Source organism: Myotis nattereri, assembly GCF_964212035.1.
Source record: "Myotis nattereri genome assembly, chromosome: 6".
NCBI classification, from domain to species: domain Eukaryota; kingdom Metazoa; phylum Chordata; class Mammalia; order Chiroptera; family Vespertilionidae; genus Myotis; species Myotis nattereri.
In genome coordinates this window covers 58,393,715-58,465,803 of record NC_138081.1, presented here as the reverse complement: position 1 = coordinate 58,465,803, position 72,089 = coordinate 58,393,715, and positions in this window count along the sequence as shown.

Genomic DNA, 72,089 nt, shown 5'->3' with positions numbered 1-72,089 from the left:
GAAGAAGGAACAATGTGAATGGTTAGACATCATTTACAGAGTGTGGGGAAAAGGCCAGAAACTATGTGACATCAATGATGAGAGGGGCTCGAAACTTAACGATATGATTTTAGAGATTTTCCCGCACTCAAGATATAGTGTATGTGGTTCTTAGAGAAGGAAAATTAAAGAGATTAAAGATGCAGTTTAGTGTGTGTGTGGGGGCGGGGGAGGGGGAATGAGACAAATAGTGGTTAACATCTAAAATGTAAAATAGTGTGAGCTAGCAGTTGGTTTTAGTTATACCATTTGATATGCCTCAGGTTAAGATCAACAAATTATAAATTCTGAAACCAAATTTTAAAATGTTAAGTTACTCACTGGTAAATGTCAGAGCTGTGCTGAAGTCATGGTTTGCTGCAGAGATTGTTGTCATTTAATGGTGCATATGATGCTTGGAAGCATAAAAATTTTAAAATGATTATTTTTAGTTAATTAAATATTTGCACTTTCTATTTTCCAAAAATATCTGTGGTGCCTTATCACTGTACATAAACTAAAATGAAATTGAAGAGTATATAAATATATCAGGGCCATATAAAAATACATATGGAATAGGAAGATAAGGCCAAAGAAAAAGTTGAGGAGAACATAATGAGTTTCTTCAGAAAATATTTCTCATCAGTAAATTTTATTCTCTTCCATTTTGCTGGTATGGTTTAAAGCAAAATTAAAACATAGACTATCTAGGGAGATAAACGGATTGAAACTTTAAAGAAAAACATTTGGTAAACTTTATTACCCTCATAGGATTACAGGCTCTACATATAACCCGTGGGTTAATGCTATCATTAAGACCCGACTTTTACTACTGCTCCAAATATATATTCATCTTACTAATACAAAGAACATAATGATATATATATGTAAAAGCCTAAGTGACTTTTATGACTGGACAACCGAATGACCAGATGATGGGCCAGTTGCTATAACACGCACTGATCACCAGGGCGCAGACACTCAACAAGGAGCTGCCCCCTGGTGGTCAGTGCACTCCCACAGCCAACCTCCCGTTGCAGGCCAACCTCCCACAGTTCCTCCCCATAGCCGGCCGTCCCAATTGGGGACTGGGCGAGATGGCCTAATTGGCCAGGAGGGGCCCCACCCATATATATACACACACATATACACACACATATATACACATATATACACATATATACACACATACTAGGGTACTGGGATTTTAGAGAAGCTAGAGCAGTGATATTTTCTTTTGGTAAAGTTTACTATGGAAATGCTTGGTTCTTATATTTAATGATGTAAGGCATTCTGAATATGACAACGCAAAATATTCATGTCCATGACCAGGGCTCAACTGTGTCTGAAATAAGTGTTTTTAAATGCAGATATTTGGCTTGGTGGATGTTACACATTTTTTTTCCTCCAAATTCTCTCTTAGCCAATACTGAGAAACTATTATTGAAATCAACTTTTTTTTTTTTTTTTTTTGGTAGTGGATTTTTGAGACCAATGTTTTAGTTCAACAATGAGTGGAGCTGCTACAGTTTATCAGAAAACAAAAATTAATGGATGCCTGTACTATATAGATGTGCCAACCTATTGTGTTGATGAGCAGAAAAATAATGTTTTTAAAGAAATCAGATGTTAAGGATTAAAAAGAAGAGGATTAGAAAAAAAAGAGACTGCTTAAAATAAATTTTATCTAGAAAATATTCTTACTTCATGGAAGATAAAAAGGATTCCAGTTCTATATCTGAAATGAGAACTATTTTCAGGCTTTAGAAGTAAAACATAGAACTATGGATAAGACTAGGATCATTTTGTAACTAAAGGTTCTGCAGTTTTGGCAAACTATGAATTGTAGAAATGATAAAAGAAGAGCAAGGGGACCCTTAGATCCAGCATAGTGCTTTCCCTAAATAGAGTAGGAAAAATGTGGGACCAATTACATATAGAAGTATGTTGAAATGTTAAAAAAAAAGAAAAGGAGCTTAACCCATTTTAAAGGTGCAGGAAATACCGGAGGGAAGTGGAATGAAAAGAATGAGGAAATTGAGTTTTATAGGTATAGAAAAAGAGCAAACAGGGATGTTTGACCCGTGACAAATGACTTGAAACCTGAATAATTAAAAAACTATGGAGAGGTCAGATTTGATGAGAGAGAGAGAGAGAGAGAGAGAGAGAGAGAGAGAGAGAGAGAGAACACATATCTTTCAGTAGGTCCATAGGTGACATTTCTGGGAAGCAGCCCCAAATAGTCAATGTTATATCTTATGTCCTCTTTCTATTGAAATCTTGAAGGGATAATTTAACTGGAAAACATACTTTAGAGAAAGGGGAAAATACTACTCAAAAGCAATAGAGGTCTATTAAATTAAAGTATAGATTTTAGGAATTACCATTAAGCAGCAAAGGGGAAAAAACAAAACCGAACACCAAAACAAACAAACAAACAAACAAATAAACACCCAACAAAAATAGAACTTAGAATCCTGCTAGAGTTGGTGAAATGTAGAGACAAGAGAAGATGATAATGGGGAGGGAATAACCATGAATTGTAAATGGGAAATTAAATGTTATAAATGTGTGACTACCCCACTTCTAAGAAGAAAAGAATGTTTCCTTTAATAGAGCACATTTAAGGCAGAACTGAATGCAAAGATCACAAGGGTAAGCAAAATTCTTCCAAAGTAAAATCAGGAGACGGTAAGGATATTTGGAAGACATTAAAGGTAAGGATATTTGGAAAACATTAAAGGGAAGAAGGCACTCAGTGGCCCTAACCGGTTTGGCTCAGTGGATAGAGCGTCAGCCTGCGGACTCAAGGGTCCCAGGTTCGATTCCGGTCAAGGGCATGTACATTGGTTGCGGGCACATACCCAGTAGGGAGTGTGCAGGAGGCAGCTGATGGATGTCTCTCTCTCGTTGATGTTTCTAACTCTCTATCCCTCTCCCTTCCTCTCTGTAAAAAAATCAATCTACTCTAAGAAAAGGAAAACATGCAAATCGACCGTACCTTCGCTATGCCTTAAGCCATGCCCACTAGACAATCAAAGCGACTATGTGCAAATTAACCCGACTAAGAAGGCAGCCGGCAGCCATGGAGCTGGAGCAAGCAGGAGGCTTGGTTGCCCTGGCAATGGAGGAAGCCAAGCTTCCTGCCTGCGGCGGTGGCTCTGAGCTCCACTCAAAGCAACAAAGTTTCAATTATAGAAGATAAATAAACCCCAGATACCAGCTTTCAGCCGGCCGTAGCCACAGAGCTGGAGTGAGCAGGAGGCGCTTCCCTCCCACCCACCCTGGCCAGCTCTGGGCTCCTCTCAAAGCTACAAAGTTTCAATTGTAGAAGGTAAATAAATCCCAGAATAAAAAAAAAAGAAAAAAGAAAAAAAGAGGAGAGGCTGGGAGCTTCCATTGCCAGGGGGCTTGGCCAGCCTGAAAACGGCCCTCAGCCCCTCACCCAGACTGGCCAGGCACCCCAGTAAACCCCCACCCTAAAGAGGGTGTGGCCAGCCTGAAAACAGCCATCAGCCCCTCATCCAGGCTGTCCAGGCACCCAGTGGGGACCCCCACCCTGAAGGGGGTGTGACCAGCCTGCAAACACCCATCAGCCGCTAACCCACGCTGGCCAGGCACCCCAGTGGGAACCCCACCCTGATCCGGGACACCCTTCAGGGCAAACCAGCCGGCCCCCACCCATGCACCAGGCCTCTATCCTATATAATAAAAGGGTAATATGCAAACTGACCCTAACAGCAGAACGACTGGGAATGACTGGTCACTATGACACACACTGACCACCAGGGGGCACACACTCAATGCAGGAGCTGCCCCCTGGTGGTCAGTGTGCTCCCACAGGGGGAGCTCTGCTCAGCCACAAGCCAGGCTGATGGCTGCCAGTATAGCAGTGGTGGTGGGAGCCTCTCCTGCCTCCTCAGCAGCACTAAGGATGTCCGACTGCAGCTTAGGCCTGCTCCCCGCTGGCAAGTGGACATCCCCCGAGGACTGCCAGGCTGCCAGAGGGATGTCTGACGGCCAGCTTAGGCCTGATCCCTCAGGGAGCGGGCCTAAGCCGGCAGGTGGACATCTTCCCAGGGATCCCAGACTGCAAGAGGGCATAGACCGGGCTGAGGGACCCCTCCAAGTGCACAAATTTTGTGCATCGGGCCTCTAGTAAAGTATATTTTTTTTAAAAAAAGAAGGCACTCAGTGAATCTGTGTTGAGTAAATGATTGAATATAACACTGCCTACCTTTACCAGTTTCCACTATAGTTCTTGATAAATCCAAATAATGCATCCATTAGATATTGTTTTTTTTAAGTAAAACAATTTTCCAGTGAGTTTCCAAAATTAAATTATATGCATGTCTTAATATTTGAAATCTCTATAGAGATTTTTTTTTAAAAAAAAAATCAGACTTTTGCCCTGACCGGTTTGGCTCAGTAGATAGAGCGTTGGCCTGCAGACTGATGGGTCCCAAGTTCGATTCTGGTCAAGGGCATGTACCTTGGTTGCTGGCACATCCCCAGTAGGGAGTGTGCAGGAAGCAGCTGAATCAATGTTTTTCTCTCATCGATGTTTCTATATCTCTATCCCTCTGCTTCTCCCTTCCTCTCTGTAAAAAAATCAATAAAATACATTTTTTTAAAAATCAGACTTTGGTGGTATAAGGGAGGGGTAGGTGGCAAAAGACTACAAATTGAAATTTTAAGCTATTTTTTATGATAATGCATGATGCTATTACCTTTATGAAGGGAAAACTTACTTCATGAATGTAACATTTTATTAGAATAAAGGATAATACTTCTTTTTTAAATACTGCATTGCCTTGGAGCATAAAACCAAGTTCTCCAAATTAGCTTCAGCTGATTTAGATAGAATATGAAAAGAAAGGAGGCCAGAGGAACAATTTCTTAAAATACTCATTTTAATGGTAAGAGATCATTTCTAATCACCTTGTTTTCAGGATGCTCAGGCTGCAGGTTTGTAAACCTGCAGAGAGTTTATATTGATATTCTGTACCTGAGTCCATGGTTTTAGCCATAGAGAAAAAGACTGAAAGAGGAAATACAAATTAAAACAAAAATGAAATGCCACTGCACACCTGTTAGAAGGCCAAAACCCAGAACACTGACAACACCAAGGGCTGGTGAGGAGTGGAGCCACAGCCACTCTCACTTATTGCTGGTGCAAATGCAAAATGGTACAGCCTCTTTGGAAGACAGTTTGGCAGCTTCTTATAAAACTAAACATCCTCTCATCATGTGATCCATATGATGCTTGGTATTTACTCAAAGGGGTTGAAAACGTATTTTCACACAAAACCTGCACATAGATGTTTACAGCAACTTTATTCATTAATTATCAAACCTTGATAGAAACCAAGATGTCCTTTAGGAGATGAGTGAATTAATACACTGTTGTACATCCAGATAATGGATTATTATTTGGGCCAAAAAAAGGAATGAACTGTCATAAAAAGACATGGAAGAATTTTAAGATATTTCTAAGAGAAATAACTCAATTCCTGAAGGCTACAGATTGTGGCATTCCAAGCATAGGACATTCTGGAAAAGGTCAAACTCTGGAGACCATAAAAATATCAGTGCTTACTCAGTGTTAGTGGGGAGGGAGTTATGAGTAAGTGGAGCACATAGGATTTTGGGACAGTGAAACTACTATATGTGGCACTATAATGGTGGGTACATGTCTTTAGGCATTTGTTCAAACCCCAAAATGTACAAAACTAAGAGAGAACTCTAATGTAATCTATGGGCTCTGGGTGATAATGATGTTTCAATGTAGGTTCATTCATTGTAACAAATGTGCCACTCTGATGGGGGAACTGTTTATAATTGGGGAGGCTCTGTGTGTGTCAGGGCAGAGATTATATGGGAAATCTCTATAGTTTCCATTCAATTTTTCTGTGAACCAAAAATTGTTAAAAGATATTTTTTTAAAAAAGATAATATATCAACAGTTATTTTAATCTAATATTTACTTTCCTTTTTTTCCTACAAAATGACAAGGAGTTGTTAAAAGATAAACTGGGCATACTAATAATTTTAAGAGTTTATTTGAAGCATAATCAGTTTAAATTGGGTAGTGCCAAACCAGATGTGGTTAGGAACACTCTACCAATAAGAAGAAGCCAGGGGAAAGACATAAATAAAGTACAGAAGCAAAGAAAGGAAATTATTTGATTAGCTGTAGCTTAAGCCTCATTGGCTGTTTGTGATTGGTTGTTCTGATTTCATAACCCTGAGGCATTTACAGGGTTAAATTTAGGATGCTATGACATCAAAACCACAACAGTCTACTGGCCTTCTTATTTAATTAATTTAAAAGAGTGTTAAGTGTAGACTCTACAAGGTGTAAGGCTAAATGATGGGGCTTAGTTAACTAAAAAACTATGTTAAAATATCAAACAAGAATCAAAGCACTCTCTCAGAACAGGCTTGGGTCTATCATTGTGATCTTTTGAAACAGAATGTGCTAGAAATGTTCCCATTAAAATAATTTTCAGGTACAAAGCACAATATATTCACACTGAAATAAATTCTCAGTGTATGTAATTAACATTTATAATTAAAATAACAATCTGAAGTAGCATAATTCTCGGATGAATCAGCTACCACAGCATGGAGCTCTTGGAGATGCTGATGGCAGAGACTGAAAAATTGCACAGTGGGACTGAGCATTGAATTCCATATGCCAACTGGGTCTTTCCTAACAGGTTTCACAGATAGGGTTTCACCCATTTGGATTGCATTGTATAATGCTTGTTTTTGTTTTTTGCTTTCTCTGACTCTTTCAGGTTGGGAGTATCGAAGTGGAGGGATGAGAGAAGTTGATTGGATCAAAGTTTCAGAGAAAAGAGGATGTCAGGGGAAAATAAAACAATGAAAGTAAATCTACACTAATAAAAGAGAAACATGGTAATTGGTGTACGGCCGCTACCCTTCCCATTGGCAAATCAGCGAGATATGCAAATTAACTGTCAGCCAAGACGGCTGCCGGCAGCCAGGCAGCTTGAAACTAACATGAGGCTTACTTGCTTCAGTGATGGAGGATCGTTGGAGGAAACCAACGTTCCCCGCCTGCAGCTGCAGGCCTCTGAGCAGGCAGTTGAAGAAACATTGTAACAAATACCGCTGGACTTCAGCCAGCAGATTCGCAACATTGTAAGCAAAGGCCAGAAACCTACTTTCAGTTGGGGAGGCAGGCCTAAGAGCTGGAGCCAAGCCTCTAGATAAAGGTGGCCCAGAATAAAAAAGAAAAAAGAAAAAAAGGAGCGGTTGGGAACTTCAGTCACCCCCAGCCTGAAAACAGCCCTCAGCCCCTCATCCAGACTGGCCAGGCATCCCAGTGGGGACCCCCACCCTGATCCAGGACACCCTTCAGGGCAAACCAGCCAGCCCCACCCATGCACCAGGCCTCTACCCTATATAGTAAAAGAGTAATATGCCTCCCGGCACCGGGATCAGTGTGACAGGGGGCAGCGCCCAAGCCCCCTGATCGCCCTGAGGCTCTGTGTGTGACAGGGGGCGGGGCCCCAACCCCCTGAGCAGCCCTGCTCTGTGCCTGATAGGGGGGAGCTCCCCAACCCCCCCCCCCCCACGGGCCCTGCTCTGTGTGTGATGGGGTAGAGCCATAACCTCCCCATCGGCCCTGCCCTGAGTGTGAGAGTGGCAGCGCCCCAACCCCCTGATCGGCCCTGCTCTGTGGGTGATAGAGGGTGGTGCCCCAACCCCCTGATGGGCCCTGCTCTGTGTGTGACGGGGGCAGCGCCCCAACCCCCTTATTGGCCCTGCTCTGTGCATGACAGGGGGTGGTGCCGCAACCTCCCCATCGACCCTGCCTTGAGTGTGACAGGGGACGGTGCCCCAACCCCCCAATTGGCCCTACCCTGAGCGTGACTGAGGGAGGCATCACAACCTCCCAATCTGCTCTGCTCTGTGCATGATGGGGCGGCGCCCCAGCTCCCCAATCAGCCCTGCTCTGAGCCGACCAGGGGCTGCACCTAGGGATTGGGCCTGCCCTCTGCCACCGGGAGCAGTCCTAAGCCAGCAGGTTGTTATCTCTCGAGGGGTCCCAGACTGTGAGAGGGCACAGGCCGGGCTGAGGGACCCCTCCCCCCCCCCCCGAGTGCACAAATTTTTGTGCACCGGGCCTCTAGTATATACATAATTATCTTAGAGTAAAACACAGTGCTAGAAGGAGTCAATTTCCAAATCATAAACTGGCCCTTGGTATTACAAACTTGCTCCTAATCCTTTTCTTGAATCACTTTCTTTATTTTTCCAAAGCACAATAAGGTGTTAAACTCTTTACATTTGTGACTTGTTCAATTTTATCTTATGACTAGAGTCCCGGTGCATGAAATTCATGCATGGGGGAGGGGGTGTCCTCAGCCCAGCCTGCACCCTCTCCCATTCTGGACTTCTTGGGAGATGTCTCACAATCTGGGACCACTGGCTCCTAACTGCTCACCTGCCTGCCTGCCTGATCACCTCTAACTGCCCACCTTGCTGGCCTGGTTGCCACTAACTGCCCCCCCCCCCCCACCGGCCTGGTCGCCCTTAATTGCCACCCTCCCCGCCTCGCCACCCTGCTGGCTTGGTTGTGCCTTACTTATCCCCACCAACCTGGTCGCTCCCAACTGCCCCCCTGCCAGCCTGGTCGCCCCTCATTACCTCTCCCTGCTGGCCTGGTTGCCCCCATCAGGTTTCCCCATGCAGCCTGTGCCTGGTTTTTTGATCGCCCCTCACTAAACCCCCTTCAAGTCGGGTCACCCCACACAACCTGTTCGGTCATCTGGTCAGTTGCAATGGTCACTTAGGCTTTTATATATATAGATTTTATATATTTTTATATCATGTTACTCAACTCATAGTAGTTCATGATTCATTCAATCTAGTCCCCAAATAAAATACCAAATTCATGATATTATATGAAAATATTCACATGCAATGGCATACACAGATACACATACACACATCTGCATACATATACACCCAACCATACTTTACATACATGCATGCACCCATACAAAATGTCTAAACTCAACAGAAATAGAGAATCTAGCATCTAATCTTTTTTTTTCTATCAGAATTTCTTTAATAAAATCAGTAACCAAAAATTAATTTTCAAACTATAATTTTGACTTTGTTTAAATTGCACTTTTCATACATTGGTACCATCTTAAATAATAATTGTGTACTAACTATATGGGGGGGAAGAAAATTCAAGCTATAAAGAAAGAAAATATTGTTACCTTTTATTATGTTATAATATGCATGCTGTTGGTATTTGCTATGTATAAAGAAGTTTGAAATTTTAGATAAATTTTTCCTTCCTTTTTATTTTCTCAGAAGAGCTGTCTGTAGTGGAGTTTATAGAGTCTGGAGTAGATTTATGTGATTAGCTTGGTTGCCAGCCATCTTTCCCATCGGTCAAGCCAATTAAAGGATAACTAAGGGCGACAGGGCTCCCAGCAGTGGCATATGGCACAATGGCACCAAAGCTCACTAGAGAGGGACAGCAAAGTCGCATGGATTATATCTTTGAAATGAAACAAAATGGAATGCTGAACACGTTCAACTCAAATCTGCCCGCCCCCCGCCCCCAGTTGTTTTGTTTTCAGTACGTGTGCTTTATTCTGTACTCTTTTTATGTCAAGTGCATCCTGTGAAGGAAGGGAAGAGGAGGAGATATGAACACTGTTTTCGGTCACTGTGTTATTTGCCACATTTACCTAGAATTTCCTTGCTCCCTGAGTTGGTTGTAGCTGCTCACAAGGGATTCAACTTCGTTGGCATCACATTTGCCCAGTGGACTACAAAGTCAGTTTCCTAACTCAGAAATCTGGGATCTTAGCCTTAGGAAACAGGCAGACATTCAATCAGAATAGCCTGAAAATTAGGCAAAAATTTTGAATGAAGTGTAAGTAGGATATATGAAAAAAAGTAGTTGGATGGAATGTTAGAGTCTATTCAGTAGTGATCATAAGTAAAATGACTATCTTCCAAATTTTCCTCTATAAATTTTGGGTAAAGAGGACAAAAATTTTAGCAAAAAGAACAAGAAATGGAGGTATGGAGTTAATCTCAATATAACCAAACCTCTAGATTGTGTCAATTAATAATTTTCAAATCAGTTTCTGGGGTGTAAATAGACAGACTCACACATGTATAGATGTTTGTCACTTAATTAAAAGTCCATCAAGTACTACCTCAGGATTAACTTTAGACTGCAAAACAATTCACCCTCAAGTGTGATGGGATTTCAACTCATTCTGTGCTTTGTTTCCTTGACATTGTCCCTTTACCTATTTTAAGAACTAAATTGTTAAAACTTAAGCTAAAAATGATAGAAAATTAAGCTATTTTCAGGTCCTCTTAAAAGACTGTATTCCATCAAAAGTAGGTAGTTGGAAAAACTATGGATATAATACTGGAGACTTCTTTTCCTTCTGGCTCTGTTACTAACTTGCTGGATGATTTTAAACAAATCTGATTTCACCTCTCTGTGCTTCAGGTTTCTCATTTCCAAGTGGTGGAACCTGGGGTGGATAAAAAGGATGATCTTTGGGCTTCTTTTCTAATTTGAAAATTCTCTGAGTCTAAGCCATCTATTTTTATTAATCACATTTTACCTGCAAAACAGAAAATGAAAGTTAAGTTTGAGATGATGTGAAGTTATTTAACAAAGTACAGAAAACTAAATAGTATAAATGAGTTTTTTAAACCATATATAAATTGCTCCTCTGAATAAGCAAAGTAGATCACTGTATGTTACAGTGATGGTGAACATTTTGAGCTCGATGTGTCAGCATTTTGAAAAACCCTAACTTAACTCTGGTGCCATGTCACATATAGAAATCTTTTGTTATTTGCAACTATAGTAAAACAAAGATTTATATATTTTTTAATTAAATCTTTAGTGTTCAGATTATTACAGTTCCTCTTTTTCCCCCCATAGCTTCCCACCCCACCCTCTGTCCTCACCCCCCACGCCCACTGTCCTCTTCCATAGGTGTATGATTTTTGTCCAGTCTCTTCCCGCACCCCCCACACCCCTTTCCCCCTTGAGAATAGTCAGTCCACTCACTTTCTATGCCCCTGATGCTATTATATTCACCAGTTTATTCTGTTCATCAGATTATTTATTCACTTGATTTTTATTCACTTGTTGATAGATTTGTATTTGTTGTTCATAATTTGTATCTTTACCTTTTTCTTCTTCCTCCTCTTCTTAAAGGATACCTTTCAGCATTTCATATAATACTGGTTTGGTGGTGATGAACTCCTTTAGCTTTTTCTTATCTGTGAAGCTCTTTAACTGACCTTCAATTCTGAATGATAGCTTTGCTGGGTAAAGTAGTCTTGGTTGTAGGTTCTTGCTATTCATCACTTTGAATATTTCTTGCCACTCCCTCTGGCCTGCATAGTTTCTGTTGAGAAATCAGATGACAGTCATATGGGTACTCCCTTGTAGGTAACTGACTTTTTTTCCTCTTGCTGCTTTTAAGATTCTCTCTTTGTCTTTTGCTCTTGGCATTTTAATTATGATGTGTCTTCGTGTGGTCTTCTTTGGATTCCTTTTGTTTGGGGTTCTCTTCGCTTCCTGGACTTGTAAGTCTATTTCTTTCACCAGGTAGGGGAAGTTTTCTGACATTATTTCTTCAAATAGGTTTTCAATATCTTGCTCTCTCTCTTCTTCTGGCACCCCTGTAATTTGGATGTTGGTACACTTGAAGTTGTCCCAGAGGCTCTTTACACTATCTTCATATTTTTGGATTCTTTTTTCTTTTTGTTTTTCCGATTGGGTGTTTTTTGCTTCTTCGTATTTCAAATCTTTGACTTGATTCTTGCGATCTTCTAGTCTGCTGTTGGAACTCTGTATAATATTCTTTATTTCAGTCAGTATATGCTTAATTTCTAGTTGGTCCTTTTTCATAACCTCGAGAGTCTCACTAAATTTCTTGAGGGTCTCACTAAGTTTATCAGCGGTTCCTAGAAAATTCTTGAAAAATGTTAAAAGTGTGGTTTTGAACTCTATATCCAGTAGTTTGCTTTCCTCCATTTCTGTCATTTGTGACCTGTTTCTTTGTCTCCACATTTTTTATGCTTCCCTGTGTTGATAGAGTGGCTTTCTGTGCTAGGTGTCCTACAGGGCCCAGTGGCTCAGCCTCCCCAATTACCTGAGGTGGACACTCTTGGTGCACCCCTTTGTGGGCTTTGTGCACAGTCTTGTTGTAGTTAAGCCTTGATTGTTGTAGGTATCACTGGGAGGAATTGACCTCCAGGCCAATTGGCTGTGAGAATCAGCTGTGTCTACAGTGGGAGAACTTCTGTGCTGGAGACACCCTTATGGGGCAAGACTTGCTTCAGTGGGGCTTTGGTGCTCACTGAGTCTGCCCCCTGAGTGTGTCCCTTATGGATCTGAGGAGTTGTAATCTGGATGGTCCCACTCTGACCACTGGGTACACTGGCACTTGGATCTCTAAGGAGGTGCTAATTTAGCCTCTGCCTGAGGCTACGCAGCAGGAGCCCAGCTGTGAAGCAATGCAAACTGCTGTGGGGCCTTGGGCCTTCTTTTGGAAGTTCTGTGTCTCTCTGACCCAGCTTCAGTTTGTTAGGTAATTTTCAGATTGCAAAGGGCCAGGCCTTTCATATGCAAAAGCCTCTGCGCACAGCTTGGGTGGGGAGAGGTCTCAGGGGATCAACAGGGTGGAACAAGCAGCTATGGCTGCTCCTCAGTCCTACCTTAAGAGGCCCCGTGTCTCAATGTCCCGGTAATCGCTGCAAGCACCTCTGAGAGAAAGTCGCCCTTGAGTTCTGACCGATGCCAGACAGTCCAGTTTCACCCCGTATGAGTCTGGGTCCCCAGAGAATTGCCCGGAACTAGAGTTCAGAGAAGTCGGGAGCTTGTGTCTCCCTCCTGATTGAAAAAGACAACCTTGTCCTCAGTTGCCAGCCCTTGCTGTGTGTGCCTCCGTACCTCTGCACTTTACTTCCGCACCTCCTCTGAGTCTCAGTGTGCTTTTCTCTTTCCTTCTAGTTGTAGAATTTCCACTCAGCCAGCCTTCCTGTGGTTCTGGATGATGTCCATTTTGTTTTTTAGTTGTATTTTTTAAGTAGTTGTGTGAGGCAACAATTTCTGGTGTTTACCTATGCCACCATCTTGGTTTCTTCTAACATCCCCTTTCAAGATTTATATTTTTGATATTTATTTTATATATTTAAATGCCATTTAACAAAGAAAAATCAACCAAAAAAATGAGTTCGTGTGTCACCTCTGACACGCGTGTCATAGGTTCGCCATCACTGGTATATTATGACATGTGGGACATTACTTCTTCTTCAATCTTATTCCTTGAGAGGTAAGCTGAAAATCTCCAAATTCCTTCATCACCATTCTCAGAATGCCTTTATTTTCTCATTTGCCAGTGTCTGAATAATCTAGGAACCTAGATTCAGAAGATTATTTTGTGTTAAATCACATTTGAATTAGGCATTAGACATTTACTAATGCCTAATGATATTATTGCGCACACACACACACACACACACACATTTTAAGGACCAACTGCTCTTCTATGTTGATAGGCTGAGTCCCATTGAGAAATGTGGCATTTTGCTATGAAAGATGTATAGAAATTTGAAAATAATTTTTATTTTTCAAATAAGCCAGGGTTGAATATGTAAATACTTGAAGTAACATATACCTTTTTCTAGTCTAATTTATTGTATCTTCCAAAATTGCAGTAGAGAGATACTTCATGCGCTGGCTATTTTATTTCCTTTTTAAAATACATAGGCAAACATATTCTTCCTGAGCCTGCCTACATCTAGCTATGGACAAAAAGTTTTACCTTGTCTATAAATGCTTTGTACAGAGCCTGTTACACTTTCTTCCTTTAATATTATGCCAGCTAAACTACAACTGGTAGTAGAAATATTAGAGCAGAATTATTTAATTTTAAAAAATAAAGGTGGGTGTATGAGGCTTCTGTCATGTCTCTGTATTTACAGTGAAAGTCAATTCTGGGCAGTTTGTGTTAAAAATGACAGCATTTCCATCAAGCTTTACATCAGCTGCTGCTATAGCTGGAGTCAGAATTATCATTCTTCACTGGGCTGTCTTGCTCTATAATATCAATTAGGAAACAATCTGTTTTGTTGGCACATGATACAATTAGGATGCAAAACACAGTGACTGTGAAGCAAAATATTTTTCAGGGAGAAGGCTGATTTGCCCAAGCATGAGGTAGGGAAATGGTATCATTCTTCTGTCAGTCTTTCTTTAATTTGAACTGATGTCAGTTTACTGACTTTAGTACAATGAAATACTATTATTAGATTGACTATTTTTTTCTTTTTGTTTTTTCCCTGATAATATTAACATTGAATTGTAAAGAACTTATAGCTATTATTTTCTCTCTTTTTTTTTGTTTTCAATTGTTCTAGAATTTATGTTCAAACATCTACTTATACTATAGAAAAAATTAAAATATCACAATCTATATAAAACAAAAGAGAAACTACACTAGAGGGCACTAGTAAGCTATACTTTTAATTATTTTATTTTTTATTTACTATAATTTGCATGCCTTTAGGGATGCTTTCACTGCTTAATCTGATCTATTTGAGACTACTCATTTTTCTTTCTTTGTTGCTTTTTTTTAAATACCAGTGAGCTCATTTGGTAATTTTCATTGACCAGGAAAGTTCTAGACCTTTAGTTTTATTATTTTGATAAGCTTGATCCCATATGGATTGTCTGGGTGGCCTTTATACCTTTATTGAAACCCAAAGATCTTGTCCTGTGACATTTCCAATGTTTTTTAAAAGAGCATCTTTGCAGCTTCAAGTAATTGCTACTTAAGCCCACTTGTATGGGCTTTGAGATATACACAAATCACTCCTGGGTATTTCTTCTAAGCCATATTCAAACTCCAGTCTCCAGAGGTGAAAGACTAGATATGTAAGTAATCTGCCACCTGCTCATTCATATGTGATTGGTAGAGAAGACAAATTCATATTCTGAGGAATATACAAAAACACTTTTTCTTAAAAGGTCGAGTGAAATTTACGCCTCATGATTAAAACTTTGGCATTTCAATTAATTTTTAAAAGTCACAAACAATATAGTGAGCTTTAAAAGGTACCTAGAGGGAAAATACATTGTACACATTAAACAAGATAAACCAAATTTAATGACTTCCTTAGAATATGTTGTTCTTCCTTCTTTATTTAATAAGATTTAATTTTTTTCTAAGTTCTATGACAGTAGGAATACTCTTTCCTCTAATTCATCTTTTGTGTTTGTGATACTTTTATTATTTTAATTGCCTTCTAAAATAGCATTTTTAAAGTCATAAGTAAAACGATGAAACAGTTATTTTACAAATACACATATTATAAAGAATGTTGGGATTTATAATGAAGTAATTACAAGCCTATCTAATAAAGAGGGAATATGCTAATGGAACCACACGCTGTCGCAAATATGGCAGCACCCACAGCCAATAAGGAAGGAATATGCTAATTGACTGCCACGCCCTCAAAGATGGTGGCACCCACAGCCACAAGATGGCAGTGCCCAGTCCCCTCAGGCCCACCGGGGCAGCAGGTACGCAGCAAGGCTGGGCCCACCCCCAGGAAGACCCGGCTGCTTTGTGCTCCTGCCTCCAGAGTCCCCCAGTCCCCTCAGCCCCCCAGCCGCCCAGGACCAGCATGAGGCGCAGGTAAGCCTTGGATGGCAGCTGCCCAGCCACACAGGGCCACCCGAGGCTCAGGTACCCAGGGTCGGCCATGGCTTGTGATGCCGGCAGTGGCAGCAGCAGAGGTATGATGGGGCGTCGCCTTCCCCTGCTCACCAGGTCACCTCCCACCCCTGAGGGCTCCTGGACTGTGAGAGGGGCCAGGCCGGGCTGAGGGACCCCCCGTCCAGTGCATGGATTTTCATTCACTGGGCCTTTAGTGTTAATATAAATGATTATAGTAATATTAATTCAGTAGGCTACAATTAAAACCTTGATCATAGTCCAAATCCAATCTGTTGAAATCTAATATTTTACAATAAAATATTTCTTTGAATTTCTGCTCTTAAAGACTGTCTCATTTGTCAACTCCAGAAACACAGTTTCAGTACTTAGCTCATATAATGTGTGATGTTTTTATTCTAATGTATATATGAAAGTAACCTTTACTGGGTATCCCTCTGATAGTCACTGATAGTACTTTTTACATGTTAGCTCATAATACTGATGTGGGCCACCTCAAAATAGGACTAAAGAAATTTATCTTATATATCCCTGAAATGCTGTATGGTAAAATATTGAATTGATCATCTTATTCTTCCTCCCTCTACTCCCACATACATTTTCCCATTACCATTACCATCTTGTCTGTAGTTGAAACTATTTTGAAGGTATGATTATAAAAATGTTCTTAGTTGGCAATGGAAAGGAGGGCAACCCATAGAAGTCAGGACTCAGTAGAATGGCATTTTCCCCCTTTGGCATGCTAGTAGTTGTTTCCCAGTCTGTTGTTAAAAGTTTATTAAAAACAGACTCCTCATGCATTAAGTCAGATGGGATCAAAATGAACAACTAATTTGATCAAAGACATGCTGGCAGGCATGTAGAGAAGCCAGTGCAAGACAGGAAACCAAATCTGGAGTGGCTTCAAGTCCAAGGCTCTGTCTGCATACTGTGTGAGAGGAGCAAAATCTCCAGCTGTGTACCTACAGATGCCTATTAATTTCCTCTCTGTACCTTTTGAATAATTATTGTACTGATTTATTTAATATAATTAAAGAAAGTCAGTTTTTATTCAACTAAAGATGACTAAAAAATACTTTCAAATGAAAATATATAAAGAAGCTTTTAATATCTTCTCAATAAGAAAATATCTACCTACCTAAACATGTATATTCTATGGGAATATTTTTGTTATTTTCCACTATGCCTTTTGAAAATTAGGGACAAAATAGAAAAGTTGTGTTACATTCACAAATACAAACAAAACACTCTTTATCACTAGAAGTACTTGATGTCCTGAGATGTTTTGTTGTCCAAGTAGGAAGGATTTCATTTGAATCACTGCATGGGGTCACATGCTTTGCTTTAAAATTAATTTATGGCCCTTCAAAATGAAGAACAAATACTATGCTTAAAAGTTAGGCAAGCATGACTTTCATAAATCTGTATTTATAAAGTCACAAATTTAATTTCTGACTTTATAAAAGTTAATTTATGATTGTTTGACATTTTTAGTACACTGTCATAATCAGTTCTAGTTACATGAAAACCCCATAAGCCATACTAAATACATGCATTTATATAAGTCATTTTGATCATTTGTTTTCTGTGCTACAACTATACGTCATGCTGTCTCCATTTTTCTTTAACATATAATTTATACAAAGTTTTTTATCATTATTACACTATAATAAATCCAGTTAGATATACTGCAGAATAGTTGTAGTCTTCATGTGAATATACAAAAGAATGTTTTTAGGGATCAAAATTATATTGACACTGCAGGTACATATTTGGAAGCTAAAGTCAATTTAGAAGGCTGTATTAATCAATGGAAAGCCTTGGTTTTGTGGTATTTTTTAACTATAAACTAAAACATATTTTCAAAGGTTATATTTTTAGCGTTCATATTTCTTTAGAAAATATCCTGTTTCAAGTAAAACATTGCTAATTTTTGCAGAAAACATGACGCTGCAAAAGTACAATCAATAGACATCATATAGGTATTAACATATGAGAAAAGCAAAGACCTTTATTTTGCAATGTAAACAGTCTGTCCAATTTGAGGATTATATGCATCACCATTTAACTTGGCTCCAGTTCTACAGGATGGCTTAAAACCCATATGAAGAAGCACCGTAGGGATATGCTTCTATGATTGGTGACAGGGGCAAGCTAAGTTCTACATTACCTCTTAATTTATTCAAGATCATATCAACAAGACATTATGCCTCCAATTCAATAGATTCTACATTCAGACACATTTTTATACTGCACATGGTTTTTAGAGATTGTTAAGCTCGATAGGAAGAAATTTCCCTTGGCCCCGACTGGGGAACAGGGAAAAGAGGAAGGAAGAAAGGAAGCTCTATTGGGTATTCCTCTGATTGTCACTGACAGTAATTTTTACATGTTAGCTCAGTTTATATTCAGTCAGGCATTTCAAAGGAGATAATGCAGGCATATACCAATCACCCAAAGGAAGAGATAAAAGGGCCTGTCTACGAAATGCTATAACATATCAGGCTGAGTGTGTTTGACTTATTGTTCATCAGTGAAAATACGTATTAAATGTAGAGTAATAGTCTTATTCAAGGCATCATAATGTAGTATATATGTTTGTGTGTGTGCTCACACATGCAATTGTGCATGAGCATGTGTGTATGTGTATGAAGGAAGTGGTAAGTCAGGATTGGTGATGAAATTATTTGATTATGAAATTCTAAAACTAATTTTGCAAGTTTATGTTTAGCTGATTTTACTCATTTGTCTGATTATTTAAGTTTCAGGAAAAGTCTATGACCCTTTGTTAAAGGACCCCAAGACCACCTTCAAGTTTGATGATTTGCTAAAAGGACTCACCGATTCAGCTATGCTGTTATACTCATGATTTTGGTTTATTACAGCAAAAGGGAACAGATTAAAACCAGTAAGGAAAAAGGTGCATAAGGCAAAGTCCAAAAGTGAAAAGTTGCAAGGCTCTGGTTGTCATCTTCCAGTGGACACATGGACAGTGCTTAATTCCCCCAGCAATAATGTATGATAACACATGCAAAGTGTTACCAACCAGGGAAGCTCACCTAAGCCTTGATATCCTTGGTTTGCATTGGAGGTCAGTCACATAGGCAAAGAATGCCTGCATGATTGATCATAGCTACTCAGTCTCTGGTACTCTCTCCCCAGAGGTCAAACTGATGGCCCCAGTGAACCAATAACAGGCATTCATCATCAATCACATTGTTAGCATAGAGTATCTGGAGAGGACCAAGGTATACAAAGGTATACAAGTTATCAGGCAGGTTATTTAAAGAGCAACAACCTCCCAAGAGTAGCTCAAGGGCCAGTCCTGAAAACCTTGGAACGTGCAGGCATTGAACAGCCCATGCCTGCTGAAGTAATCCTTTACATTACAACATAAAGGCTTCAGCTATTTCCTGATATTTGTCACCTACTGCAGAAAAGGCAATATAGTACATTACTTATATTTTATATGTTTGAAAATGTATATTAAAACATTTTTAATTCACTTTAATTAAAATAAAAATGACAGCCACCTGGCACTTCAGTGGGTGGGGAGAGGAGAAAGAGAATGCCAGGAAGTGAAGCCAGGAGCCTGACATGCCCACTGTCAAGGATTCAAGGAGGGCTCCCCTGTCCCAGGAAGGGTTGATGGCTTCCTTCTTATTGTGCCCATAGGACTGGAACTGCAGTGAGGTCTCATCCATCACATTGCTTTTTTTGAAAAAATTGAGATCATAAGCCTTGGTCAGTTTCTTTAGAAAGGGTATATATATAGGGTGGGACAAAAATAGCTTTACAGTTGTTCAGATGGAAAATAATACAATAGTTAATCTATATATGTAAAAGGCTAAGTGACCGATCATAAGTCCATCCAACCATTTGACCGACCAACTGGTACATATGAAGCACACTGGCAATTTAAAAATAAACATTGGCTCACGCATGCACGATACACATAAAGCTCTCACTGGCACCAATCACACACGTGTGTTTTGATCTGTCATTGTTGATCATTATTGACACTTCTATTATAGAGAAAGGGTGAATAGTGATATTAAAATATTTCTTGTAATTAATTTCCTTTCAAAGTGCATGAATCTGTGCACCAGGACACTAGTAAATAATAATACAACAATAAATTGTGTTGCATGTACTCATAATTATAAACCTACTTTTGTCCCACCCTATAGATATAATATGCTCTAATGCAAAATTGAAGTCAAAATTTAACTTGCCAGGCAAAATTTCAGCTTGTCAGGTAAATTTTGAAAATAAGGGTAGGATTTAGTGTATAAGTCACCATTCAAAGGCTCTCTAAGAGGTGAACACAATATGGCTGCACCTTAAGAATTAACCAGAGCCCTAGCTGGTTTTGCTCAGTGGATAGAGCATTGGCCTGTGGACTGAAGGGTCCTGGTTCAATTCGGGCCAAGGGCACATGCCCAGGTTGTGGGTTCGATCCCCAGTAGGGGGTGTGCAGGCGCAACCGATCAATGATTCTCTCTCATCACTGATGTTTCTATCTCTCTCTCCCTCTCCCTTCCTCTCTGAAATTTATATATATATATAATTTTTTAAAAAGAATTAACCAGAAAAGCTGGAAGTAAGGCCTGATAATTGTAGTCATTGCTGAGGCCAAGGAAGGTTTTTGATTAGCAGACATCTGGAGCATGGAGCTGATCTTTGAAAGAACTTGGTCCCATTCAGAGAGAAAGGTATGCTTGGCAGACATGATTGGCTATGGCCAGGTGAATTATTAAAGGGCAGAGCAAATCATTCATTTCCTAATATTGCTATAACAAATTATCACAATCTTAGTAGCTTAAAATTACACCAATTTATTACCTTAAGATTCTGGAGGTCAGAAGTCCGAAATGAGGCTTACAGGGCAAAAGTGAAGGTGTAAGACAGCCTATATTTCTTCTGGAAGCTACAGGGAAGAATATTTTTTCTTGCCTTAAACTGCTTTCAGAAACCACTTATATTACTTGGCTCATGACTTCATCTCCAAAGTGCATTGGTCTAACCTCTGCTTCCATCATCATTACATTTTCCAATTCTGACTGTCATGGACCCCTCTTTCCCTTGTTGCAACCCTTGAGATTACACTGGCCAACCCCAGTAGTCCATCAATCAATGGATGGAATGTTACTCTCAAAGGCCCAGTAACATTTAACAGGGGTTTGTCCTTAGTTTAGTGGTTCCAGAAAATCAATGGCCAGTAATTCAAGAGTTACTCCTTATGCTAAGTATTGGATCAAACTACAACTAGTAGTTTGGGCTTGATTTCATAACTACCATTTATTTTGCATTTACTCAAGTCTAATTTGCCAAACCCAGTACTTATGTTATCTCATGCACTTTTTGCTTCAGCACTTAAAAATAGGTTTTGGTGCTCCTGAATGAGAGAAATGAAACTGGGAGTTATTAACCTGCTCAAGGTACCTTCGGAAGCAACCTAATGGAGTCAAACTGAATCTGGATGATTTTAAGGCCTGGGCTTTCTCCATGGCAGAATGTCAATATGTTGATTTACAGAGTTTGATCCTCGTTCCATTGACCAGATTTTTAGTTCCATAATTCAGGGCATCTCCTTTCCCAATTAACAGAACAACATAAGGTTAATACCTAAGATTTCCTTGTTGAGAATATAATTAGATCATTGGGTGAAAAATAATGGGGTCCCATGAAAAAGCTAATATGAAGGCTGATGAGATATTTCTTTCCTATAACACACAAACACACACTTTAAGTGTTAGAAATCTTGGTCCTGTTTAGAAATGGTACCACCACTAATAAAGTAGGGAACTTTTTTTGATGAACAGAATGATCTCATGCCCTTCTCTAATTAAATTAATTAAATAAAACTAAAAATAAATCAAAGCAGTGGCACTTTTAGAAAGTAATTTGGATTTGAGACAGCTTCCCCACACCTTGGGTTTTCCTGATATTAATGTGATTATTGACTCTGTGCAAGGTTTTTCTGTGCAGTGGGAAGGTAGAAGACTTTGAGTATCAGACTTGTGCACTTGCTTTCATAGTGGAAGTAGAGAGAGAGAAATCAAAAGCAAAAACAAAGTTCACAAGAGCATAATAAAAGGAGTAGGACTGGTGGGAAAACAGAGAAATATTTTTCTCCCCACCTCCGCCCAAGGTTTTCCAAAGAGATTTCCTTTGTTACTCAGTAACCTGATCGATCTTGATTTTCAGATATTTTCCTTGACTACCTTGGGGTGAAGATGGGATGACAGGAAGAAACTTTCTCCTTATCAGTCTCTAAGTGAGATTTTAGCCATCACATCAGGAATCTATCACATGAATTTATCCTGTGAAACAAACTAGATGTGACTTTGGATATTTTCTTGAAATCATTTCCATGAATCTTTTCTTTGAGTGCATTACTAAGTCAAAAATTGAAGAGATATTTTTAGTACCAGTTCACTTTACTCATAACTGCATTCTAGCTCTAAATTTTTCAAGTACAAAATAATAAAAAATAATGTTGCTCTGGGTACTTGAAGTTTCGGATTCATTGTTTTCAGAGTTTTAATTGTATCTGCCAAATTTGCCAAGTTCCCCTAAAATTTATTTTTTAAAAATCTGAAGCAGTTGGTCTTTTCCCTGGTGCTCCAAAAATAGGGCAACGACATCTTTCAGCTCATAAATCTGTGGATACATATTTTTCTCTGTCAATGAACAAACTGCAATGTGCAATGAAAGAATTTTGTGGTTAACATTAAAATATTCACAAAGCAATGGAAGAAATATGATTTGAGTTCATTTTTTTTTTTTTTATACAGCTGACCATCTTATGGTTGAAATTGAAGTATTCTATGAGATCACTGTGCAGGGATTTAGAAGCTGATGCTTAATCAGTGAATGACACAGAGTATTCCAGTAAAAGTATAGTTTTTCTTGGATTAAATACTCAAAATGTATTGTTTAGAACCCAGGTTTTTTAGAATATACTCAGAGTATATGCTAATTTAGGTACACATTTATATTCATGTGTGTGTGTGCTTACAGCTGTGGCAGTGATACAGCTTCAGATAATCATCTTGGGTACTTTGGGGTGAAGATGGGATGGCAGGAAGAAACTTTCTTCTTATCAGTCTCTAAGTGAGATTTTAGCCATCACATCAGGAATCTATCACATGAATTTATCCTATGAAACAAACTAGCATTAATGATGGTCTCCAAACTTTGATGAGAAGCATTTATCCCACATAAGAATATACACATTATCCAGCATATCTTTTATCAGCAGTGCATTTAAGACAATTCTAAAGGAGGTTATAGATATGTTTATTACTTGTGGTGATGGTCTCAGCATTGCATGCATATATCCGAACTCATCAAGTTGTATATATTGAATATGAGCAGTTTTTAAAATATATCAATTATACCTAAATAACACTGTTAAAAAGCAAAATAACATATATAGCCACTAAAAAAACAATCCTAATATGAAAAGGGACAATGATTTGATTTATTTTTCAAGACCATGGTATTTTTTGCTAAGTGATTAATCAGTGCTTGATTATAGAATCAGAGAAAAAATATTCTGGTAGTATTCCATTTAGTGTTTTGGTATTGTTTTGGAGAAATGTTTATATGAGAGTTATTTCAGTGGTATGAAGTTTATTTTTGTTAAGTACTTAAAAGAGAGTGTCACATGGAACTTTAATAGCCTTTAAGATTCTCAATAATATTTTCAAATAATGTCAAGTGGTTTGTGCTATACAGTATTGTGCCAGGCAAAAAAAAAAACATATTATTAAAATAATGTTTATGAATTTTAACTGAAATGCTCAGGTTGTGAGGTTTCCATTGTGATGATATTGCTCAACCATCCAATATTAAAAAGAGGGAATATGCAAATTGACCATCACTCTGCCACAAAGATGGCTGTGCCCACAATGTGTGTGTGGGGGGGTTACCGTAACACAAGATGGCTGCACCCATAGCAGAAGCTGAGTTCCCATAACGAGCCTTAATGAGCAATCAGCAGGGACCTGAGGCTGTGCCACTATCCCCCCAACCCCCGAGGGGCTTGACAGGGGACCTCAGGCTGCATCCTCTACCCTGGCACCAGGCTGGGGGACCTCAGGCCATGCTCCCCACCTGGCAGGGCTTGATGGGGGACCTCAGGTCATGCCCCGCCCCCCCCACCCAGCAAGGCTGGATGGGGGACTTCAAGGTGTGTCCCATATCCTGGTGCTGGGCTGAGGGACCTGAGGCCATGACCCCACTCAGCAGGGCTTGACAGTGGAGCTCAAGCTGCATCCCCAACCCCAGTGCCAGGCCAGGGGACCTCAAGGCATGCCCCCCACCCCAACCTGGGCTGGGGGACCTCAGGCCGTGCCCCCTGCCCCAGTGCTGGGCCAGGGGACCTGAGGCTGTGTCCTCCGCCCAGCGGGGCTTGACAAGGGTGGGACTGGCCGGGTCTGGATATAGCTCAATTGGGGAGGGGGGGTGGCCGGGTCTGGGTCTCATGCAATTTTGAGGCACATGTGGGTGGGTGGGGACTTGACTCTGGGTCCTGTGGTGCATCCCAGACTCTGACAGGAGGAAGATTTTCATATACATTTTACTAATTTTCTTTCATCTAGGACACTTCTATTATAGAGAAAGGGCAAATAACAATATTAAAATATTTCCTCTAATAATCCCCTTTTAATGTGCATGAATTTTGTGCACCAGGCCACTAGTCTGTATCATAAAAGGCCCGTGGTTGTCATGCTGTAATGCCTTCACGACCAAACGAGCAGTGGCTCTCGTCGCAGGCGGGCAGGGTGCAAGCTACTAGCTGCGGAGAGCTACAAGCAGTGGAGAGCTACTAGCAGTAGAGAGCTACTAGCAAGTGGAGAGCTAGAAGCAGCAGAGGTTGGGGCGCCAGCTGAGGCAAGCAGAAGTAAGCTACTCGTGCACGATTTCATGCTCGCTGGGCCTCTAGTTTTAACTAAGCCCAGATGATTGGATATCTTCAAAGAGAGTGTTAGCTGGTCATCAATTTCATTTCTTCAGTCTGGAAATCTAGATAGACTAAATTTCCCAGCCTCCTTTGCAGGCCTTCTCTTGAGATGGACTTCCAGCTCATGGTATGGCTCACTTTGGGGCTTGGCCTATGCAAATCTCCCATATATCCTTTTTTATTTCTTCTTGCTGACAATGGGAAAGGCTTCATGGTAAACTTCATGGTAAACTAGCCATAAGATGAAAAGACACCTTTACTAAATTGCTTTTTGGAACCGAGCTATCCAGAAGAGCTGTTCAACCCCAAACACTGTAATTCTACTGTTATGTCAGTAAGAGAGGATGGGCAATCGTTATGGTAAGCCACTGAAATTTTAGTTTATCTACTATAGCAGGTAGTTTACCTTAACCAATATAGGTACTATTTATTGCATTTATTTCACTCCATACTTAAAAAAATGTCCATTTTACGGGGTGCAATTTCACTTGCCCCAAAGCCAAATAAAAATATTCATTTTACTAGTAAACAATAACAACAAAAACAACAACAAACCTCCAAGAAATAATAATGAGGATGCTTGGTTATTCTTACAGAAAAAAAATGAGTATTTTGTATATTTATTAGTGGACTGTAGAGTTTTCTTCTCTTCAGTCATGCTTCTGTCCCTTGTGAAATCTGTATTAATTTTTCATAAACATTTATATCAGTGACATATAACTATCTATAATTAATGGGGCTTAAAGCAAATCTAAATGATCTCACTTTGATAATCTGATTTCTAGCCTGCAATGTCAGGATGAACTCTCACTCAGAATGGATGAAAGAAGAAATGTTAAATAAATAAAAGGCAAGACTCAGGATCTCTTTTAATGTATTTTAGTAACAGCAATAGCACAATTTTTTCAATGTGCATTGTCTTAAAATTAAAATTAGTTTTATAGTAAGATGTGAAATATTTAAAATAATATATATTGTGTCATGTATATGAACACATGTAATAAACTATGTGTCATATATCTAATAATTATACATTACCTGTTTATTTTTAGCCTGTGAAACTGTAACCAGTAATGAAGAAGTTTTATTATAAAAATGAATTTCTGAAATGATTGGAAATATCTACATGGCAGATCATTTTTGTGTGTGATAGCCAAGGAATGATTCTTTAAGGTTCATTTCTAACTCCACACACTTCTGGTCTTGGTCTCGGTCAGGCAGTAGCAAGCAAAGCATAGAATGTCAAGGTGTACAGAACAGCAGCATATATATTCACAGACATGGTTTGACATACAGAGTTCAAATTGGCTGATGAAGTGGATTTTTACACATACATCAAGATACAGTGAGTGCAGAATTAGACATGAGAAATAAATCCTGTCAGAGTGCACCTGACCCTGATGCCTTGTGTCTAACATGGTACTGAAGAGTTTTCTCTTCTTGATGAGTAGATACGATTCTGCCCAGATTGTCAGCACTGATTATTACAAAGGAGAGCAGGATCCTAAACATTTTTCTGAGAGTATCCAAAGTAGGTAGAATCAGAATTTTGTCCTTCTACACTCTGATAAGGCATCTCTAGAATCACAATCTGATGACCCTCATTCTACTTTATGATGGTAACACTGTAAAAACAAATGTATTTAAAAACTGGGATCTGTTACCATTTGAGACAGCATGGAGGGACCTCGAGAGTATACAAGGCAAAATAAGCCATAGGAAGAGCCATGATCTCATTCATATGTGGACTCTAATGAACAAAATAAACTGATGAACAAAATAGATCCAGAGACATAGAAGCATAGAACAGATTCTGTGGAATCTCAGAGGGAAGGAGGGGAAGGTGAAGGTGTGGGAAGAGACCAACCAAACTTGCATGCATATATGCATAACCCATGGGCACAGACCATATGGTGGTGCAGGCCTTGTGCGGGAGGCAGGGGCAGGCTAGAAGGGGTCAATGGGGAGAAAAGGGGACATATGTAATACTTTGAACAATAAAGATTTTTAAAAATAAAATAAAAAGAAAAGAAAGAGAAAAAACAAAACATATACACTGCTGGTTTCCAAACTGGTGTGTGGATTCGAGTCACTAGGGGATTCTTTAAACCTTCTAAAGCACAGGTCATAACCCAGAATAATTAAATCACGATTTCTGGGACTTAGCTACAGCCTTCAGAATTGATCGAATCTCCCAGATGAATCTAATCTGTAGACAAGTCTGGAAACCATTGACAATTATTTAAGAATTTGTCAACTTCTCAACAGAGGTTCTGTCTAATTTGGATATATATTAGAGGATGTTCAAAAAGACAAATAGCATTATTTTCATTCAAAGGTTATAAAAGTTGATCATTCCATGTGTCTCAGTGGTTGAGCATCAACCCATGAACCAGGAAGTCATGGGTGGATTCAGGTTAGGACACATGCAGGGTGTTTGGGGACATGCAGGAGACAGAAGATTGATGATTCTCTCTCATCAATGATTTTTCTATCTCTCCCTCTTCTTTCCTCTTTCTAAAAATCAATAAAAACATATTTTTTTAAAAAACATGATAAAAGTTATAGTATTTAACAAAGCAAACATAGTAAACATAAAAATGTATCAAAAGTAATTTAATCATAATCTCACCAACAGCAGATTTATCACTGTGAATAGATTTATTTACTTCTATCCTACCAATGTAAATACTAATAATGGTCTGTGTATATTTGCGTGGGTAAAACAAAAGCTATAACTCTGTTCACTCTATTTTGTTGCCTTATTCTTTAAGAATACATATATGGAATCTCAGAAAAGTTTACTTTTAAATGTTGCTTTATGTTGCCTTATTCTATAATCTGCCGGGAGCCGGTCCATCCTTGCTGTTTCAAAGGACCTGGCATATATGGCATACTGTTCTTAAAATGTTTGCTCACCTTCTAGGCACTATGTGTTTTAACCAAGGTCTCTGAGAAAGGTTGTTTCCCCAGGTAGGGATTTTCCCCTGAAGTTAGGGAGGGAATAAAACCTCTTAACTAAGTGCCAGGTGGGTAATTAATCACTTTAACTACGAACAATCATGCTTAAGCTACATAATCTTTACTCCCTGGAATGGAGATAAGAAACGCCCTAACCTTTGTAATAGAGATTGATAGGATTGAATCAACTGGTATAAATACAGATGTAATAAGACAGCAAGACACAGATGTAAGGAGACAGAGAGAGAGACAGAAATTGGCACAGAACCTACACAGAACATTCTCTAGAGACAGAAGAACTTCGCTGGAGAGAACATGGCAAAAGATCCTGGACAGAAACTGGCCTCAGAACCTAGAGACAGAACCTAGCGAGAGAACATGGCAAAAGATCCTGGACTGAACCTGACTACAGAAATTGGTAAGAGAACCTGACTAGAACCTGATGACTGAACTTGGCTGAAGAACCTGGCTACAGAATCTGGTGACCGAACCTGGCTAGGGAACCTGGAGAACCTGGACAGAACCTGGCTGGAGAACCTAGCCAGGGAACATGGCTACAGAACCTGGCTGGAGATCCTAACCAGAACTTCGCTGGAGATCCAGAGCAGAACCTCTCTGGAGATCGAGACCAGAACTTGGCTGGAGATCCTGGCTAGGCTGCTGATCAACTGAACACTGTCTCCATGTCATTCCTTCTTCACCGACTCCGTCCACACCTTTGGGGACCCCTGGACCCGCTGGGGTTGGACCCCGGCAATAATACTTTTGAAAAGCTCTGGAACCATAATACCATTTCCTTTTTTTATCTGTCCTTAAAGACCTTTGTCTTGTGGTTAAGAAAGGTGATACCCATTTTAGGTTAGTCTTCACATGTCTGCATAATTGAAAACTGGACATTTTCCCCCACGATCAAATCATAAATTTAGCAAAGAAGTGTTTCTAAACTTAGTTGCATGGGGATCAACTAAAGGGATAGGTAAATATCTATGCATGCCCTCACCCCGGAGTTTGGGATTCACAGGTTCAATAGGTTAGGGCAGTGGTCGGCAAACCGTGGCTCGCGAGCCACATGCGGCTCTTTGGCCCCTGAGTGTGGCTCTTCCACAAAATACCACGTGCGGGCGCGCACGTACAGTGCGATTGAAACTTTGTGGCCCATGCGCAGAAGTCGGTTTTCGGCCTGGGCGAGTCTATTTTGAAGAAGTGGCGGTAGAAGAAGTGGGGGGTGTCTGGAGACGCAGTGCAGAGTGGGGCGGGGGCGGGGGCGGGGGGAGGGCGCGCGCGATTCATGCACGAGTTGAGTGAGCCAGTCAGCAGTCTCAGTGCAGTGGTTAGTACTAGTCGTGTCTGCAAATCGCGTGCGAGTGACAAAAGTACCTACTCAAAGCATAAAGTTACCTGTATTTTTCCAACCAGCTGCAAATCCTACAGGTATTTTTGTCATCAATTTAAGAATTGTAATTCTTTTGTGTTGGTGGCTTTATTATTATAAAATGAAACATTTTTTTAGGTGCCCTGTTTGACATGGTTACAAAGAAGAAGCAAAGAAAAACAGAAGACAAAAACCGAGAATTTAAAGTTGAATGGACAGAGACTTTCGCGTTTATTCAAAACTGAAATGGTCTTCCGACCTGTCTTATTTGTCAGGAAAAATTGGCGCATAACAAGAAATCGAATTTGGAGAGTCACTTTACAACTAAACACGTGTCATTTAGTACTAAATATCCTGTCAATGATGCAAGGAAGAAAGCAGTTGAAGAACTTCAGAAGAGTCAAGAAAAATCAAGTTCTCTATTTAATTACTGGATGCAATCTTCCAACAATGTTAATATTGCAAGTTTTGTGGTTAGTCAAGAGATTGCTAAGAGAGGAAAACCATATACAGACGGCGAATACATAAAAAGTTGTTTTATAAATGCATCCGAAGAGCTATTTCGGGATTTTAAGAACAAAGAAGATATTCTAAAAAAAAGTTAAAGAGTTACCATTGTCTGATAAAACAGTGAAAGAAAGAACAGTCAAAATGTCTTCGAATATAACCAACCAGAAATTCGGAGATCTTAAATTGGTTTTAGCTTTATCAATAGCAGTTGACGAGTCTTGTGACATAAATGATACAGTGCAAGTTTCACTTTTTGTACGATTTATTTCATCTACAGGTCTTAAAGAATAACTTTTAGGATTATTGCCATTCAAAGGTCAAACACATGGAGAGGATATAGCAAATGCTGTAATTGAGTGCATTGAAAAACATCATATTCCACTCGATAAAATTGTCTCAATTTCAACAGACGGGTCGAAAAGTATGACCGGCATAAGAAACGGGTTTGTTGCTATTTTGAAAGAAAAAATTAATCACGAGATACTTACTTACCATTGCATCATTCATCAAGAAGCGCTTTGTCTAATTTCTTCAGACATTAACAGAAGAAATTTGGAAAGTTATAGAATTGGTTATTAAGATTATCAACTCCATTAGAGCTAAAGCTCTTAATCATCGCCAATTTAAAGAATGTTTAGTTGAAATGGAGAGTGAGTACGCAAAAAGGTCCTCCTGTCCAAACTCTCACTCTCTTTCTCCTGGAGCCGAACCAGGGACCCTTGAGCCCACAGGCCAACACTCCATCCACTGAGCCAAACCAATCTGTGCACTTCTCTCTCTCTCTCTTTTTTTTTTTTTTTTTTTTAGGACATAAGGCAGAGGGTTTTGAAGCCGTACCAAAAGGAGGAAAAAAGAACTCTACTTCTCTACTTGGACACAGTGCAGTGTCCAAGATCCCCAAGCCTTGAAATACTGTACAAGTTGGGGAATTATGATGTGTTCCAACCATAAAGTGAAAGAAAGGATGGGAGGAGATGAGGTTGGAGAAAGGGGTCCCAGGCTGTCCTCACATGGAAGTCATTACAAAGCCTCTCTTTCCCACACTTCCTCCTCACTCTCCTTCTCCCTTTCACCAGGTTCATCTATTTGCTTTAAAATAATTCCTCAGTTGAATATTGAAAACAATTCAGGAAGGAAGACTTGCAACATAAATGGCACCTGTGAATGCTCTGGAAATTAATCCATTATACACATCATTCTTTTTTGAGGTTGTTTTATCTTCCTTCTAAAGAACTCAGAAACTCAAAGGCAACTTGAAACAGAACCCAATTTAGTCCTGTCATTAGACCAAGAGGGTTTTCTTCTCCCTGGTCCTCTGTCAGATTTTAAATGGATGTGGTTTTATTCCCTTCTCATCTAATACTGAAACATATCCATCTACAGCAAGATCTCACTTCTAAATGATGTTCTTGTATTTCAAGAGACCTTTTAAAGGGGAAAAATAATAGCTCCCCTCTAGACAAAGCTCATGGCTGGAAAGTGAGTCTATTTATCTCCAAAGATTCAACAAATTCTTACGAAGTGTTGGGCCCAAATTCTTGGTGGCTAGAGGAGGAGACGGGGTTCAGAAGGGGGACATGACTTGCTCAGAGTCACATAGCTAAGTTAGTGTGTCACCTGTGTACTTCCTTTCTTCTCATAGCTATTGGGTACTTTCCCTCGAAGTGAGACCCAGACTCTGGTTGGAACAAGAATTCCTGCCCGACCGACCAATACCCCCACTTCTTCTAACGCCACTTCTTCAAAATAGACTCGCCCAGGCTGAAAGCCAACTACTGCGCATGGGCCACGAAGTTTCAATCGCACTGTACATGTGCGTCCACATGTGGTATTTTGTGGAAGAGCCACACTCAAGGGGCCAAAGAGCCACATGTGGCTCGCGAGCCGCGGTTTGCCGACCACTGAGATAGACAAACAAGTATACAAGACAAGTGTGGATGGGAGAGTTGGAAGGGGTCGACCTCAGCAAACGTACCTCAAACAGATTGAGGATGTTTTTAGCAAAGGCTAGCTTAGGAGTACCCTAATTATGTTAATAACAATGTACCTACCTATATAGTTTAAGTTTAAAAAATTTGGCTCTCAAAAGAAATTTCAGTAGTTGTACTGTTGATATTTGGCTCTCTTGACTAATGAGTTTGCGGACCACTGGGTTAGGGTGGGACCTGATAATTTGCATTTCCAACAAGTTGCCATGTAATGACCCTATTTTTCCTTCTTCCTCAGTTTTTCTGCCTCACTCTATTATGTATGGGTAGTTTACATTTGCTGCTGGCTTCATAAATACCCATATTTGATAAGAAACTTCCAAATACTTCCTGGAAATATTCAACTTCATCAAAAATGACTTAGAAGGAGAGCTCAACTTCTGAATCATAGTTTACAGTTGCCAATATTTTATTAAAAACGGATAAACAAAAGCCTCCTCATATGTCCAATGAAAAAGATGGGTAACTCAACTCTTCATCTTTGAAAGAAAAAAAAATATGTCTGCTATCCAAATCCTGAGGAATGCATTTTACCATAATTTTGAGATCTCAAGAAAAAAAAATAAAAAAATAAAAAAAGAAGAAGAAGCTCTTATAACTGGTATGGTAAAATATTTGTGTTATTGCTGTGTTTTTGTGCACCAGGCTGGGGAAAGCAACTTCCTGCAAACTTGCAGATTCAGGATGTGTTGTATTTGCCTCTGATGCATTTTTTTAAACCTTTTCCTTTTCAAGTGTTAATTCCTCCAGTAGAGATAATCTGTTCACTTTCATGTTTCCTCCTTGGGCAATGCATTTCAAAGATTAATATAATATGGATAACATGCCTGTGTGTCTTGCCTAATTCAAAATGCTGAGGATATTATTTCTGGTTTAGGGAGTTTGGAGAAATTTATATCTGGGAGGTTTGGAATGCTCAGCTATCAGAAAATATTGCTGTATGTCTGGCAGCTTGCCCACGCTCCTCACAGGTCATTAATAAAGGCTACAATTGCTCCTACATTTAGATTTTCTTCTCTACTGACTCAGCAGTTGCAGCTGTCATCTTACACTGTCATGGATCATTAAGAAGTTTCACCTGGCATACTTTTAAAGGATGCTCTATTCCTCTTTAGGGTAGAGCTGTTTTTCTGCCTTAACTCACCTTTCAAAACTAGGTATTTTTTTAAAAACAGATATCTGGGGGAAAATGTTTTAATAAACAGCTCAGGATACAGTTACTAATGGTTTCAACTTCAGTTCCTTTGTGACTTAAAAATCAAGTGTTTATTTGGAAAATGCCTTCAGCAAGACTACAGTTTGGGATTTATTTCATGTCACAGATTACATTATTGCTCGCTTACTTCCTTCACTTGAAATGCATAATTAATATTTCACAGCAAGTTTAGATTTGTTTTTACATTTTCTTCTTTACTTAACTTTCAAAGTCACTTAAAGCCATCAGAGCCCCAGTATTTTTACATCACAAACCATAAATCAAGTTAAATGTTGGAGTCAGGGAGCTCTAATGCTACATTTAAATCCAAAGCACTGGTAACTCTACTGTTTATCTAGCTATGTTACAGGCTGTCAAACAACAATAAATAACCTCAAAAAATTTATAGCTTCTTTGTTGAAACAGCCATAATTCCAGAACAGAAAAATAGTGCACAAATTAATGATGAAATTATAGAGAATATGAAAACTCTACTCTGTCTACTTCCATTATAAGATGTTGTAGTTGGAGCTTCATTGTATAATTTTTAGAACATAAATTCTTTAAAAATCATCTCATAAGCATCACCTTGAAGATATATTCATTTTAAAGAGTTTTCCAAAAAAGCATGATGATGTCTATTTGTGGGGAGGGGAAGTTATAATGCTTCCATCTGAGACCTGGGCAAGCACATAATCTAAAAACCATAAATCTGTCTCCTTATGAGTGATTGGTGTGAAAAAAAGTGAAACCTAATATTGAAACAGAGTGCTCTAAAAGATTTCTTGCACTGTCAGAAAAATAAATGAGCAATGAATTATATTTGTATAATTGCATTTTAAGGAGGGTCTGTTTTCTCTTTGTTCTTTTCATTTAAAAACAAAGCGAAGCAGAAACAAGTAAACAAAATACCATCACAAAAATAACAAAGTGAATATCCAAACCATAATTGGGGAGATGTGGTGGTTTTGCATTTTTGGAGGAAGCCTGCCAGTCACATAGATGCATTGGCCCTTGATTAAGCCACCTAATTGTTATAACAGCATTAACTTCCCTAAGTCTTAATTTCTTCCACTTTTGAACTACAATAATAATGAGAATAGTAAGACCTAATTCTTATTATCTGTATGAATTATATTGAAGTAATGTATGTAAGTAATAATGGTAACTCTATTGGTATTAAATAATGTATGCACAACATTTCCCCTGGCTATTGATACATGGCAAGATTTTTATGAATTCGGTATGTGTCACGTGAGTGTATGTACAAGGCAAGAAAGTTTCCTGTCTTATTCACCTATGTGACATCCCCAGCACTTAGATCATGCATGATATGTAGTACAGGCTACTTCACACTTAAATGGGTGTCTGTGTTTTGTGCCTAGGTGTGTTTGAGGGAAGAATTCCTAAGATTTATTGAGCCAGTGTGTGTCCCAAAATATTATTGAGACCAATTAAGAGAAAATTTAGGAAAGACTCCCATATAGGGTTGCCAGATTTAGCAAATGAAAATATTGGACACCAAGTTACATTTTAATTTTACATAAATAATGAATTTAAACTGTGTGTCTCAACAATCTACTTATATAAAAACCATGGGTGGTGTCATCATGACCACAACCTCCGCGACCAAGCGGAAGCAAGTCAGTCTTGCAGGGGTTGTCTTGGCAATGGCTGTGCCATTTCCCAAAGCTGTTTCCAGTGAGGGTGGAGTTTGTGGCAGGAACCCGCCCTCAGAGCGTGGACCCACAGAATCCTGGGTCATTTTGCCAAGGGCTGCACCCTCCCCAGCTGTTTCCTGTGTGGCCTGAGGGAAGAACCCACCCTCAGAGCACCAGGAGCACCCAGCAGCAGTCAGTCCTGGGTTGCTGAAGCAGAGGCCACGGCGTGGTAGAACTCTCTGTCTGGCCCAACAGGGGGCATGGCCGACCTTCAAACCAGACCCTGACAGTAGAAAGGAGGGAGCCCCTTTCCTCACGGAATCGACAGGAGGCCAGTTTGCTGTCAAGGGCCTGCCAGCTAGCAATTCTATTCATCTGCACCCTGGCCCCTGATAGCAGGGAGGAGAGAACATGTTTAAAGACCAAATATTGGAACAAAGTACCTCTGAAGCCAAAAGAAGCCATTGTTGGTAACAGAATAGAGAGTTAGAAACATCGATGAGAGAGAAACATCGATCAGCTGCCTCCTGCACATCCCCCACTGGGGATGTGCCCACAACCAAGGTACATGCCCTTGACCGGAATCGAACCTGGGACCCTTGAGTTCACAGGCCGATGCTCTATCCACTGAGCCAAACCGGTTAGGGCAATTAATTCCTTTTAATGTGCATGAATTTTGTGCACCAGGCTACTAGTTTTATATAATAAAAGGCTAATATGCAAGTAGACTGAACAGTGGAACAATTGGTTGCTATGACATGCGCTGACCACCAGGGGTCACGTGTGGAACATGGAGGGCATCGACAGCAGGCTGCAGAGTGCAGAACATGGCGGGCAGCAGTCGCAGGGGGATGGTAGAGCAAGTGAACGGGGGCACCAGACCAAGGTGGGGTGCCAGTTGCTGTCATCTGCGAGCCTCTGGTGGTTACTGAAAATTCTTTGCTCCCGTGTGCAGAGGATGGGCCAAGACCCACCCTTGTGCCCACTGAAGCCTTGCCACCCACAGTTCCTTTCAGGGTGCATGAATTCATGCACTGGGCCCCTAGTACATGATATTTGCACTAAAAACTATTTGGTATTCACATGAAATTTAAATTTTACTATATGTCCTGTATTTTACCAGTATGAAGATACAGGTGAAAACTCTCAGTTGTTAAGAATAAAGTCATTTATATAAAATCAAATAATAATGATGATAATAGAAATAGCACCTCACTTAGGGTAACTTTAGCTCTTCCCCCTCCCCCCCCCCCCCAGCTCTTGTCAAAATTGCCACAGTGGTTTTGTTTGTTTCTGGAAAATACCTGCTTTTTTTCTTACTATGGGATATAAACTGTATATTATTTCATCTGTCTAGAAACAGTGGTTCTCAACCTGTGTGTCGCGAACAATGAAAATACATCCTGCATATCAGATATTTACATTATGATTCATAACAGTAGCAAAATTACAGTTACGAAGTCGCAATGAAAATAATTTTATGGTTGGGGGTCACCACAACATGAGGAACTGTATTAAAGGGTAGCGGCATTAGGATGATTGAGAACCACTGGAAGGAACCACCCCTCATCTTCAAACACATCCCTCTTAGGCTCTTAGCTCCAGGATCTCAGCTCCTGGACACTCCCTGACCTGGAGCTGCCTTTCCTGATCCTACCTTGGGGTTATTCTCAAACAATGGTGTTTATTTCTCTCAGCACTTACCTCATTTTGCAATTATAAATTAATGAAGGGAATTGTATGATCAATACCTATCTTCTCTACTAAATTATAAACTCTGTGACCTCTTCTTGCCTATCAATTGCAACCACATCATTCAGCATATGGCGTCATGTGTTTAATATGAAACTGTACTTCATTTCAAATGAATGATGCTCAACTTTGTGATTAAAGGCATGGGCGTGATTGCCAGGCTTCTAGGATAGGATTGGCTACCTCCCTCCCCCATACATTCTAATTTTCTGTCCTCAGAACATGTATTAAACTCTGAGCCTCTTTATTTTTCTCATTTTAAATTGGGGCTAACAGTATTTCATCCTAGTACTGTTCTAAGGATAAATAAATGTTTGCAAAGCATTTTGTGCAGTCCCTGTATCTAGCAAATGCTCTAGAAAAGGGAGCAAGAACAATAAAACAACAATACCTGAGAGGCAAACTCAACCAGTAATAGTCATAATTTAAAAGATAATTTTTTATGATCTTGTTGCCCATGGAAGGCTTTACATAGAAGGTGAAACTTTAGCCAGGTTTTGAAGTAGGTGGGGATGTTGGAAGATGTTGGGAGGGGAGGATGCAATTATTTCAGATATTGTCCTAGAGCTCAAAGTTAACACCGGAATCAGAGTCTCTGTAACCTAACGACTCAAAATATAGTTTATCATCATCACCTGGGAGCTTGTTAAAATCTTAGGCCCCACGTCAAACTACTAGATCGAAATCAGGACTTTATCCCAATCCCCAGGTGACTTGCAGTTACAATGATGTTTGAGACAGGGCTCTTTGCAAAGTATGGTTGCCAAACCAGCAGCATCAGCCTTATTTGGGAACCAGTAAGAAATGCAGATTTTCAGGCCCCCTGCTTGTAGGTGGCTGCCATATCTTTGTGTGCTTATATATCCTTTTCTTTGTGCTGGGCAGATAGATGGTAGGGTGGTTGGAGGGCACTAATCCCACATAATCCTTCATCAGACTAGACACCACCCTCAGACCTTATTGAACCCTAATTACTTCCCAAAGGCCCAGCTCTAAAGACCATCACATTGTGGGTTAAGGCTTCAACCCCTTAATATGAATTTTTGTGGGACACAAACACTCAATCCATAACACCGTTTGTGTGTGTGTGTGTGTGTGTGTGTGTGTGTGTGTGTGTGTGTGTTTAAGATATTTTTATTGATTTCAGAGAGGAAGAGAGAGGGGGAGAGAGACAGAAACATCAATGAGAGAGAACCATTGATCAGCTGTCTCCTGCACGCCCCACACTGGGGATCAAACACACAACCCAAGCATGTGCCCTTGGCAGAATCAAACCTGGGACCCTTCAGTCTGCAGGCTGATGCTCTACCCACTGAGCAAAACCAGCTAGGGCTCCATAGCACCTTCTTAATCAAAAGCCCTGGTGTAGTGTGTGGCCCAACAACCTGTGTTTTAACAATCCTCTTCAGGTGTTTCTGATGCACACCAAAGATTTAACACTGCCTCAACATAGAAATTACCTTGCAGCTTTCTTTGTGCTGATGCTAGGATCTGGCTTAAGCCTGGTGACTGTAAAGGACAGCCATGTTTGAGAACAACTAAGAGACTTTCTGCTCAAATATACAAAACCTATCACAAACAAGTTCATGACATGTCTTGGAACAATAAAAGAATTTTCTAGACAGCAGTAGTCAGTAATGTTTAGGACTGTCTGTGTATTTAGCATTCATGTTGCATGATTAATTTTTTTTATGTTTGGGTGAGAAATTCTATCATCCTTTTATTTGAGAGGCTTGTTTTGACCTGAGGTGTAATTGATTCTTTTCAAAAGCTATGCATTTTATAAGTGAGTCCTGCTGCGTTTAAAGAAAAATGCAGGAGGGATCACAATTGCCCCAGGTAATTTCTACCTTAGATATAGTTTTGCTGAGTGTTTTAGGATAGACAAATAACAATATCAAAAACCTAACCTCCTTCACTTTTTTAATTGAAAATAAATAAGCTTCCAGTGTCAGACTCTCCTGTCGCCTAGGCTGCTTGAGGACATTCATCTTTCTGATGTCAGCACTTGAAATCATAAAATCACGGAGCTATCTTTGGTATAGGCACAAAATAGAAACAGAAATAATAAGAGCTAAGAAGTTTATAATCTGCTTTCATGTTTTCATATATCTCTCCTCCTATCTGAGGTCTCAGATAAACAATAAGAAATACACATCTGTCCCCTTTTCCTGATAAGAAAGAAAGCAAAGCTTTAACATTACAGAAATCTTTTCGTTACAAAGATAATCCCTGCTATAAGAAACAGAGACTTTATAGGAATCTGTTCTAGAGACAAACTTCTCCCTCCTTTCCTACCTCTTCCCTTGACTTGGGTTATTGGCATGTGTGATAGACAGTTGGAGTGTAAAGTGTTTTCAGGAACTCCACTTGATATAGACCAATGTCATATAACCAATATGAATCCTGCTGTGAGTGAATTGTTTGTCTGCAAAGAACTCTTGCTTTGTGTTTCCCATTTCATTTTGGATCTCCACTTGTTTAAAGCTACTGCCACCTCCTTGATTGGGTATACATCTCATCCAGTCAGCTGCAGCCCAGCTAAAAGAAATACCATGCCATTCCAGGATGTTAGTGAAGATCTGTGTTTTTACATGTAGGACCAAGAGATTTCTAGCCACAAAAAATAGACATGCTTGGAAGTTATTTGATGATGCAGAAACCATGAGAAAAAACTTAGCTAACATAAATTAAATTCAAGCCCATTAACTTTTATTGAACCCTCACTAGATACAAATAATGTATTGCGTTTGATTCAGTTCTCTACTCACATGTCAGACTCAAAGTTAGGTAAGAAGTTAGTCCAGCAACTGATCCAACAATTGCTGGTTTATAGCAGGAAAGTTAAAGTCAAAATCCTGCCCTCCCAGGCAGAACAATAAGGTTGAACAAGATAAGTTCATCCAAGCTGGCACCTAAGCCAGCACAGTGCAAGTTTCAGAGGCCTGAGCATGGAGAACAATGGGCAGAATGGAAGGACTGGATTCTATGTCAAGCAATCAACCTCAGGGGCTGAACTATGCATTTTAAGAAGTATGAGTCTGTTTATGATGGCTGCTGGCTATATTGCTTTCTCTTAACTCCTAACATCAGACTTCTGAAGCCTTCATCCAGGGTCCTCCTCTTGATCTTCCTTCAGGCATGCCATTATGTTACTTGGAAAAGTTTGAGCCTTTTGGGTGATGCTTTTATGATTTGTTAGGAGGGGTTGGAACAGTGCTCAAATTATTTCCCTCTGTTCAGTCAAGACCTTCCTGAAAACTGTACCTAATACCCCATGGCTTGAGTCTTGCTGGTGGGAACATGTGTTATTCCTGGCCCTGAGTGAATGCAGGACACTGTTTCCTTCTAATTTGAGATTAGAAGCCATCTAATTATTTGAGATGGTTTCAGGATGATTCCATCCTGAATCATCTTATGTGGTAACCTGTACTTTAAATATATATATTTTATTGATTTCAGAGAGGGAGAGGGAGAGAGAGAGATAGAAACATCAATGATGAGAGAGAAGCATTGATCAGCTGCCTCCTGCACACCCCCTACTGTGGATTGAGCCCACAACCTGGGCATGTGCCCTTGACACAATCGAACCTGGGACCCTTACAGTCCATAGACAGAGGCTCTATCCACCGAGCAAAACCAGCTAAGACTGGTAATCTGTACTTTGATCCTTTTTTGGGTTATGCTTTTATGATTTGTTACTTCAGAGGACCCCTTTCTAGACTTCTGGGATTCGCTTCCTGTGCTGGTCTCGCTACTCTGCTGCTCTGTACTATGAACTCTGGTCATGGTTTCCCCAGATTCTCAGCCACGTGCCCTCACATCAGTGTCTGTTGGTCTCCACCATAGTAGCTCCTCTCTGTGCCACAACCTGGAATCTCTCTTGAGGCACCCAGTGAGAGCTTTGCATTGTTTACTTCGTTTGCTTTCTATCTATACTGTAATGGTTAATTTTATATATCACAGGATGCTCATATATCTGGTTAAACATTTTTTCTGGTGTGTCTGTGAGGGTGTTTTTGGAAGAGATTAGCATTAGACTTGGTGGTCTGAGTAAAGCAGTTTGCCCTCCCAATGTTAACGTCACCGTCCCATTCACGGAATAGATCAAAAGGCATCTAACAGGATGGGGAAGGAAAGGCACCTGCGCCTATGAAAGGCACGTGTGGGTAGGAAAGGCACGTGCTCGAGAGAGGCATGAACTTTAAAACCTTGGGATGTTACTGAGACGGGCAGCGTGCAGATAACCAATCACAAGGCAGTAAGGTGTATAAACCAATCGCAAGGATGTTGCTAAGACAATATTCTTTGAGCGAACCAATCAGAAACTAACAAGCGTGTATACAAAAAAGCGAGCGGTTCCTCCTCTCTCCCCTGTGCGCTAGGATGTGGGGTTGATAGCAGGAGATGCGCTTTCCTGTGCCCTTGTGGCTTATGGCATGTGGTCCTCCACGCGTGGGCTGATAGACTTTAATTAGCTTGGACGCTAAACTACTCCCGACTGGGACATGGGAAGGAAGCTCTGGACACTGGCCTGTTCCTGGAACCCCAGCTGCACCTTTTGCAGGACTCGCTTCTCTCAGTAAACTTTTGTCTCACTAATCATTTCCGTCTGGGACTGCATTCTTTGATTTCACGAGACAACGAACTAGGACGCAACACCCCACATTTGGGATTCACTCTCTCTGCTGGACTGTTGAGCTGAAGTTTCTCCTCTGCCCTTTGTGCTCCTAGTTCTCAGGCCTTCAGCCTGGGGCTGCAATTTACATCTTTGGCTCCCGGGCTCTCAACCCTTCCAACTACACCGCCACCATTCCTGCCAGCTTACAGATGGCAGATCATGGGACTTCTGTGCCTCCATAATCATGTAAGTCAGCACCTTATATTAAAGCTCTTTATTTTTCTATCACCACTCTCAGCACAGTAATACAGATTAGTGTTCTCCAGTGAAACGGAACCACTAGATTATTGATGTTTGAATGTTGATTTTATAACCTGCCCCTGTACTGAATTTGTTGATTAGTTCCAACATGTTTTGGTTGAGTCTTTATGATTTTCTATGTATGAGATCATATTACCTGCTAATAATGACAATTTTACCTCTTTCTTTCCGATGTGGATGCCTAATTGTCTTGCCTACTGGTCTAGCTAGAACTTTCTGAACTGGGCTGAATAAGAATGGTGAAAGGGGACATCCTTGTGTTGTTCTTGATCTTAGAAGGAAAGCTTCCATTATTTTCCCTTGAGTTTGATGTTAGCTGTGAGTTTGTTGTATTTAGCCCTTACTATGTTGAGATTGTTGTAAATGGCCTTCATTATGTTGAGATATGTTCTCTCTATATGTAATTTGTTGAGGGTTTTATCATGAAAATTGTATGTGAAGTTGACTCATTTTTAAGGCAGTGATAAACATTCAAAGTGAAAAAGTTAAACAAAATATTTGCCTCACCTTGATATTTATTATATTTGTGCATTTTTTTTCTGGGGCCTAATTACACATTTTAATTTTTGCAGGTAGGCCTTTTCCTACCTGCATAAACAGAGACATTTCCACACAAATATTTTTATACAATGAGGAACTGAGGAAATCTCCATATAATTTGACAATGATTCCAATAACTATGCAAATGAAAACATAATAAAACCCTTAGAATAAAGTGCTGAATTCCTTTTAGTATTGAAAATGAATGGCTGTATTGCCTGCTCTTTTACTCCTTTGATGTTCCTGAAAACAATGTATTGTGTTGCAAAGTATGTAAGAAACCAGGTAATTGAAAAACAAAATCTGGTTTAAGCTTTTTAATATTAGTAGGAGACTTGAACACAAAAGCACTTTGCATTTCTGAAGTTGGAATGATATTTCAGTTGGTGTCAAACTGAGACTGTACATTTTCAAGATAGAAGAGTAAGTTCTAATTTTACTTGTTATTACATGTACTTGTGAGAATTAAGCTAAAGCTTTCACTTTGACTTTATGCTGTCTGTCTAAAGAATGCTAAGGAGGTCCAGATTGAAAGCATGGGTTATGACGACAGTGTCATTCTGTTTTTATGCATTACTGAAGAACACCCAAAGCAAAATGGGACTCAGGGTGGGAGGATGGCTTATTTCTATAAGATCAATCATACTTTCTTACAGGGGCAGAGATCCTTGGAGGGATAAATTATGCTATTTGAGCTGTTTTTTTATTTGGTTGTTTTTATTTATTTAGAAAATATCTTATATTAAATGGGATCTTGGATTTGAGGAAATATGCTACATAATTTATAAAAATATTTACAGAGCATTTTCTAAATGTCAGGCATGATTCAACTACCATTCCAATAACCTTTGTCTATATATGGGATGAGAAGTCAGAATATGACAAAATTGAAATGTATAATTATGTCCAATAAAAATAATACATGGATAAACTAAAATAGTCAGGAAGTGAAGAAATTAAAAATACACATGCAAAAAACTACTCAATTTGTTTATCAGTGCCTTAACAGTAAGTTCACGCAAGATAATCAAGAAAATATTACAATTCTAAAATTATTACAAATTTAAAATAACCTGAAGTGGGACTTGTGTGTTTTTTTCACTCAATGTTCACAGTGGTACATTCGATTTATACAGCTGTGTGGCATGCTGGGGGCCAAGAGGGACTATTTCTAAGGTGAAGAGGAACTGGAACCGCAATCAGGATCCTAGAAAACTAATATATTTCTATGCTGGGTTTTGAAAACTAAAAGGAAGGAAATAGGGCAGGGGTTCAATTTTGAAAGCACAGAGAATTAATGGTGGCATCATTGTCAGAGGCAGAGACAGCTTTTTTTCAAAATTCCATCCAAAATATGATAATGAGAACATGGCTCAGACACAAGAAGTTAAGCTGAAAGGAATGCCAAGCCCTCCCCTGAGGCACATGGTAAGTGTCATTGGCCTGGGGGCATGGAGAATCTAACAGTACAGAAGGTCTGAGCAGGATGGTCCAGGTAAGCAGATGTGCTGTTTTACAGGTGTGCTTGGGGACCAATCTGCTGGCCACATCTCAGAAAGGCCAGGCACTTCCAGACTCAGTCTCAGAGCAGTAAGACCATTTCAAACCCCTCTTGCTATATGCAATTCCTGAACTGCCTTTCAATGAAACTGAGATAAAGGAGGGATCCCAAGATAGACAAATGGATAATTTTGATGGAGTAGCATTTGAGCAAATACACATGCGCACAATAGACTATTTATCAAGAAGTAGCAATGTTTTGAATAGGAGAACTAGCCTTTTTAGTAATATCTTCATTAGAATTCTTCAAAACTCTCCAGGTAATAATTATAAGAAAAAAGAGGAAAAAAGTGAACATCATAGCATTTGGTATTTTTATTGCATAGTAGTTATATTATAGGAAATGGATCCGTTTTGAGGATATTTAGAGAGCAGGTCTAGTTCTATAGAAGTATATTGATTTTGAAGCGTACTTTAAGCATATCAAATATAATAGTCTTAGAACATTTTTGCATAAAAACCCACTTCAAAAAGTGTTCAGAAATGTCTTTCACTTTAATCAGGAAAAACAGACATCTGTTCCTCGTGGACCTCTCTGCTACTGGGTGAAAAGAAAAAGACATTTTACATACAGTTCAGCTATTACACATTATAAGTCCCCTATGTTTAAAAAGAGATTGGACCATCTGCCACCAGATATATTTTAATTTGGGAGCCGTATTCTGTTTTAGTACCTCAATGCTCCTGTTACAGCTGAAAACTCTATTAATTTGGTAAGGAATAATCAGATATTCCAAAACACAATGATTACTTCCAAGTTGATTTTGGAAAACCATTATTGAATCTAATTTTGAATTACAATTTTAAAAAATGGTTTGGTGTGTTTTGAATGAATTCATTAAAAACAATTTTTACAGGGGAGGGAAATTCCTTTAGCTTATAGGTATATTAAAAACAAAAGGCCTATACATTTTAGATTTCAGCACAAATGTTATAATTAATTTTCCTTAATTAATTATGGCTTAAAGAATCTTTTATCAATTATGGTAAATATTAATAACAAGCTTCATTTCGTAGGTAACTAGCAATTTGAAAAGAACAATTAATACATTTTTCCTAAGAACACAGCCATTATATTCTAATTTTTAAAATTTTCTTTCAGCTACAAAGAAAAAATATTTTTAGTCATAACCTTCCTTTGACTTAATAGAATGTAGTTTTCTCTTCAATGTTAGTTTTGGAATGATCCAACATTTAACAGTACATTTTGATTAAATGAAAATAAGAAGACTGATCTTATCCAAAACAATTATTCAGGTAAAACAATGTATCACTTCACTGTGGTTTTAGGTAGCCTTCCGCAGAACCCCTGTTTAAAGTCAGTTTACAATATGCATATTTGCATTTGCCTGATTTATAATCAGATTACCAATATCTCATGGAACTAACCAAATATGTATTTCTTCAAACTCCAACAAGACCTAAAATTTGAAGCCATATTTTTCTTGATTACAAGAGAATTAAAACATTTAAAGTATGAAAATATGCATATATCATTTTAATAATATTATTTTTATAACTCTTCAGAGATTGTTGTAAAGCATATATGTGTTCAAGTGAACTTCATCTTTTTTTTTCTTACTCTACATCTCTTCTTTTTTTTTTTTTAAATATATTTTATTGATTTTTTACAGAGAGGAAGGGAGAGAGATAGAGAGTTAGAAACATCGATCAGCTGCCTCCTGCACATCTCCAACTGGGGATATGCCCGCAACCCAGGTACATGCCCTTGACCGGAATCGAACCTGGGACCTTTCAGTCCGCAGGCCGACGCTCTATCCACTGAGCCAAACCGGTTTCGGCTCTACATCTCTTCTTGTTCCTATTATACTTCTGGTGCCTGTCTCTGAACTTTTTAGTCATAATGGGACTAGGATTGCATCATGGTAAAGGCGAAGCCTTTTGTACACAGTCGCCATATTTATTGTCAAAGTGATGTAATTCCTGCATAGGAAGTGTTTTGTATACATAATACACTAAGAAATTATACCCATGTGCAGAATGACCACTTACATTCTAGTCTTAAAAAAAATTTTGCTTGAAAAACCAAAGATCACATGTAACCTCACTGTTTTATGAATATATGTTAAGAAAAAGTTATCTTAGTCCCCACACAAACCGTCCTCCTGACAACCACAGGTACTAACAGAGTAAACACAGTTCAAAGTTAGAATTACTTCTTGGACTAAAATGTTTGTTGGGGCCAGTTACCTCCTGTGCATGGAAACAGTAACTGAGGTCCAAGGAGCCTTGGAAGCAGTTGCTGGAATCACACTGTTGTGTCTGTAGTCCATAAGTGGCTGGGCAAACAAATGTAAAATCAGATGTTCTGGAACTTTCTGCCATGAATACCTTAAAAAGCCCATAATCTATAAACAAGAGAAATAAGCAGATGGAACTGAATAATGGGAAAGCCAATTATCCTTCTACCTGTGGTGTTTATTTAGATTTTTCCGTTTTTTTTTTTTTTTAGTTGACCCCTGCTTTTTAAACTTCTATTTGTTCTATTCTATAGCTCCTTCAGTGTGATATGCTTATTTATTGGCTGCTCTGGCTGTCAATCATTTGTCTTTAAACCTTACCAGACACCTGGTGCACAAAATTTGTGTGCTCCTCAGCCCAGCCTGCACCCTCTCCAATCCGGGACCCCTTGGGGGATGTCTGACTGCCAGTTTAGGCCCTATCCCTGGGGCCTAAACTGGCAGTCGGACATCCCTTACACAATCTGGACTGCTGGCTCTTAATTGCTCACCTGCCTGCCTGCCAGGTCGCCCCCAACTGCCCCCTCCCTGCAGCCTGATCACTCCTAACTGCCCCCCCCCACCAGCCTGGTCACCCCTTACTGCCCCCCTCTGCCGGCCTGGTTGCCCCATGCAGCCTACTGTTCAGTTGTTTGGTTGTCCATCACTAACCCCCCCTGGCAGCCTGGTTGTAGGCAGCCATCTTCTGAGGGCATGAGGGTTAATTTGCATATTACCTCATTATTATATAGGATTAGCTTTCCTAATTGAGCATCTGCCCCGTGTGTACTCTCTGCCACTCTCTCAGCCATGTATTTTTATAATAGCGCCCACCCACAGGCCTCCTTAAGGGTCTTCTTCCATATAACTGATCACACATTTGTGATTCCTAAGTTTTGATTCAGGGGTTGGCACTTGCCCCCAGGTAACCTGTCTGTTGGGCAGTACCTTGTAAGGTGGTCTTTCAAGGCACTGCCTAAAGGGGTCTGATGGGGATTCACAGGACCATCAGACCCACTCTCCCGTAAAGCTGAAGTGGAGAAACAAGAGAATACTAGTAATGTTACAAACGAGAAAGCAGAAGAGAGAAAAGCACACATTCCTATGTAGCTAGGATGTATAAAGAGAATTCTAGAATGAAATTTATGAGACTGCTGTTGCTGAAAGATTACAACCTAGTTGCCAGATTTCTCTGAGTTCTAGGTGCCCTTAAACTACCATAGCTATTCGCAGTTTTGTGCTGTTCTACAATTTCTACTTGATTGTTAGACTTCTCCAGGCTTTTTGTGAGAAGTGGCTGAGAATACCTGTTGGTAATCTTACACCAGACTCCCTTACTTGATGTAACCTGAGTCTTTCCATTAAAAACAAAAAAGAATATAGCACTCCTAACTCAACTGGTAATTGGTCTTTTTACTTGGCCCCTGAGTAACTTGTATGGGCTAGAAAAAGTCTATGACTTAACCCTGATTTTCAACATTCTGTGATCTGTACCCTTCCTACTTGTATCTATATAAGAAGGGACTCCAAACATAAGTAGATTATATAAATTTGTGGTATATTATATTCATTTAAATATATTTTTATTGATTTCATAGAGGAAGGGAGAAGGAAGGAGAGATAGGAACATCAATGATGAGAGGGAATCATCTATTAGCTTCCTCCTGGATGCCCCCTTCCCCCCACTCCTCACTGGGGATCGAGCCCAACACTCAGACATGTGCCCTGACCAAGTTTCAAACCCTGACCTTCTGGTTCATAGATCAATGCTCAACCACTAAGCCACACAGGCCAGGCTTACTTTATCAACAGAACTTGCCATGTGATTTAAATATCGTATCTGTTTTCTAAAATTCCTTTTGCTACAGTGAATATTCTCAAGATATGCAAGAGAAAGACTGACGATTATACCTGTGTACAGCATTCAGATTTATGGTTCAGTATTGTTACTTTTGAATTTCAATTTTAACTTAAAAGTTAGGCTTGGGAATAAGGAGCTTAATGATATGTTATAAAGATCTAGGCTTACAAGAAAATGTGAAGTAAATTTGGCTGTCAGATGAGTAACCTAAAATCTCTAGCCACAGAGGGGTATCAGATTTTGAGTCATCTGTCTAGACAAGGATAATTATGGAGAGTGAAAGTTACTTTTCTAATGTTAAGTTTGAAATTTGATAACTAAAAATAATGTTATTTATTCAGATGCACCATTTTAAGTATTATACTCCATCAAGGGGCATTATTTCACACCTATATATTTGACTTCCTTTTGAATATATCCTCCCCCTTCCCAGGATTTTCAAAACTTGTTAATGAGATTTCATTCTTCCTAGGTATTCTAAACCCAAGGGGAAAAGAATAAAGCAGTGATATTTATTTGATTTTTTTTTATTGTGATAAAAAACATATAACAAAACATATAACCCTCTTAACAAAATTTTAAGTGTACTGCACACTATTATTAACTGTATGTACATGTTATCTAGCGGGCCTCTAGACATTTTTTATCTTCCATGAGTGAAACTCTATGCCCATTGAACAGCAATATCCCATTTTTCTCCCTCCTCCCAGCTCCTGGAAATCACCACTTTACTTTCTGTTTCTAAAAGAGTTTGATTACATTGGATATCTTAGATAAATGGGATCATATAGTATTTGTCCTCCTGTGACTGGCTTGTTTCATTTAACATGATGTCCTCAAGGTTAATCCATGTTGAAATCATATGATATTACAGGGTTTTATTCTTTCTTTAAGGCTCTTTGTTGTCTGTGTGTGGTTCTGCAGGTTCTTTAGTTGCTACAAATGCCCGAGTTTTCTTTGTTCTCTGCACTCTCTACCCCAGACTTCTAGAGTATTTTGAGTCCCATTAGTGCCCCAGTTTAGACAAGACGGAAGCCAGTCCCTCAGGAATCCCCCCAAAAAGCTGAAATACTGCATGCACACTTTACTCTTGTGTTCCCTCAGCTCTGAGGGAGGCTGCCAAGCTTTACTGGCCTCTGAAATCTAAAATTAGCTCAAACCAATGTGTTCTCTTTAAAAGGGTAAAAGAAAAGTGATGTAATGTTTTGTATGTCACACTTAATTCTACTAGTATTTTTTGTAAAGACAAAGTTTGTGATTTTGTGTTTGAACTTTTACAAAAGAAAATGAAGCATTGAATGGGCTATATCCAGTTAATGTTGTTAATCAAATGAGTGAAATTGCCTAAACCAAAGAGAAAATATATGTATTCTTTATATTTCACTATATTATGGAATAATAAAACTTTAAATATGCATGCTTATTTTTGGTGATTTGAAATGATGTGTGAAATAGCCTGATTTTCTGCTATGATGCTGCACTTGAACTAATAAATGCATACATATGTGAATAACAAGATAATTCAACTGCTTACACCCAGTTTGGGAAATTTATATTTATTCATGACATTAATGTATTCAATGCAATAAAATAAGGATCTTCTAGTAACAGAATTTTTAAGAAGTAAAAATATAGGATCCAACTTAAATAAGATTAGAGCGTCTGTCTTTTCCTGTAATCATTAAATTTGAATCAAATTAAGAATAATAGTTTTTAACAATATGTTCTAGTTTGATATAAGAAATGCCAATATTTGTAACTTATTTAGCAATTTTTGATTCCCCAAAATTATTTTACTGTTTGGTAAAAAATAACATATTGCTGTAATCAGACATGCAATATGAAATATAGAGAATGGAATTTCTGAGAAAAGTCTCTCCTTATATAGCTAATATTTTCTACATATTTATGGGAGATTTGGGATTGATTAATGGATTTTCCTGAGTAATTTATGTGAGAAAAAATTTTACTTGTGGTAGGTGAGGAGGAAGAGGACTAGAAGGATGGGACTAGAAGGGCTTGAAATATGATTAAAATGCAGGTTATAAAACCATACATGAAAGTAGGTCCTTGAGCACCAAAGAGTTTATTTCATTCCAAATTAGTCCTTGAGTTACTATTTTAAATTATATTTTTAATTAAATTTCAAGTGTTTCATTGAGATAACTGTAGATTCACATGTAGTTGTAAGAAATAATAAAACAATAATAAAAACCTCTCTCTAGAGTTCCCATGTACACTTTGCCCAATTTCCCCCAGTTGTAACATTTTGCAAAACTCTAGTAATGGCATAACCAATATGTTCATAATACAGGTCCTTGAATTTTTATAAAAGCTTGGATGTAATTTTTTATTTGGCCATTTGTTTTCTTTTTCATATAGTTTTCTGCTGTAAACAGTGCTTATAAAAATCAATGTAATTGATAATATGATTATTTTATTTGGAGAGTATTGCTTATATTATCAGTTATATGCCAACCAAAGAAGCAAAAATATTCTATCTCTCTCTTTAGACACCAAGGTAGTTGTTTTTACAGGTAGTTAGGTAGTTGGTTAGTTGGTTTCTAATGCTACATGGTAATTGAACATCCAGAGTGGAGGGTGGCAGCAGGGCGTGTGATTCATGCTCAAGATGTTATGGAAAACAGACAATTCAGTTACCAAGAAAGGAATATTTGACAGAATGATAATCCACTACAGCTGTCTGCCAGACATCAATCACACCCCTAGTGTAGACAGGCTCAACATACTACTTTTGATAATTGTGATAGTTGGAATATTTTTTCATAGTTATGAAGATCATTTTGCACTTTGAGAACACAGCCAGCAGCTCATAGGTACTTTTGTATTTGTGAAGTTGGAGTCCATTTTATTTTTCTCAAGAGTTCTTCTTGCTTAATAGTGTGATAACAGTCTTATTTTTATTTAAAGTGTTTTCATGGATTTATTTTGTTTTTGTTTTTCATTTTTTACACTTTTAAAATGTGTATATTTATGATTTATAGTTTTCTATTGCAATAATTATGTAGCATTTATTGCAGAGATAAGTACATTTTCAATTTTGCTGATTTGTTTTATATGGGTTTTCTTGCACAATGAATTACTCTGTCAGTACTGTTCTTGACCAGAGTCCAAGGGTCCAAAAATAAGTGCTCAGGATATTTCTTGCAACAACTCTTCCAATAGGTTGGATAACCTTTATATTAGACTTTCTTCATGAATCTAATATTTAATGAATAACTTACTTTGAATTTGTCTGGAAAATATAGTTGCTACTGAGGCTCTCATGGTTTCCTCAGATAGGGAAGAAGGCAACAAACTGGCACATGGCTTTATTAAAAATTAAATTTATTAGGGTGACATTGGTCAACATGAATATACAGGTTTCAGGTGTGGGTTTCTATGTTACATGACCTGTAACTACATAGAAATGCAGTTATGTGCTCACTACCCAAAGTCAAATCTTTTCCTGTCACTATATATCAGGACTCTTCTTCCCTCTGGCAACCACCACACTGCTGTTGATATATGAAATCATATGGTTCTTAGCTTTTTCTGACTGACTTATTTCACTTAGCATAATGCTCTCAAGGTTCATCTATGTTGTTGCAAATGGCACTGTGTCATTCTTGCTTATGGTTGAGTAGTATTCCATTGTGTATATGTACACATCTTCTTTACCGGGTCCGCTATCATAGGACACTTTGGTTGTTTCTATGTCTTGGCCACCATGAATAATGCTGCAATAAACATAGGAGTGCAAATATCTTTACAAATACATGATTTTGAGGTTTTCGGGTATATACCCAGGGGAGGGATTGGTGGGTCACATGGTAGCTCTATTTTTAATTTTTTGAGGAATCGCCAGCCTGCTTTCCATAGTGGTTGTACCAGTGTACATTCCTACCAGCAGTGGATGAGTGGTACCTTTTTTTCCACAACTTCTCTGACACTTGTTATTGCTTGTCTTGTTGGTAATGGCCACTCTGATTGGTTTGCGGTGGTATCTCATTGTAGTTTTGATTTGCATTTCCCTAATTGCCAGTGAGGTTGAACATCTTTTCATATAGTATCTACTAGAGGCATGATGCACGAAATTCGTGCAAGGGGCTCAGCCCTCGCAGCCGTGGTGGCATGCCCTGGCAGCCCCAGCTTTGTCTGGAAAGTCATCAGGAAGGATGTCCAGAAGGATGTCTGGAAGGTCATTTGGCTGTTCAGTCTAATTAGCATATCACGCTTTTATTATTATAAATTGGCTATTCGTATGTCTTCTTGGGAGAGGTGTATTTTCAGGTATTTTGCCCACTTTTTGATTGGGTTGTTTGGTGTTGAGTTTTATGAGTTATTTATATATTTTGGAAATTAGACCTTTGTCAGAGCTACTGTTTGCAAATATCATCTTCCATCTTGTTGGCTGCCTGTTTGTTTTGTTGTCAGTTCCTTTTGTTGTGCAGAACCTTTTTAGTTTGACATCGTCCCATTCATTTATTTTTGCCTTTACTTCCCTTGTCTTTGGGGTCGTTAATAAAATATTCTCTATGACCAAGGTCCACAAGTTTGGTACCTATATTTTCTTCTATGTAACATTGTTTCAGTCTTATATTTAGGTCTTTGACCCATTTTGAATTAATTTTTGTACATGGAAAAACACTATAATCCAGTTTCATTCATTTGCATGTAGCTTTCCAGTTTTCCCAGCACCATTCATTGAAGAGACTGTATCTTTACTCCATTGTGTATTTCTGGCTCCTTTTTTGAAAATTGTCCATATATATGCAGCTTTATAAACTCATGACTTTTGTAGAGTTGTCAATCCATTAGACATTATTCATCTTTGAGTACAACATTGCCACATTCTATGTAGAACAGGTATAGGTTTTAGCATCCTTTCAAACTTTGCTGCATTTTAGAAGTAGGGAAAAATCATGTATAATTATAGGTTCACATTCTCCAAGTACAGAGTTCAATCTGTGAAAACTATTAAAACATGTTTTTTGCTTCATTTATTTGGAACAAAAGGATGCCAAGTAGCAAACTGTTACATGGATATTTTGGGGATAACACTGATTTACAATGTGAAACATTGATGTTGCTAACTCCTACTGTATAGTCTTTAGCAGTAAGAGTTGGATTCTTCCAGGACACCTAATTCTTTTCAACACCACCAACAGGGTGGGACTATGAAATTACCTCAGGAGAATCAGCTAGATGTGTAGAAGCTTCCACATTGAGCGTTCCTCTGCCCACCCACATCCTGGACCAGGCAGAAGCAACTGAATTTTCTGTATCCAGAAGTGAGTAGTAAGTTTGAGAACTTGGGCATAGAAATAGGATGGGGCAGAACTCTATAACTGGAAATACACTGGAGCGAGGCTGCTCTCAGACCCACCAGGTACAACAACCATCTAACAAATATGACAATAAATACAAGACAGAATCAATAAATATTTGCTGAAATCCAGTACCAAAAAAGAAGCACAGAAAACTGAACACCAAAATTAAAAATAGAGGGAACTATAGTTATAGTTAATGGAGCAAAAAAAAAAAAAAGAGAGAGAGAGAGAGAAGAATTTAGGATTAGCATTGATTGTGTGTACCATTGTAAATGTGAGACTTTATTGTGTCCACAAAAAAACAACAACACATAACAAAGCAAAACAAATAACGTAAATTAAACACTTGGTCAATGAGACGAAACAAACAAGCAACAACAGAGCTCAAAATATGAGCTAACAAACAAGAATAAAAGGAGGAATAAATTAGCGAAACTGCATGATGAAATTGAAGAACTTTTTCATCATGTAGATAGTATGTTTAAAATTACAAAGGGAAGAGACTTAGAAAATGGGTAAAGAATTTGTCAAATTTGCCTAATGGAAGAGAAAAAGCATATGAGGATGAAACACATACGTGTATGCACATTCAGATGCACTCACAGTGACAGTGAAATTTCAAGACTAACAATAATAATATAGAGAAAATGAAAAAAAACTAGAAGATCATATCTTCCACAAAAGAATAAAAATCCCCTAATCTCAAATATTTCAGAGAATGCCATCCTGAAAGAGATAATAGAAAGTTATATGAAATTTGATAATTTAGAACCTAGAATTTTATATTTAATCAAAGTATATCCAATTTGTAGGAAAAATACAAATATTTTCACATATGAAAGTTTATATGTACATGGACTCTGGAAATTTATTTTTCATAGAGCCTATGAAATAATTCCTAGAGTACTAGTATTTGTGCACTAGTGGGGAAGACAGTATGACTCTAAGAGAAATAATTGAGAATTAATTATTTGCAACATCTTAAACTTTTTTTAAAAATATATTTTATTGATTTTTTACAGAGAGGAAGGGAGAGGGATAGAGAGTTAGAAACATCGATGAGAGAGGAACATTGATCAGCTCCTGCACACTCCCCACTGGGGATGTGCCCGCAACCAAGGTACATGCCCTTGACCGGAATCGAACCTGGGACCCTTGAGTCTGCAGGCCGACGCTCTATCCGCTGAGCCAAACCAGTCAGGGCTTAAACTTTTTCATGAGTGTAGAATATTTAGAAGTATTTAAGTATAGTGGTAAAAAGGATAGCCATTGAACCAAAATGACCTTTGGAATCCTAGCTTTACCACTAATTAACTGTATGATCTTGGACTCATATCTTTTCTAAAAAAAGTTTTTTTCCAATTACAGTTGATATTCAATATTATGTTAATTTTAGCATAAGGTTAGACATTTATGTAACTTTCAAAGTGATCCCCCAGATATGTCTAGTACCCACTTGGCACCATACATGGATACAACAGTATTGTTGACTGTATTTCCTGTGCTGTACTTTATATCCTCATGACTATTTTGTAGCTATCAATTTGTACTTCTTAATCCCTTCACCTTTCCACCCAGTACCCCATACCCCATCCCATCTGGCAACCATCAGTTTCTTCCTTGTATCTATGAATTTGTTTCTGTTTTGTTTATTTGTTAATTATGTTTTCTAGATACCACATTACTTATTTCTGGCTCAGTATCTTTATATGTAAAATGGAGAAAATAATTATATGTACTTCATGAGAGTATTGTGAGTATTTAATGAGTACTTGTAAAGTATTGAGAACAATACCTGGCAAATGATGAGCACTCAATAAAGGTTAACTGTGGTTATTCTAATAACAATTTTGAACTGAAATTGCAGGTCATATAAAATAAGGGTTATTTGGAACACAGAACAGGTTGAAGCAATGTTTTGTCAATGTTTTGTCTTGCTACAATAGATGACATGGATGCTGCTTGACTTTTGTCATTGCTAGAAGTATATCCATTTAGGAGTGTGTGTTAGAAATTTAGTCAGTTTCTGGGGTTTTTTTTTTGCAATGGAAGGACTTGGTGCAATCTTTTCCTTGTCTTTCTCTGGAATTATTCTTCCCTTTATGATCTATTCCTCCGTGAATTGCTTTTAAAACTTTCTTGAGAAAAATAAGTGACTTCCTGAAAAGCATACTATATTTGTGTGTGTTTATGTGGGAAGAATTGTATTCTTTTGGGAAAGTTAATTCAGTATTGATCACTTTTCTGAGTCACAATATTCAATTTATTTAAATAAAGAAAGTGATGTAAAGGGAGACATGATATATTGATTTTTTTCATAAAAAATATGGTTTCAAAAGACTGAGAATACTAGTATTTTACTTTATATGTTTTTTTAAAAATTATGTTCCTATAAGGTAAAATGCAAAATCCTTAGCATATCACATTAAATCTTTCGTTTAATCATTACCTAATTTTCTAGCATTCTCACTGTCACTTTCTTATAAACTTCAGTAAGAAATTGCATTAACCTACCATGTCATCTTGCTTTTGTGCCTTTGTTCAAGATGCTCATTCTTGTCTAAAAATATCATTTCTTTCCGAATACAAATAATAAGTTTGTGCACTGTGTGTTTACTGCATTCATCTGCAGATAGTGATAGACAGTTAAAGTTGTAAGAATGAAGGAGCTCAACTGCCATCTTCTCTAGGACTTTCTAGATCCCCTGTTATCAGGAATCTATGTATATAAAACCAAGTGACCAGGACGCCTGGAATGACCGGTGGCTACGACATGCACTGCAGAGGCCAACTGGTCTGATTTGGGTCCCAATTGCCATCCCCCACCTCCCTTCCCACCGCCCCCCTGTCAGCCCTGCTGCCAACTTCCCTTGGCCCCTCCCCCCAGCCGGATCCGCCCTGATCGGCCCCATCAAGGCAGGCTGGCCGGACACCACTTGTGCATGAATTCTTGCACCAGGCCTCTAGTAAGAAATAATTATATGGACTTTTGTGGTGTGAGAAGAGAAGGGATCAGGATTTAAAAAGTGGGCATTGTGTACCCCCTTGAACTAATAACTTTGTCCCAGACACAGTGTCTGAGTTCTAGGCTTGACTGACCAGATCTAGGGGTGTCCAGCATATAGATAGTCTCTTAGCGGCTGGACTGCATACCAGAGGACTACTTTTTATTCACGTTACTCTCATTATCCATTTATCATTTTGTTTTAGTCTTTAGCTCTTTCACATTTCTTATACGCTTAGGCTCTACTTCTCTATTCTAGGTGAGGGACTTCTCCCCCCAAATTGATAGTTGCCTAGTTTACCCTTGGGACTTGAGAATGTTTATGAACTCAAGTATGGGTTATGAGTGTGACCATTCTCCCCTTTTCAGGTTTCAGTGTCTATTTTTAAAGGGCTTAAAAAAGTTATACATCTAACTTTGAAAGAATTAATCTCCTCCAATAGTTTTCTTTTTAGTACCGCATATAAGATTAGTATTCCTTCTGTATGTATAAGACTCAGTGCTTCAAACTTTTGAAAAAGTCTCTTTCATTTCCTGTTTTTGAATTTCCTTATAAACTTTTTTGACTCTCTTAAAATTGAAATATGCTGTCTTTAATCATTTCCCCCTTTCCTATTTTCAGGTTTCATACCACATAAACTTTTGCTTCAAAACTGGACAATGACCTTTTTTGTGTGTTCTTCTTTAGTGATTTTTTCCATCTAGAGTTACTGATTTCCTTTATTTTCTCCTTTTGCTTATTTTCATTCATCTTAATTCTGTTATGTATTAAAGTTCTGGATTTCATTTTCATGCATTGCAATTATTGGTGAAAAATGTGTCCAATCTGCTACATTGGCTTAGAAGCCTGTTTAGTATATTTCTACCAGGTATAACAGCTCTTCCTTATTACATAATGAAAGGGAAATTGTAGACTTTAACATCCTCCTATAACCCAAGAAGGCAAAACAATATGCCTGGTTTCTGTGGAGATTTGGAAGAGAGAAGAGCTTAGCCAACTGCCTCTGAGATTTTATAATCTCAGAGAATCGTGACGGTGCTGCCACAGCTGTTTTCCAGTCTGAATGGAAGCTGAGAAAGAATTTTCTATTACTTCAAGCTCCAGCATTGAAAAATCAGTCCCAGGATTGAGGGGTGTGAGGGTAGATGGGGTGTAGCACCATGCTCCTCAGCTCTGTCTCTCCTTGGCTCCTCTTGACTGAGCTACGTTTCCAAGATGTGCAGTATGCAGCAACTGCCTCATGCTGTAGGCAAAATATGTATTCTGAAACAGCAAACATGTCAGAGAAGTTTAGTTTTATTAAAATAAACACTCACATTGAAAACTGATTTAGGAAATGATACCTACTTAATGCAAAAAAAAATACTTGGTGGATGTTTTTTCTTTAATGAAAATAAAAGGCAAACTCAGAAGAGAAGCCCATAACTGCAAATCTATTGCGTCAATTAAAGTTGGGAACACTGGCTGACTCATGAAATGATTGTTTTATGATGGCAGTGGATCTGAAGTTGTACGCATTTCAAACATTTGTCATGCTCTTCAGTTATTATCCTGTCAGTGTACTCAGCACATTATGAACAAATGGGTGGCAGGAAAGCAATTAGACATTTAGTCTATATTGCTCTGTACTGTTCTTTGTTTTCATTTTTTAAATTTGTTTACATAGTAAAGTAAGTGCAGAGCCTTTCAAATGCTGATCCCCATAAATGAGGTGAGGAGTATATTTTTCTTTGAGGTAGTACAAACTGTTATTGATGTTTTTTATTTTAGCACATATTTTCCAATCATTTTGACTTTTGCACTAATGGATATGTCTCTGGGTAAGCACCCACACTCCCTTACTCATTGGCGGGGCAAATGGAGATGGAGGCTTACCATCAGGGTCTTAAATAAGGAAAAGAGTACTCTTTAATGAGAAAAGTAGATAAAGAAATTTAAAAAAATAAAGTGGCAAGTCTCTCTGTCCCCATTTTCTTATTCTTGGCTTTAAACCAGGATAACTTGGGGACTACATATTTCTTTCAAATGGGGGTATTTAGGTACTTTAAAAGTGCATTTACTAGTTTCCCAATTATAAGTGCTGTTATTGTTTGGGTTGGGATGCACAGCGTAGACTGACTGGTCTCCAGGCAACATTTAACCAGCCCAGCCTGCACACTTGGGAGTGGCCCTCCCAAGGTGCTCCTTCTGGACTTCCTGTTCATGTCACAATGGGTGTTTCCCATCTTTCCATTTCTCCCAAGGCTAATGAATAAAAACCTGAGGCTTATTTCTCATTGTAAGATTTTTTTCTTCATGAAACTTTCAGAAAATTTGGGCTTAACAGTGATTTTTGCTTAGAAAGATAGATATATTTTAACACAAAAGCCAAAAATTATTTGATAGCCAGTTCTTGATGATCAATTCACTGTACTTATTTGAACAATATATTTTAAATTAATAGAAATCAGATATTAATTAGTAATGGAGCTGCAGGTGAATTTTTATTCCTTGAACTTTCTTTGACCTCATGTGATTATTTTAAGAATTAAGTGAATTACTGTTTGCTACAGAAACTAGCCTGATATCTATACATATAAAAGGCTAAGCAACCATCCGACTGTCCAACTGGTATCTATGATGCGCAATGGCCACCAGGGTTCACACGCTTTGACCAGTGTCTATGATGTGCACTGACCACCAGGGAGCAGATGCTCAACGCAGGAGCTGCCGAGCTGCAGTGACTTGGCAGTGGTGGTTCTTGGGTGATGCACCCTGGAACCAGAGAGGAGGGATCCCAATTCCAGGGTGTGTCATCTGAGAACGGTCCTCTCACAATCCAGGACCCCTAAGGGGATGTCAGAGAACTGGTTTTGGCCCTATCCCTGCAGGCCAGGCCAAGAGACCCCACCTGCTGGAGGGACCCTGCTCACTCTGCAGATGCCCTTTGAGCTGCAGTGCCGCCCCAGGTGTGGCCCGCCAGGGAGGAACCTTGGGAGGTTGGCTCCAGGGTGTGTACTGCCCCGTCTCGCCCAGTCCCATCCTGCCTGCTACCTTCTAATTAATTTCCTTTCAATGTGCACAAATCCGTGCATCGGGGCACTAGTCTAACAATAAGCACATAAGAAATATTTGTTGCATAGACATATTAATGGCAATTTGAATAACCCGTTTTAAATTAAGGACATAGGAAACGGGGTGATAATTATAAATTGAAGTGCACAGAAAATCAGCATAGTATTTTCTATTTTAGTAGCAAATTCACCAAGAGGGGAAGATCTAGTGTGAACAAAAATTTTATTTCCTCTCTTAGAACGACTTCATAGAATGATGAAATAGAGTTCAATTTGTCTTGATGCTTTTGGGGAAAAAAAGCTATTTTTAATGCAATATACAGTATTTGAAAGAGAAAAATCCCTAAATATTAAGCTATAATTTCCCCTTGTCTCCTTCTTTTGTTTTCTTTCTTTTTTTTCCTTTTATGATATGTGTGCTAATAAGATGCCTAGTCCTATGACAGATAATGGCCCCAGGATAATGTATGCTGTCCACTCATAATCTAGTCAAGACACCAAAATGTTCTATACTGTGCAGTGTGTTTGATAAGTGCAGTTAGAGGAGAAGGATACAGACTTTGGAGATGATGAGAGATTTCCTAGGAATTTAAGGTTGGACTTACAGAATAAATGAGGTATAGACAGGAAAAAGAGGTTGTTTTAGTTAAGATTGTTCTGCTGTGAAAACCAATGTGAAGCCTGGGAGGTAAGGGAGAGCTGAATATAACAGAGAAATAAGAACACTTGGGGCAGCTGGTATCTAGAGTATGATAACTTAAAAAAAAAAAGCTATTTGAGATAATCTCATGTGAGCCAGTCAACAAAGTTGAAGAGTTTGACTTCATTCAAAGGAGAGGCTAGTTGATTTGATGGGCTCACACATTCAGGATTGCAAATATATTAAGGATATGTTAGGAAGGATAATAAGAATGTAGGGCCAAATGGATTGAGAGGACACTGGTTTTAAAATGTGATTCTGGTCTCTGGTCCTAGAGGAGTTAGTTTGGCATTCATTGCTATATAATTTAATATAAGGTGAATACTTTTAGAGGAATTTCAAAAAAGCCATTTATGTGTCTGTAGTGAAGGACAGCATGGTAATCTGAACAAAGAGATGAAAATTATAAAACACCAATTGAAACAATTCTTTTTGTTCTTTATTTAAACATTGAGTGGTGTCCCACTTTTGACCCCTTAGAAGTCTCTGACAAAGTTCATTTGCCTCTTTCAGAATTGAGAGGGATACCTCAACAAATCAAATTGAAAATGAGCTGTCACTCATCTGGTATATAAATGTGTCATGAGGTGAATATTTTGATACTGTATTCCAAAAGTGAGTTTTCTGACTAGTGAATTGCCTTTTAAAAAATAATAAGTATAATTTTAGGAAAATCACTATGCTTTATTCCACCCATATTATATTGATTAAAAATCCTATTATAATTAAAATTTGAATTAATATCTTAGCATTATAAAGAACTCTTAAAAAGCATATTTTAAAAAAGCAGCTGAAACCGGTTTGGCTCAGTGGATAGAGCGTCGGCCTGCGGACTGAAAGGTCCCAGGTTTGATTCCGGTCAAGGGCATGTACCTGGGTTGCGGGCACATCCCCAGTGGGAAATGTGCAGGAGGCAGCTGATCGATGTTTCTCTCTCATCAATGTTTCTAACTCTCTATCTCTCTCCCTTCCTCTCTGTAAAAAATCAATAAAATATATTTAAAAAAATAAAAAATAAAAAAGCATATTTAATAACTTTCTGAAAATTTGTACATTTTTATTTTTATAATTAGTTTTCTATATTCATTTTTTGCTTTCAAATTACTACAAAAGATTAGTTTCTCATGTATTTAGAAAAAAATCATGTCTTGGTAAATACAATTAGAGAATTGGGTTGTTTGATCACTTAAATAATAGAAATGGTCCATTTAACAGGATGGTCTTACCTAGATCTATGCCATTATGCTTTTTTGATCCAATTATTATGTTTCCTTTGTTTTATTTTCATCTAATAAACAAGCACCACTTTTGTATCTTGTGTAAGATGTTTGTTTTTGCTGTCTCCACATCATGAAGCAAAGCTGGAATAAATCTTATAATGAAACTTGAGCAAGGTTTTGTTTTTTGTTTTGGTCTATTTAGACTCATCCTATATAATAAAAGAGAAACATGCAAATTAACTGTCCCTCTGCTACACTCAAGCCACGTCCACCAGTCAATCAGGAGTGAGTATGCAAATTGACCCAACTAAGATGGCAGCAGCCACGAAGCTGAGCGAGCAGGAGGCTTGGGTTGCCTCTGGTGATAGAGGAAGCCAAGCTTCCTGCCTGCCCTGGCTGGTCCTGGGCTCCACTCAAGGCTACAAAGTTTCAATTATACTAGATAAATAAATCCCAGAAAAAAAAAAAAGACAGAGAGGCTGGGAGCTTGGGTCACCGGGGGGTGTGGCCAGCCTGAAAATGGCCATCAGCCCCTCACCCAGGCTGGCTAGGCACCCCAGCGGGACTCCCCACCCTGCAGGGGCTGTGGGCAGCCTGAAAACACTCCTCAGCCCCTCACCTAAACTGACCATACCCCCATGGGGTGAGGGTCCCCACTGGGGGGCTTGACCAGCCTGCAAAAAGCCATCATCCCCTCACCAAGGCTGGCCAGGCACCCCAGTGGGACTCCCCCACCCTGAAGGGGGTGTGGCCAACCTGGAAGCAACCCTCAACCCCTCACCCAGGCTGGCCACATCCCCATGGGGTGAGGGTCCCCGCTGCAGGGCTTGGCCAACCTACAAACAGCCATCAGCCCCTCACCCAGGCTGGCCAGGCACCGCAGTGGGGACCCCCATCCTGAAGTGGGTGTGGCCAGCCTGAAAACAGCCCTCAGCCCTTCACTCAGGCTGGCCAGGCACTCTAGCAGGACCTGCACCCTGATCCGGGACACCCTTCAGGGCAAACCAGCTGGCCCCCACCCGTGCACCAGGCCTCTATCCTATATAATAAAAGGGTAATATGCAAATTGACCCTAAGAGCAGAATGACTGGGAATGACTGGTCACTATGACACACACTGACCACCAGGGGGCAGATGCTCAATGCAGGAGCTGCCCCCTGGTGGTCAGTGCACTCCCACAGGGGGAGCTCTGCTCATCCACAAGCCAGGCTGACAGCTGCTAGCATCGTGGTGGTGGCAGGAGCCTCTCCCACCTCCTCAGCAGTGCTAAGGGTGTCCAACTGCAGCTTAGGCCTGCTCCCCACTGGCAAGTGGACATCCCCCAAGGGCTCCCGGGCTGCCAGAGGGATGTCTGACTGCCAGCTTAGGGCTGATTCCCCCGGGAGCAGGCCTAAGCCAGCAGGTGGACATCCCCCGAGGGGTCCCAGACTGCGAGAGGGCACAGGCCAGGCTGAGAGACTTCCCTCCTTCCCCCGTGAGTGCACAAATTTTTGTGCACCGGGCCTCTAGTCTCTCTTATAATTATGGTTAATGCCTTACAGGTTTCATCCTTAGGAAGCCTAACTGTAACTTGCCAGCTATCATTTTTTTATGTTGTATTTTGTTATTTGCTAAGTTTTGCTGGGAATTTTTAAGAGAGGTTATGGGCTGCTAGCCAAAAGCCATTTGAATTCCATACCATTTTTTTATGTTTATTGAAAAAGTATATGCTTTCTAAAATATTTTCATTGCTAAATCTTTAGCCAAAAGGTGTTCTTCTTCTGTATTGTCAACACATTATCCCCCTTTTTTTGTTTTTCAGACCTTTTTATGGTCCCCATGCTATTTTTCTCTCTTTGCTCCTTTTCAATTAGAGGCCATCAATGTAGGCCTCAGGCTTTCTCAGGAGCAGTGCCTCTCACTCTTCCTGCCCCTCACTCTTCACCTGCATCCCTTGAGTCCTTTCCTCAGCTCTTATGCTGATGCCCATTGATGTGCACAGAGGGCTCTATAAGGCTGAGGAAGACGGTGTTTCTCTTTCTATGTCTCCTTCTCTGATTATGCTGAGGTGAATATCTCTCTGGAAAATTTGATGCAAGCTGTGCTGGTTCTGTCGACACAAGGTGTGCAAAACCCCTGGGCATTCACAGCAGCTAATGCCCTTCCATTCTCTCGCCCTTCCTCATTACTTAACTCACTTTCAGCATGCAATGTGTGTATTTCTGTCTTATGCAGCTTCTCACTCTGGGACACTCCTGAGACACAAAATCCTGGAGTTGTCACAGATAAAAAAGGAACTAATTAGAAAGAGAGACTTGAAACAGCTCTGATTACCCCACGCAGCAGCTCCTCTGTGCAGTCAATCTAACACAGACCTGAGTGAAGGTGTGCAGTTACAGAAGGTAGAAATCACTGATAGTTTTCATAATGTCTGGGCCATGATTCTTCCTCAGAACTCATTCATATACCCCGGCATCCACAGAAAAGGATTGCTAGTTCAAGGGATTTTGAGCTGTGATATTTATTTCTGTATTTTTTTAAAAATATATTTTATTGATTTTTTACAGAGCAGAAGGGAGAGAGATAGAGAGTTAGAAACATCGATGAGAGAGAAACATCGATCAGCTGCCTCCTGCACATCTCCTACTGAGGTTGTGCCCGCAACCCAGGTACATGCCCTTGACCAGAATCGAACCTGGGACCTTTCAGTCCGCAGGCCGATGCTCTATCCACTGAGCCAAACCGGTTTCAGCTTTATTTCTGTATTTTTATTAGATTTTCAATCAGAAAATAGGGATGGAGTGAGGGGCAAGTCAGGTAGATTTGATATCAGCATCTTTATCTCAAATTAGCCTGCATCAACTTTCACTGGGTTTTCATGTTGTTAAGTCACTGTAAAAAAATAATATTTTTGACTTTCAGATTTAATTACTGATCATCTCAGCCACCCTGTGTTTATGGTATTTACTAGAAACTAACTCCTAAAACATGTGTATACTACAATACTTTTTATTTGAGGTTTTACAGTTGGAGGGTATTCTCTCTCATGCCCATGCAGTGGTTAAGAACTACGTGTCCTCTGTGAGGGTTCTCCCACCACCACTTTAGAGTAGCTGAATAATTCTATCTCCTTCTGTTAGCCCAGCCACCTTCAACAACTTCTTTAAACTATTTGTGCTTCAGGGTTTGTTTGCTTACTTGTTTTTTCCCCCATCTGTACTATGGGGAAAATGTTAAATAAATGTCAGTTTATATTTATTATGCTGACTATATATATGTAGTCTGTTGAGTTATATATCAGATTATTTTTCTAAAGATATATATTAAGCACTAGAGGCCTGGTGCACGAAATTCATGCACTGGGGAGGTGTCCCTCAGCCCAGCCTGTACCCTCTCCAATCTGGGACCCCTTGGGGGATGTCTGACTGCCAGTTTAGGCTGGATCCCTACAGGATTGGGCCTAAACCGGCAGTCAGACATCCCTCTCACAATCTAGGACTGCTGGCTGCAGTCTCCTAACCACTCACCTGCCTGCCTGCTGATCACCCCCTAACCGTTCCCCTGCTGGCCTGATTGACACCTAACTGCTCCCCTGCCTGCCTGATTGCCCTCAACTGCCCTCCCCTGCCTGCCATCTTGTGACAACGTGGGGGTGGCCATATTGTGATGTCGTGGGGGTGGTCCTCTTGTGATGATGTGGGGGTGGCCATCTTGTGATGGTACGGGGGTGTGAGGGTCAATTTGCATATTATCTCTTTATTATATAGGCTATATTTGACTGATTTTTATTGGGTAAAAATAACATTTCTTAGATGATTTGATAGTGTATACATATGTGTTTATGACACTAGGTGAGAGTTATCATTGGATTTATTTGAAAAATTGTGTGGTGAGACTTATTAATTTATGAGTATTCTCTCACAGTCATTATGCATTTCCCATACATTTTAATATCAAAATGCATCTTTATTTTACTTGTAAGCTCTCTAAGAATTAATCCACTTGCATTATATAAACTATGTTAAATACAGAAAAATGGTTACATGAAGTTCATTTATAACACTATCCCTCCAAGCAAACAACTCTTATAAACCATTGTCCTTGTGTGTCATACTCTGTCACTTTGTGAGTAAACTTTATACTTTGTCCATGTTTACAAAATCAGTAAATGATGAAGCCATGATTTGGATGAACATATGTTTGTCTATAAAGCTAATATCATTTCTATTATGCCATTATGTCTTCCCTTTGATTTCAAAATACAGGTGCCCTTCAGTACTAGATAGTACTTGAAAATATTAATGGTGAAAAAATGTCACAGTTCTCACCTGAATTTTACCTATTTCAAAATGGCATAGAATGATACGTATACTTCTGAGTTGTTAATTTTAAGATTAGTTATGAAGTTAAAATATACACTATACCCAAGCTACTTTAAAGCATGTTATATTTTCTGTTTCAGTCATGGTGATTAGTGCATGTGAATGTGTGTGTGTAGGAAGAAGGTACACATGCAGCTGTGAATGATTAATGTATATAATCAACTCATGAAAATCAGCTGAGGATCATTTTCACTGGTCTGGACACCCAAGGAAAGACATTTGTTCTTCTTTGGCAAGAGACATCACTGTCCTGTAGTATCATTGTGAGGGTCAGGAAGTATAGGAAATACATAGGTTACTCTGCGAAATGGATCAAAAGGTACTCTCTATTGCCTCAAAATACAAATGGGACTACATCAAAATAAAAAGCTTCTTCACAGCAAAAGAAATGACCATCAAATTGAAAAGGGAACCCAATGAATGGGAGAACATATTTGCCAATGATACGTCTAATAAGAGATTAATATAAAGATATATAAAGTACTCATACAATTCTACAAGAAGAAGACAATCCAATTAAAAAATGGGCAGAACACATGAATAGAAATTTCTCCAAAGGGGACAGACCAATGGCCAAGGGACATATGAAAAAATGCTCAAAGTCACTAATCATCAGAAAAATGCACATTAAAACCACAATGAGATATAACCTCACACCTGTCAGAATGGCTATCTTAAAAGAAATCAACAGACAAGTACTGGCGAGGATGTGGAGAAAAGAACACTGGTGGGAATGAAGATTGATGCAGCCACTATGGGAAACAGTATGAAGTTTCCTCAAAAAATTGAAAATGGAACTTCCATTTGACCAGCGATCCACTTCTGGGAATATATCCTAAAACCCCCAAAATACCAATCAGAAAGAATATATGCACTCCTATGTTCATAGCAATGTTATTTATAATAGTTAAGATTTGGAAACAATCTAAGTGCCCACCAATAGAGGAATGTATAAAAAACCTGTGGGACATTTATACTATGGAATACTATATAGCTGTAAAAAAGGGATCTCTTACCCTTTGGGACAGCACGGATGGACCTGGGAAATATTATGCTACGTGAAATAAGCCAAACTGAGAAAGAAAAATGTCACATGATCTTATTTATTTGTGGAATATAATGAACAAAAGGAATTGACCAACAAAATATGACCTGAAGGAGGGAGGCATGGAACAGACTGACATACCTCAATGTGTGGTTGGGAGGACAAGAAGAGATAAACCAAAGAACGTGTATACTTTATGCACAGCCCATGGGCAAAGGCAATAGGGTGGTGAAGATCTGAGGGGTAGGTAGGTACTGGGAGGAGGAGGTGCTAGGAAAGGGGAAGAAAATGGGAGATATCTTTAGTACTATCAACAATAAAAAATATATTTTAAAAAATCTTAGGAAAAAGCTTAATATTTTCAATAACTTTATTGAAGTATATATATATTTTTAAATATATTTTATTGATTTTTTACAGAGAGGAAGGGAGAGAGATAGAGAGTTAGAAACATCGATGAGAGAGAAACATCGATCAGCTGCCTCCCGCACATCTCCTGCTGGGGATATGCCCGCAACCCAGGTACATGCCCTTGACCGGAATCGAACCTGGGACCTTTCAGTCCGCAGGCCAACACTCTATCCACTGAGCCAAACCGGTTTCGGCAGAAGTATATTTACTATATGAGAAGATTCACCCATTTCAAGTATACAATTTAATGACTTTTAGTTACTTTAACAAGTTATTCAACTGTCACCATAGGTCAGTTGTAGAACATTTCTGTGCCCCTCCCCTGTTAGATTCCTTGTGTACACTGACAGTTCCTATCCTCACAAAAACCTCAGGGAACCACTAATCTACTGTAAGTATGCCTTTTCTGGAAATTTTATATACATGGAATCATATAATATGTGACTTCTGAGTGGCTTTTTTCTTTTAGCATAATGTTTTTGAGATTCATTCATGATCTAGACTGTGTCAGTGGTCAGTTTTATTTTTATTATTAAATAGCATTTCATTGTGTGTAAAAACTATATTTTGCCTCCCATCAACTACTTCATGAACAGCTTGGTTGTTTCCGGATTTGGCTATTACAGATAGTGCTGCTATGAACCTTACATGTAACCTAATTTGTGTGCAAATTTTTGCATGGGCATATGTTTTAATTTGTCTTGGCACATACCTAGGACTGAAATTATATGGCAGTTTAATGTTTTACTTTTTGAGAACAGCTAGAATGTTTTCCAATGTGACTGCACCATTTTATATTCTTACCAACAACTTATGAGTATTTCCATTACTCCACATGCCAACATTTGTCTGTCTTATTTATTACTAGAGGCCCAGTGCATGAAATTTGTGCACTGGAGAGGGGAGGGTGTCCCTCAGCCCAGCCTGCACCCTCTCCAATCTGGGACCCCTCGGGGAATGTCCAACTGCTGGTTTAGGCCCGATCCTGGCAGTGGGAAATCCCTCTCACAATCTGAGACTGCTGGTTCCCAATTGCTCACCTGCTTGCCAGCCTGATCACCCCCTAACCACTCTCCTGCCAGACTAATCCACACCTAACTGCTCTCCTGCCATCCCAATTGCCCCCAACTGCCCTCTCCTGCTGGCTCGGTCGCCCCCAACTGCCCTCCCCTGCTGGCCCAATCACTCCCAATTGCCCTCCCCTGCTGGCCTGGCCCCCCCAACTGCCCTACCCTGTAGGCCTGATCCCCCCCAACTGCCCTCCCCTGCAGGCCATCTTGTGGTGGCCATCTTGTGTGAGGGCATGATGGACAATTTGCATATTACCTCTTTATTATATAGGATAGCCATACTAGTATGTATGAAATGCTATTCCATTTTGGTTTTAGTTTGCATTTCCCTGTTGACTAATGATGGTGAGCATCTTTTCTTGTGTTTCTTAGCCATTTTTTAAATCTTCTTTTGTAAATGTTCACATATTTGCTTTGTACATTTTCTCCCAGCATTCATAGTAGGCCCTGGATTCATTTTTTTTATTGTAAGCGGTGAGGCCTACTATAATATTAATTGTATAATTGAAGACCTTTAAAAAAACAGATCTTCTATTTGTGCCTCTTGAGTAATTAGCATAGTTGTGGAAGGGTCTTACAATGCAATGTGGACATTTGTGCAATGGTTTCCTATCATACTTATCTATTATATTTTACAATAAACACGTGGAAATTGACATATACTGTTGCAAATCAAGGAGTGTTTCAGTGGGGAAGTGCTTGACATTTAGAATTTGAATACTTACCATTTGAATGTGAATAGACTTGTTTGCATCTTAATTTGTCAGCATGATGTGTACAACTATGGCTTAGAAAACAAAGTTTTAAAAGTTGCTTTCTTTTTTCATTTTTGTTTAAAACAGGAATATAGTTGAATTTTCCAACAGCTATTGGCTGCATTGTTCTCTTATTAAGGGTACATCCAAACAAGCAGTATGGAAGAATTAGAAAATACAGGGTGTATCAAAAATATGTACACACTTTAAATAATTATTAATTACTACTAGAGGCCCGATGCACAAAATTTGTGCAAGGGCCTCGGTCCCTGCTGCCATGGATTCATCTGGAAGGTCGTCTGATCTAATTAGCATATTATGCTTTTATTAGTATAGATGCGTTAATCTAAGAAGAAAGAAACATTGTAATTAATAGTTATTCCAAGCATGTATACATTTTTGGGGGGATACCCTATAGTTCAAACTTCTATTAAGCATTTACTATGACTGAAACTGTTTATCCATTTTTTAAAAGTATGTGCTTATACTATGTTAATCTTCCTCCTAATATGAACTATATTAGCTTTTTTTTCTTTTTGTGCAGTGTATTTGGAAGTTTAATATTCATGCATTTTTATTGTTTTTCTTTGCTAAGGTAAGATAAACAAATGCACTACCAAATGTGACTACTTTAAAATGAGTTTTAATGTCTTAAATATAACAATTAAAATGGTTCTTATCATTGAATATGAGATACAGACAAGTTGGTATTGAATACAGTGCCAAAAAATAAACTTAGGTGGATCTTTAACATTTTTTTCTTTCTATTAAGAATATCATAACCTTTTATAATATCAAGAAAAGAATTTTCCTACCAAAATAGAAGCTAGCTATGCTCTAAACCAGCCATGGGCAAACTACGGCCCGTGGCCCGGATCCGGCCCGTTTGAAATGAATAAAACTAAAAAAAAAAAAAAAAAAAAAAAAAAGACCGTACCCTTTTATGTAATGATGTTTACTTTGAATTTATATTAGTTCACACAAACACTCCATCCATGCTTTTGTTCTGGCCCTCTGGTCCAGTTTAAGAACCCATTGTGGCCCCTGAGTCATAAAGTTTGCCCACCCCTGCTCTAAACCATGTGTTACAAGTACAACTGTAGTTGTATATTATGAGTCTGTTAATGAAAATGAAGAATTAGTTCTCACCTTTTTATATGGTGACAGATTCCTTGACCAAACTGTAGTCTGGCCTCATTCTATTGAACACTTTTCTAGGCTAGGCCTTAACCTTCGCTCTCAGTAGAAGAGTTGCAAACTCGTAGCACAACAATTTTATTCACCCCTCACACTAGGAAACTTGAACAAACACTATCATATTTTCTGGTAGCTTAAGGTCTGTCCCTAGAATGACAACCTTAGCCCTTTGAAATCCCCTGCCTGAGAAAGCTCAATGTTGCTGAAAGAATTTACTCTTTGTTCCAGTCAAACCTGACTGTAAGACCTTGACCTCCATTTTCTAGAAGCATTCTTTTAGAAGTCTTGCTTCTCTGTCCCTTTGGGATGTATCTTCTCAATCTAGGAATATCTTTTGTAAAGACCTGGGAGCCATCCCCTTGAAATATACGTATCAGGAAAGGTAGAGCCCCCTTCTTCCAGTCTCTATGGGGGTGGGGGGGTGCGGTTGTAGAAGTTTAACTTCACTAAGCACCAGTTAGCAAACATACTAGTAGGTGACGTAATCATATCGAAGAACTAGCACCCTGAAGTTCCTTTAGAACATCCCAGCATTTAAAAATATGCCACCTTTTGCTTCAACAGAGTTGAGTTCAGTTCATACTGAAATTTCTCTCTTACTGAACAATTATGAATGAAATCTGTCTTGCCATTTGAAATAAGAATACAGTGAGTAATTTCTCTTTGACAATGGCTACCCCATCCTTTTAGTCACCGGGATCAAAACTCCTGGAATTATCCTTGACTCCCCTCTATCTCTGCATTTTGTATCAATCAACCAGCAGATCCTGTTAGCATTACCACTGTGGATCATCCTTTACTATCCTGGGCCAAGCCACATTTATTTACCCTACCTTGAATTGTTGCAATAGCCTCTTTATTGTTCTTGCATAATGACTCCCTTCAGTGAATCTGCAAAGCAACAGCTATGGTGATTCTAATAAGACGTAAGTGTTATTTTGCTTAAACTCCCTATCTGATAAATAAAATGTTAATTTCTCAGAATAGAATATAAAACCCTACAAGATCTGCCCCCTCCAATTCATAATAATTATCTCTCTGACTTTATCTCTTTACTGCTATTGCCACTGACTTGTTGCACACTGTTAGTTGTTCTATTTTCTTTCTTTTTTTCTTATTAAGACTATGTTCTAATCTAGAGCTCTTTTAGGTTCACAGAAAAATTGAGAAAATGGTACAGAGATTTTCTATATAACCTCTGCCCCGACACATGCAAACCTCCCCCATTATCTACATTCCCCATTAAGGTGGTGTATTTTTAAAATAATTGATGAACATACATTGACATATTATTATCATCACTCAAAGTCCATAGTTTATTATTAGGGTTCACATTCTGTGGATTTGGATAAAGTATCCTATAGAATATTTTCACTGCCATAAGATCCTCTGTGCTTTGTCTCTTTTTCCTACCTCCACCAGACCCGCCATATCCCTGGAACTAATGAATTTTTTACTGTCTCCATACTTTTGCTTTTGCCAGAATGTCATATAGTTGGAATCCTACTATATGTAGCCTCTTCAGATTGGCTTCTTTGATTTAATAACATTAAGTTCCCTCTGTAACTTTTGATGATAGCTTTTTTTCTTTTAATACTAAATAATATCCAATTGTCTGGATGGATCACATTTTATTTATCTATCAATCTACTGAAGGATATGGATACTTTGGTTCCTTCCAAGTTTGGACAATTACGAATAAAGCTGTTATAAATTTCCATGTGCAGGTTTTTTGTGTAGATATAAATTTTCAATCCCTTTGGGAAAATACCAAGGAGCATAATTGCTGGATCACATGGTAAGAGTAAATTTAGTTTTGTAAGGAACTGCCAAACTATCTTCCAGTGGCTATACTATTTTGCATTCTCACCAGCAATAAATGAGGATTCCCTTTGCCGCTTATCCTTGAAAGCATTTGGTGTTATCTTTGCTCAGGATTTTGGCTATTTTTATAGGCGTGTAGTTGGTATCTCATTATTGTTTTAATTTGCATTTTTCTGATGACATATGACATGGAGCATCTTTACATATGCTTATTTGCCACATGTATATCTTCTTTGGTGAGATGTCAGTTAAGGTTTGTGGCTTATTTTTAAATCAGGTTTTTTTTTATTGTTCAGTGTAATTTCTGTATTTTGGATGTTCTTTATCAGATTTGTTTACTGAAAATGTTTCTCTCATTCTGTGGATTTTCTTCTCATTCTCTTCACATTGTCATTCACAGAGTAGAAAAAGGTTTTAATGAAGTCCAGCTTATCAGTTATTTCTTTTATGTTTTCTCCTATTATATCCTCTAGGAGTTTTATAGTTTTGTGTTTTACATATAGATCTGTGGTGCATTTTGAGTTAATGTTTGTGAAGGTTGTAAAGTCTGTCTAGGTGCACATTTTTTTCCAGTACCACTTCTTTAGAAAAAAATCTATTTTTCTCCATTATATTGCTTTCACTCCTTTGTCAAAGATCAGTTGTCTATATTTATTTGGGTTAAATTCTGGACTCTCTTTTTTGTTCTATTAATCTGTCTTTCTTCTTTCATCAAATCCATGTTGCTTTGATTACATAGTTTTATAGTATGTTTTGGAGTCA